The following is a 72089-nucleotide window of genomic DNA, read 5'->3' on the forward strand; positions in this document are numbered from 1 at the left end:
ATTTTGTATTTTCAATCAAAATTCTTGTAATGATACACAGTCATATAGGATATGGTTCCAGTCTGCTTTTATGTTTAAAATGCATCTCCAACATTTTCCCTGCAAATTTTATTTGTTTTATCGGGTGTGAAGAAATCCCCATGCATAATTTTTCATGTGTAGATCCTCCATAAAGTTGACATAGTAGTTTTAGCTATTGACTTATGTGTTTTATTCTTATCTAATTCTATAAATGTATTTTGTTCTCCTTTAAAAAAAAAATTCCAAAACATTTCATTCAGTTCCATTTTGCCCTTAATCAAGATTAAATATAATTATGAAACATTTGTAGATCCTGATTTCCTGTTACAGTTAACCAATCTTCTGCAGTCAGTTTAAATTATTTTATGATGATCTCTAAATGTTTAACTTTATTTTCAATGACAAAGTTAAATCATCCAGAAAGTTTTTTCCCCCTTCATTTAATTATTTTTTCAGCACTTGTTCCTTCTAATATAACAGTATAATTAAATCCATTCAATCTTTTGAGTCAATCTTTTGTATAAATATAAGTTTTTAAAACTTTAAGTACATTATTTATATAAGGTATTTCTGAAGGACTATAAATTGTATATTGAAAATAATAACTAACAGTGACCCATGTTTTATTATTTGTAACTTGTACGGCATGTTCTGTTATTTTCATTTTTTTGTAATTTATTACCTCTAAGTCTTTCCAATTAGCTATCTATGTCCTTTCAATCCAAGAAATAACTGTTTTAATTATAGAAGCCAGAACATATGTTTCAATATCTGGAAATATTATGTCTCCAGTATTCCAGGCTCTAATTTGATGAAAGTATATTATTCTATCTCTCTTAGGAAAACAAAGAAATTTCAGAAGCTTGATTTTCAATGGGGTTAATTGTTTTTTTTACTTTGAGATATAGCTATTGATTGAATCATGTACAGAATTTTAGGAAGTAATCCCATTTTTCTCAGTATAATCTATCTTCAAGTGTGAGAAATATATTATTCCTTTTGATTATTAGACTGCGATAAGATTAATACTTCTGTTATAATTAATGATTATATCATCTATTTCTGGTTTAATTATTATCCATAGAAATGTTATATTTTTGGTATCTGCATGTAAATTAAATAAGTTTGTGTTTTGTTTATTTTGTGCTGTGTTAAGTTGTAGCATTTTATTTTTACTGAATAATAATGCCAACACTTTTTTCAAGAGTTTTCATTATTTTATGTATACATTTACCTGACTCATTATTTTCTGTAGCCATTAGCATTATGTCATTAGTGAATAATATTATTTTATATTTATAGTTTTTACTAATTTTTATTCCTGAAATACATGTATTATTCATTATTGCCACAGCTAGTGGTTCTATAGCTAAGGCATAAAGGTATTGGTGTTAAGGGCCAACCTTATTTTGTTCATTTCTCAATATTAATCCATTGAAATAAGTACGAACCTATTTTGACATAAGCACAATTGTTAAAGTAAAGTTGTATAATTAATTATGTAAACACTTCTGGAAAATTAAGATCTTCCAAAAGCCATGTACAGATATTCCCATTTTAATGAATCGAATGTTTTTTCTATCTCTAAGCTTATAAATGCTGACTCTATTTTTTTACTATTAATATAATCCAGTAATGTCAGAATTATTTTAAAATTAGAATATGTTTGTCTGTGTAGGGTAAATCCTGTTTGATCATATTTTACTAAGTGTGCTACATGTTTTATTCTTTATGCAGAAATGGAAGTGAAACTTTTATAGTCGACTTCAAAAGAAGAATAGATCTATAGTACTATACAGCTTGTAGGATATTTATCTTGTTTTAAAATTGGAGATGTTAGTGCATTCTTCCATGAAGATAGTGCTATTTTATTAGTTTGTAGGCCAAAGTTTTTTTTATAAAATTTGCATAGTATTTACAGGGAGTAATTTGTAAATTTCTGGAATAATGCCATCAATTAATTTTGTTTTTTTTCTTTTTTTGTTGTTTTTAATTTCTTTATTTTACTTGTTGCTTCTTTACACCTTCCTCTGATATTTTTTTTTAATTCTCACTTCCTAATAGTTACTTTAATGAGTGTTTATCAATTTGACTATGGGCCCGATTCCATAAGACTTGTTCTCAGTGGAAGTCACCACTTACAATGAGAGCAGGCTGCGAGCAGATCTTTTGGAATCTGATCTGTGTAGCAAATCTCTTTATAAATAGACTTTACACTGAAGTAAGTCACTTACACTGACAGCAGGTCTTTTGGAATCAGAGTAGAGTTACATTGACAGTAACTCATTCATAAACTGTCCCTATGTTTTTGCTTACTTTTTAAATTTATATAATAAGCTCTGAATTCATTTGCAATATCACCATCATCTGTTAGACATTTACTATTTATGCTGTCTATGATCAAGTAAATTTGATTAGACTTTTGTAGTATATTTGAACTTCTTATTAAATTATGCTTTCCCTTGGCATTCATAGTGGAAGAGTAAAAGTTTGATTTTTTTTCTAATGCAATCATTGTTTTATGGTTTAGAATTTGTTGATACTTCATATCTAATCATTTGCTAGAGGTTTACATTTGTTCACCTTTCTGAGCTTTTAACTTCAAATTTTTAAGTTTAGTAGATTAACTTGGTTTTTCAAGGATTTTGCTAGAGCTCTTAAAATTAGATTTCTCGGAGCAGAAGATTCATTTTTGTCCAGAATAAAGTTAAAGTCACTTCCTAGCATTAAAATTCCTTATGTATTTAAGTATCTTTTGGCTTGGTTGGTTCCTAGAGTTGGTATCCAGTATGTATTATAGGTTCATAGGTTCATAGGTGTATGCTAGGCTAATGGTCCTCGAGCCTATATAAGTCTAGCCCAGGAAGATTCCCTGGCATCATGCCTCCCAAAGTTAGTTCCCATTGCCCCTGTCAAGCAAGGCTACTGAATTGATCCCCGGGGTGAACTTCCTATTGCCCACCCACTAGTCAAGATTTCTCTTAAAGAGGGCCAGTGAAGTGCTCTGCTTGATGTGAATGGGAAGTTTGTCTCTAAGTAGGTGATAAGAGACAGAGTATAGCTGGAGTCCTTTAAGTCTGTCCATATAGGGCATGTGTCTAAGGCCTAGGATCCTCTTACTGAGGTATTTTTGTGGCCTTTCTAGTTGTTATAGGTGTCAAGTGAGGTACATACCAACTGGGGCATTGTATTCTATAATAGGTCTAATGAGGAATGAGTAGAGAGGGATTATGACCTCTTTTTTCCTAGATAAGAACCCTTTTGTAATGAGATGTTCCACATAGAAGGACTTTCTGACTACAGTGGCAATGTGGTTATCAAAGGAGAGGTTGCTGTCAACCTGTGTCCTCAGGTCTCTTATCACATCTTCGGTGATTAGTGGACTACCACCTATGTTGTAGTTCATGGGAACTGAATTTTACCCAAAGGGAATGACAATGCACTTTTTGGCATTGAGCTTAAGGCCATGGATCTGGCACCAGTCATTGGTGTCAATGAGGCCTTTTTGTAGAATGTCTACATCAGTTGTAGAATAAATAATGGCTCCCAGTTTGCAATTATCTGCGAAATTGGTCAGTCAGAGTCCCTTTGTGTTGGCTTGAACTTCTGAGAAGTAGATGCCAAACAGGAGAGGACATAGGACTGATCCCTGTGGGACACCACTTGTAACTGGTCAGTAGTCAGATTTGGAGTCCGCTAATTTCACAGAGTGGGTTCTATCAGTGAGCCAGTTGGCAACCCATCTTATTACATAGGGGTCTATGCCTAGTTTAGTGAGTCTATCTATGATTCCTGAGTGAGGGATGGTGTTGAAGGCCTTGGCAAGACCTAGGTAGGCTGTGTGAACTACCTTGCCCTCATCCACAGCTCTGGTGACAGACTCGAAGAAGTCTATCAGGTTGAACAGGCATGATCTATCTTTCACAAACCCATACTGCATGGGATTCAGAGTTTGGAGATTCCCTATGTCCTTATTTATAAGGTCCATGATGATGCGCTCCATAGTCTTACATATCAGACTCATCAGGCTAATGGGGCAGTAGTTCACAGGGTCTGTAGTCGCTCCCCTTTGTGGAGTGGGATGACTGCGCAATTCAGTAGGAACAAAGCCTAAAATGAGGCTGTGATTGAACAGGGTACTCAGGTGTGGTGTCACTTCACTTTGTAATTCATGTAGAACATAGCCAGGGATATTATCAGGTCCCATGGAAGCTGTAGTCTTGGCTTTGGACAGTGCGTATTTTTACCTGTGTAGCCATGATAATAGGGACTTGGCATTGCTCAGGTATTGTATTCTATAATAGTTATTGTGATAGGCCCTTTAGGGGGTGAAAAAGGGGTAAAGTTCGCACTGAACCTGTCAGCCAATATATTGGCAATATCAGTTGGTTCTTTATATGTATTGCCATTGTGCTGTAACTCAGAGCAGATCTGAGTATTGCCATGTAGATTCTTGACATAACTATAAAATGCCTTGTGGTTGTCTTTAGAATCTGCAGCAATTTTGTTTTTATAGCTAGCTTTAGAGGATTTGATGATGGATCTCAGTTTTTTGCTGAGGCTAACAAAGGAGTTTTTCCAGTCTTGGGATGTCACCCTTTTCTGCAACAGTTTTTTCCTTCTGTTGTAGAGTTTTTTATGGTGGGGAACCAGCAGATTTTTATGGTGGGGAACCAGCAGATTAGCTTCCTTCTTTTGGAGGAGAGCGTCTTGGTTCTGTTTGGTATGGCCCATTCCAAGCGCTTGTGTATGTGCTCATACAGTGCATTGGTGTATTATCAGCAGTCATGCACAAATTTTCCATTTAATTGGGTGTCATGAAGTTAGCCACCTCTGTTTTTAGAAGCCCAAAATTGTCTTTGTGGAATTGTTTTTATGGTGGTTTCCTTTAGGGGGGTGAGGGTGGGATGTGGATATCCATGGTGATTAGCTTGTGGTCAGATCTGACCAGGGAGGAGTTGATTACTGGTGTAAAGCAATGGTCACCCATGTTAGTAATGACCAGGTTAAGGATGTTTCTACCCATGGTGGGGGTAAGAATGAGTTGGTCCCAGGCATTGGAATTAATGAATTCCAGAAAACATTGAGCAAGTGTGTTGGTACATAAGGAATTTTCCCAGTTAATGGAGGGGTAGTTAAAGTCTCCCAGTATAAGGTTAATGGGTTGTACCCTAATATTTTCCAGTGTGTTTAGGAATGTGGAGTGGGAGTCTTGCAACATGGTGGGGGATCTATAGCAGGCTACAACCTGAATTGTAGTTTTACCCAGTATTAGTTGTACCTGAAGTATCTCTGATGCATTATGTTGGGCTACTAGTCTGGATGTATGCATATCCTTTATGAATATGGAGACACCACTGCCTTTAGTGCTTTGTTCCAGGTTTAGGGGGCCGAAAGGTGTGGTATGACTTACAGCCTGGTAGTGCTGGGGTGCTCTCCCGAGCCTTGAACCAGGTCTCAGTCACTGCAAAAATGTTGGTGATCTCCATTTTAAGGAGTGCTTCAAGTGAGTGCATTTTGAGATTTAGACTTTTAGCACTGAGTAGCATAACCCTCAGATTTCTTTTACTTGTAGCTGTTATGGTGGTAAGTTTTTCTTTAGGACATTGCCTAAAAAAGGCACTATACGGGGTGGTAAGAGCCTTGGCCAGCATCCAGAATCCCTGGGTTGATAGGTGCAGGCCATCTCTGTTGAAGCATCGAGGTCTGTCGATCATGTCATCCCAGGCAGACAGATACTGGATCACCGATACTGGATCACCTTATAATGACACCAGAAACTTAGCCAATTATTGAAGTCAATCATTTTCTGCTTGTACTGTGGTATCATTCTGGGTGATGGTAGGATGCTACTCAGAGCTAAGGTCATACCTGCATCCAAGGTCATTCACACCAACATGGACAATGACAGAGTCATATTTGTATCTGCTGTGGAGTGACCTAAGTGCGTGCATTATGTTGTGGATCATGGCACCCAACTGGCAGATGACCGTAACTCTCTCCTTATTCAACCTAGTGTGTGGGACAGCAGTGTGCCTTACTATTGAGTCACCTATGACTAATGTATTGGGTATGTTGTTTTGTCTTATGGACTTTGGTTGAGTGGCACACTGTTTATGTGAGCTATGTGTCTCATGGTTTGTCTTGGGATGTGGTGGTTGTTTGCGTTTCTGCCTCAGAGTTCTCTGTTGTTTGGGCACATTTTTATTGAGAGCCTCCATGAAAGCAGGTGTGTTTTTGGTGTTACTATGTGAGGGTTGTGGTGGTGTATGTTCTGGTGGGCTATGTGTTGAATGTGGTGTGGTGCAGGTGCTATCCTTCTCCTCTTGACCAGCTAATCCAGTCTTTGGCTATATATGTGCATCTCTTACAAGTCATAGTTTTGGAAGGTAAAAGGAGAGGGTTGTCTGTGTACATGAGGCAGTTGCTACACTGCCTCAGAATGCCCAAGTTCACCAGGTTGACAGCTGAAAGCACAGGGAACTGACCTTTAGACATGCCTGGATATGAGCTCACTATATTAAATACTGAAGCCTTTTACAGGAAAAATGTCACTCAGAATGTGTGAGTCTGTACAGAGCACTGCCAAACACTCGATATGAAACCAATATGTAGACCCTGAAAATTTAAGGATGAACCATTTAGGCAGATATTCTGACGTTAGGAAGAAACCAAGCAGTGCTTACTGAAAATAAAGAATTAGGTTGTCAAGAATGATGAAAAGAGAGGAGTCACATGAATAGCTACTTCCTGGCTACTACTAATGCTGGTCTTAGCACAGCTTCACTTTGTTGGGATACAGTACCCCTTTGCTTCTTCTCTCACCAGAAGCAAAATGTTAGCACCAATCCCAAGAAGAGAAGCAGGCCACAGCCTGTTTGATGATCCACAGTCTTGTCTCAGGTGATGCAAGGGTCTGCAGGCTTGTAGCATTTTTCTAGTAGATGCCTCGAACAGCAAACAGACCAATCATGTACATTAAGCACAAACACTCACTCTCCAACCAGAAATAGTCAGGAATCAATGCACTCTGCTCCTGCTCTCACCAGGATCAGAATATAAGCACAGATTCCAAGCTGTCACCTATAAAGCATTTATTAAGCTTTCTGGTGATTAGCACTCTCCAGAAAATATTTATTTTTTTATTTTATTTTACATTTGTTAACCGGGAGAGTCCGACTGGATACATGTCCATTTTCAGCGGAGGCCCGGGGAGAAAAGCTCCAGGTACATAACAGACATATGAACATTGTTAATGCAAAAAAGGAAGATAGTTGAGTTCTAAATACAATATAAAGATACATCACATCTTGGGAAAAAAATAACAGCAGCATATAAAAAAAAAACAAAGGTCAGTTACAAAGCCTTGTTAAAAAGCAGTTAAGGATAGTGAGGTAAGAGAAGGGTAAATGATAGTGGTTAATCAGGTTTGGAACAGGGACATTGCCAGAGAGTATTGAGATGGGGTTTAAGCTTTTTTTTGAATTGTAGGAGTGAAGGTTCTGAGGTGAGCATGGTCGGGAGTTCCACATTTTACCTACAAAAGTTAGAGAATAGAGAATCCCCAGCAGAATTATTGGCTTTGGAAGTTTGAGCTAAGATCTTATTAGAGGAGCGTAAATATTGCAGGTTAATATAGGGGTGAATGATGTTTTTCAGAGCTGGTCTTTTCTCTGGGTGATACAGTATCTGGTGAGCCGTTTTGAGTTGGTTGAAATGGAGTTGGCTGGAAAACTCTAACCACCCTAGTTGCTTCAAATTAGTGCAGTGGTGCGTTCTAAAGGTGGAATTTGTGGCAAATCTAGCTATGTGATTGTAACAAGAAGCAAGTTTGTTAAGGGTTGTCTTGTTTAGGTTTGTAAAAAGGGGGGAGGCATAGAAAAGAGTTGATAGTAGGTGTGTGCTGGCAATTGTAATTTTAGCGTGAGGAGTGAGAAAGTGTTTTACTTTATAGAGAGAGCCAAGCTTATTATTGATGGTTTTGATGGTTAGATTGAAATGGATGTCAAATTTAAGGAGTTATCAATGGTAACACCTAATAGCTTTGTGTGAGCTTCTGGTGATATAGTGATTCCATTGGAGGATGTAATAGAGAAGGTGGGGGGAAGTGTCTTGTTAGTGGGTGAGAAAGTAAGTAGTTTTGTTTTGTTGGGGTTGAGAACTAGTTGACGACTTGAGCACCATTTTCTATTAGGTTGAAGGTGTCTTGGGTTGAAGCAGTGAGGTCTGCCAGGTTGGAGGCAGTGCTGATGATAGTCGAATCATCTGCATATTGAATGCATGTGGCATGGGGGGTGATTGTGTGCAGGTCATTAACAAAGATGGTGAAGAGAAGAGGGCCAAGAATAGATCCTTGGGGAACTCCAAGTGTAACAGGTAGGCATGTGGATAATTTGTCCTGCCATAGAACAGCCTGTTGCCTATTGGACAGGTAGGATTGGAACCATTTCAGCGTGGAATTGCTGAGTGATAGTTTTTTTAATGTATGGAGGAGTTGAATGTAGTTCACCATATCAAAGGCCTTGGAGAGGTCTAAGAAAAGAGCAGATGATAGTTTATTATTGTTTCTGAAGTTATTGATGGTATTAGAAAAGGATAGTAGGGCTGATGTGGTACTGTGATTTGGCCTGAAGCCATGATGGGAGTTGGCTAGAATTTTATTTTTGGTGAGGTGTTCCATCAGTTGTTTGTGGACACACTTTTCCATAATTTTGGCCAGGGGTGAGAGTATAGCTATAGGTCTGTAGTTGGTTAGCTCTAGTGAGCTACCACCTTTATGGAGAGGAATAATGTGGGACATTTTCCATATGGAGGGGATGAAGGCTTCTGACAAGGTATGGTTTATGATTATGGAGACGGGATAGAAAATGGCCTCAGCTGCTTTTTTGCAGAAACTCAGCTGGCAGAAGGTCAGCTGCTAGCTTAGTGGGTTTTAGTTTTTTAAGAAGAGATGTTATAGAGGATATGGGTACTGGATCGAAGGTAAATAGATGATCTGATGTACTTGTAGTATTCTGCTGGCATGGGTAGTGGAGTGGGCTGGTTGTTTGTTTGAATTGTGTGGCCAGGGATTGTATAGTTTCTGTGAAGAAACTATTGAATGTGTTAGCAATGTTTACAGAGCACTGTTGTTTGCAAGTTGTTGGAGTGGGGGTGGTTGCCTGGCCTGGGTGCAGGAGCTTGTTTAAGCCTGCCCAGAATTTTTGTAGATTATTAAGGTGTTTGTGTTGGAGGTGGAGGAAGAAATTTTTTTTATCATTTAAGATCATTCTTTTAGTTTCATTTCTAAGTTGCCGGAAGGTTTGGTGGGAGTGTGGGTCTTTAGAGGTACGCCATGTGACCCACATCTTGTTTCTAGATAGGATTTTGGATTTTGTTTCCTTAGAGAGCCATGGTGTGGTTTTGGTTTTAGGTCTAATGGACCGTATTGGAGCATGGGAATCCAGAATCTTGAGGAAGATGGTGTTGAAGTAGATAACTGCCTCTTCAAGAGGAAGAGACTTGAGTATTGTCCAGTTGTGGGCTTTAAGTTTAGTTTGAAAAATGGAGGCGTTGAATTTATTATTGTTCCTGATTTTTTTTTATGGTTGTAAGAAGGGGGGTGATTTTCTTGAATTTGATAACATAGGTGAGTAAGTGATCACTCATGTCCTCTGGGTGAGTACCTGCTGAGTACTGGTCAGGATCTTTATTAGTAAGGATCCAGTCCAGGATGCTGTCTTTGTTTTGGGGTTTACCTAGTCTGGTAGGAGAGGATATGAGCTGAGAAAAGCCATGTAGATTTATGCTGCTAGATGTCACTGCACTCTTTCTCAACTAGGAGAAAACAGACACACTAATCCCATGATGACTACTGAGATGCAGAATGTGGGCTCTCCAATAACTGGTGGTCTTGCAAAAGATGCTTAAAGGTAAGATGAAAAAAATATATCCTAAATGTGCACTAGATGAGTTAGATGTGAAAGTAGGTAACTTAAGTTTTACCTGTCTAATAAGTTACGTTTTAGTGGAGAGTCACTATTTTTAAAACAGCAAGAAAGATTGAAAGGGGGTGGTCACTTTTTTATTCTGGTACTATGCAATACAGTAGGATGGCCAATAAATTTAAATAGCTGAAGGGGAGTGATTTCACAAAATGATAATTTTGTGCTTACTCACACCAACCAGTAAAAGCAGTGAGGAAATGAGATATATGGTCAAATTAACATAAGGGGCAGGCAACTAGAAAGACAGTGGTGTTTAAGCACACAACAGTAACCGGGTGGGAGGCTGAGAAAATTTCTGACTTAATCACAAGAGACAGAGCTGTGGTGTCTTTTCAAGCTTTAATACACAGTTAAAACCAGAATACAAGTAAAACACAGTGTAAAGAAAACAAATCACAGTATACAAAATAGAAAAAAGTAATAAAGTAATACAGAATACAACAAATGCAAAGAAAACTAACCTTTCTCTCACAGCAAACCATAGCAGAGTTTGGGTGAGCCTTTCCAGTAAAGCTCTGAAATGTTTTATTTTACCCCTTAAATAGAAGGGTTAGTTCCTAGCTCCACCCTCTCAGTTCACAGATGATTAACCTTAACTGACCTCTTCTCACTTATGTTTGACTCCTTAATTGACCTGTTCTAATTTCTGTCTGACTCACAAGAGACAGAGCTGAGGTGTCTTTCAAGTTTTAATATGCAGTTAAAAGCAGAATACAAGTAAATACAGTGTAAAGAAAACAGATCGCAGTATACAAAATGGAAAAAGGTAATAAAGTAATATAGAATACAACAAATAAAAAGCAAACAAACCTTTCCCTTACAGCAAACTGTAGCAGAGTCTGGGTGAACCTTTCCAGTATAAGCAAGAGTAAATATTTTATTAGGATATTTGGCTACTATCATTTTAAACATGCCATTCCTTTCATGTTATTACTACAAGATATTAAGCACTGATATGTTTTGTTTTCATAAAATAGTTACTCCTCTTTTTTATGTTTGTAAAGTAAATTAGATAAGTTTTCATATGGACCACATGTAAACGTTCTACATCTTCCTGTATTAGCTGTGTCTCCTGGAGAAAAAACATGATAATTATTGACTTTTAAATTATTAATTAACCTACCTCATTTATTGTTATTGTTTAGCCTGTTAATATTTAAAGAAAGACAACTTAGATGTGCCATTTTATGTTTTTTTTATTTGAATTACCTCAATTATATTGGATTTCTCTTTATATATATATATATATATATATATATATATATATATATATATATATATATGTATATATGTGTATGGGTACATATGAAAACAATGACACGCAAAAGAACGACATTCACTATATCGAAACGAAACCATCGACATTGCAAAACATCGACACTACATTTATACGTATGTACAGTGCTAACATGGGTCCTGCAGGGGGGAAGTAGTATGGGTACAGTGTCGTATCATATCCTTTACTTCCCCCCTGCAGGACCCATGTTAGCACTGTACGTACGTATAAATGTAGTGTCGATGTTTTGCAATGTCGATGGTTTCGTTTCGATATAGTGAATGTCGTTCTTTTGTGTGTCGTTGTTTTCATATGAACCCATATATATATATATATATATATATATATATATATATATATATATATATATATATATATATATATATATATATATACATATATATATATATATATATATATATATATATATATATATATATATATATATGCCCGTTATAAATCTTACTTTCCTCCCCCTTTCCCTCTTTTTCTTTCTTTTTTATAATACAGAAGTGAATTATGTTTACCATATTTATGTCTGTATCTTTAATTGGTTGAAGTTAGGATTGAGATGATCATTATTTAAAAAAGTTGCTGTTTTCATATTTATAATATAGTACTCTACAAGTTTAATCTATTCAATTTATTATCTACAATATTGATTTATACATATTTATTAAATAAGATATGAGTTTCTAACTATGAGTTTTCAAATGAACCTTTAACTGGATAACTGCTATACATTTTGATGTTAATGTTAAGATGTGTTGGTTATAAAGCACTTAAAAGCACATAGCCATATTAGTTTGTGCTCTTTTATTGCAGGTAGATCTCTCATTTCATATAATACCTAGTCTATCAAAATAAATAAATAAATAATACAATTCATTATCCCAGTAACTGTTAGAAACCACTCATCAGAAATGCATTGCTTTGCTTTTCAAACAAAAGTTCTCCAATTTCCATGGAAACAAAACGTTCCATATTTATCATGAATGATTAGTGATTTTTCAGGTGAGGATTTATATGTTTTCACACTATCTGATGTCTGAAAGTTGCACTGACACCATCAAATATCCAGCCTTTGAGTTTCTTAACAACAAACAATAAAACAAGAAAACATTGCGATTAGCACATGTATAGAGCATTTAACAGAGTCTCATCACATTAAAGTATCTAATTCATTTGTCAAACCAAAATTCATTTCTTACCCCTAACTAATGACACTTTTGTAACTGCAAACTTAAAGAATCAACTCTTACCTGATCAGGAAAACAGTTCTTAGAAATTGTATTCGGTAGTTGATGATTATATTTATCACTGTGGTTTCTCCAGTGACTATTTTGTTAAGGTCATGGAAATGCCCTAATGATGACTGTGGCAGTAATCTAGTGACAATCATGAGAGAGCCCTAATAATGGCTGTGGCAGTAACCAAATGATGGTCATGGGAGTGCCCTAATAATGGCTGTGGCAATACACTAGTGATGGTCATGGGATTGCCTTAATAATGGCTGTGTCAGTAACCCAGTGATGTCCATGGACATGACCTAATGATGACTATGGCAGTACCCTAGTGACAGTCATGGGATAGCCCTAATAATGGCTGTGGCAGTAACCTAGTGATGGTCATGGGAGTGCCCTAATGATGACTGTGGCAGTACGTTAGTAATGGTCGTGAGAGTGCCCTAATGATGGCTGTGGCAGTAACCTAGTTATGGTCATGGGAGTGCCCTAATGATGACTGTGGCAGTAACCTAGTGATGGTCATGGGAGAGTCCTAATAATGGCTGTGGCAGTACCCTAGTGATGGTTGTGGGAGTGCCCTAATAATGGCTGTGGTAGTACCCTCATGATAGTCATGCAAGTTCCCCAATAATGACTGTGGCAGTAAACTAGTTATGGTCATGGAAATGACCTAATGATGACTGCAGCAGTACCCTAGTGACAGTTATGAGAGAGCCCTTAAAATCGCTGTGGCAGTAACCAAGTGATGGTCATGGGAGTGCCCTAATAATGGCTGTGGCAGTACACTAGTGATGGTCATGGGAGTTCCCTAATAATGGCTGTGGCAGTAACCCAGTGATGGTCATGGGAGTGCCATAATGATGGCTGTGGCAGTATCCTAGTGATGGTTGTGGGAATTCCATAATGATGGCTGTGGCAGTACCCTAGTGATGGTCATGAGAGTGTCCTTATAATGGCTGTGGCAGTACTCTAGTGATCGTCAAGGCAGTGCACTAATGATGCCTGTACCAGTACCGTAGTGATGGTTATGGGAGACCCCTAATAATGGCTGTGGCAGTAACCTATTAATGGTCATGGGAGTGCCCTAATAATGGCTATAGCAGTAACCTGGTGATCATCATGGGAGTGCCCTAATAATGGCTGTGGCAGTATCCTAATGATGGTCATGAGAGTGTCCTAATAATGGCTGTGGCAATACCCTAGTGATGGTTAAGGGAGTGCCCTAATCATGTCAGTGGCAGTGCCTTAGTGGTGATCATGGGAGAGCCCTAATAATGGCTGTGGCAGTACCCCAGTGATGGTCATGGGAGAGCCCTAATAATGGCTGTGGCAGTAACCTAATGATGGTCATGGGAGTGCCCTTATGATGACTGTGGCAGTACGTTAGTGATGGTCGTGAGAGTGCCCTAATGATGGCTGTGGCCGTAACCTAGTTATGGTCTTGGGAGTGCCCTAATGATGACTGTGGCAGTAACCTAGTGATGGTCATGGGAGAGTCCTAATAATGGCTGTGGCAGTACCCTAGTGATGGTTGTGGGAGTGCCCTAATAATGGCTGTGGTAGTACCCTAGTGATAGTCATGCAAGTTCCCCAATAATGACTGTGGCAGTAACCTAGTTATGGTCATGGAAATGCCCTAATGATGACTGCAACAGTACCCTAGTGACAGTCATGACAGAGCCCTTAAAATGGCTGTGGCAGTAACCAAGTGATGGTCATGGGAGTGCGCTAATAATGGCTGTGGCAGTACACTAGTGATGGTCATGGGAGTTCTCTAATAATGGCTGTGGCAGTAACCCAGTGATGGTCATGGAAGTGCCATAATGATGGCTGTGGCAGATTCCTAGTGATGGTTGTGGGAATTCCATAATGATGGGTGTGGCAGTACCCTAGTGATGGTCATGAGAGTGTCCTAATAATGGCTGTGGCAGTACACTAGTGATCATCAAGGGAGTGCACTAATGATGCCTGTACCAGTACCGTAGTGATGGATATGGGAGACCCCTAATAATGGATGTGGCAGTAACCTATTAATGGTCATGGGAGTGCCCTAATAATGGCTATAGCAGTAACCTGGTGATCATCATGGGAGTGCCCTAATAATGGCTGTGGCAGTATCCTAATGATGATCATGAAAGTGTCCTAATAATGGCTGTGGCAGTACCCTAGTGATGGTTAAGGGAGTGCCCTAATCATGTCAGTGGCAGTGCCTTAGTGGTGATCATGGGAGAGCCCTAATAATGGCTGTGGCAGTACCCTAGTGATGGTCATGGGAGAGCCCTAATAATGGCTGTGGCAGTAACCTAGTGATGGTCATGGGAGTGCCCTAATGATGACTGTGGCAGTACGTTAGTGATGGTCGTGAGAGTGCCCTAATGATGGCTGTGGCAGTAACCTAGTTATGGTCATGGGAGTGCCCTAATGATGGCTGTGGCAGTACCCTAGTGATGGTTGTGGGAGTGTCCTAATAATGGCTGTGGTAGTACCCTAGTGATAGTCATGCAAGTTCCCCAATAATGACTGTGGCAGTAACCTAGTTATGGTCATGGAAATGCCCTAATGATGACTGCAACAGTACCCTAGTGACAGTCATGAGAGAGCCCTTAAAATGGCTGTGGCAGTAACCAAGTGATGGTCATGGGAGTGCCCTAATAATGGCTGTGGCAGTACACTAGTGATGGTCATGGGAGTTCCCTAATAATGGCTGTGGCAGTAACCCAGTGATGGTCATGGGAGTGCCATAATGATGGCTGTGGCAGTATCCTAGTGATGGTTGTGGGAATTCCATAATGATGGGTGTGGCAGTACCCTAGTGATGGTCATGAGAGTGTCCTAATAATGGCTGTGGCAGTACACTAGTGATCATCAAGGGAGTGCACTAATGATGCCTGTACCAGTACCGTAGTGATGGTTATGGGAGACCCCTAATAATGGCTGTGGCAGTAACCTATTAATGGTCATGGGAGTGCCCTAATAATGGCTATAGCAGTAACCTGGTGATATTCATGGGAGTGCCCTAATAATGGCTGTGGCAGTATCCTAATGATGGTCATGAGAGTGTCCTAATAATGGCTGTGGCAGTACCCTAGTGATGATTAAGGGAGTGCCCTAATCATGTCAGTGGCAGTGCCTTAGTGGTGATCATTGGAGAGCCCTAATAATGGCTGTGGCAGTACCCTAGTGATGGTCATGGGAGAGCCCTAATAATGGCTGTGGCAGTAACCTAGTGATGGTCATGGGAGAGCCCTAATAATGGCTGTGGCAGTAACCTAGTGATGGTCATGGGAGTGCCCTAATAATGGCTGTGGCAGTACCCTAATGATGGTGGAAGCTTAGAGCCCATTCATTATGCTGAGTGTCTTATTTTTATTCAGTGTTTTGCTCTGCACACTGTATCCCTTTACAGTCCCTCTTTTTGTTAGATTACTTTCCCCAGATGTGTACACTTTGATTCCAGCCTTCTTACAAGTCACCTCTGCAGTCCCTATGCTATTTCACTTATCCTGGATGTCTCAGCTGCTGCTGTTTGTAGCTATCTCATTATCTTGCCATCCAGACCAGCTGTTCCTTCTACTATGCTTCTCTTTTTATCTTTTTGTGTTTTCTTTTACTGCTGTCCTTCTGCTGATTTCTCTCTTCCTACCTGTTATTCTTTTGTTCCCACCTAGATCTCTGACCTCCTCTGTGTTACGACATTCTTCTTTGTTTTGTCTCTTGGCATCCTCTTTTTCTAGATCCTGTTTGTCATGTTGAGTTAAGACTTCTATTTTTTGTTTTTCTAGTTTGACTGTTGCTGTTACTCCCTTTTCCTCTCTTTCTAGACTATTGGATCCCATTTCAATCCTGATTGATCTGTGTCACTGTTTTCTGGGCCCGGCAGACTGAATTTGTGTGTGGTTTATTCAATCTTAACTTGTTGCTTCTATGCAATACCTTGACTTTAGCTCTGAACACTTGTTCTATTTTCATATCCTTTGTAAACTTTCACAATGACACAGGACTGAGAAATGTGGGACTTTAGACTTCTTGGTCCTCAGCATTTTGAGTAATTTCTTATGACTATTTGAAAAACTATGGTTATCACCACCTCTGTATAAATGTTGAATTATTTTCTTGTATTTAATTATCTTCTAAATTAGACTTCCCTCTTTTAATCATAATCTCCTTATTGAACAATTTATTCACCATTTCTTCACATTCTTACTATGAGTTTTACATTGTAGATGTCTGGGGAATCCCTTCTGCTTCTGTCTTCATCAAACCCTGTGAACTGTTTGACCCACCAATATATGAAGGCAGTTTCTATTGTTCCAGAATGTAGTCATTTGTTTAATTCTCCAGCTGGTTTTTCAGGATATCTACAGTGTCTTCAGTCAAACTTCAGTTCACTCTTCCTCCTCTATTCATCTTGTAATCCATCTTTCTTTATTTTTTGTTGCCATGTCTAAATTTATGACATCTGTCCTCTATAGGCATTCTGTTTACTGCTGCTCTCAGGGAGCCTCTGCTTTTTGTTGTATGATATTCCAGTCAGGCCTGAATATACAGTTGGCCTGCCACAATTTGCTTTAGGAAGACAATATCCTGCACTACTCCTGACAGTATTCCCAACATTCTGTCATGTTTCTATTCCATATGTTCCCACTTTTGCTGGCTGTAGTAATTTTTCATTGCGTCTTTGCCTTAAGTTTGTGACATACTTCTTTTGAAGTTTTAGATGACTTTCTTTCCTTAGAAGACTTCCTTATAGATATTGGATCAGGCTACATCCAGGACTTTTACCAATAGTGCCACTGCCTTTTCCAAGTGACCTACTTGTTTAAGTGGAATAGGATATGATTAGTCCTAGGCTAGGTGAGAGCCCTATGGCACATTCAGTCCTATCCAGAAAATTAGCCATCCATTCACTGGCAAAAGTCAGGCAATAGGAAGTGAGTTAGGTTGTTGGTCCTGAGGTACAGCCTATCCTATGCCTGTAAGAGCACCTCTCCCCCTTTTCAGCTCCTCTGAGCCTGCAATCACTACCTCCTGAGGGAAGTTTACCTTTGCACTGCACACTAGTTCCCCTTGGCTACTTAGTGCAATTGCATATGGCAGCATGATTTCAACTACCTCAGAACTCCACTAGGTTAATGATTAGTGTTCCTAGTAGATGGCAACCATGTTGTGAGCCACAGCCACACCTATCCCCTATGGCCACCTCTTACAGGCACCTGAGCAGCTAATTGAACTCTGGTGACCTGCGTTGTAATCAAGCCTTTATCCTTCTATACCTTGCAGAGGGTACTATATATATTTTTTCTTATTACAGTACATTGTTAAATAGTGCATGTAGCTTAAAGATGAAATTTGATCTTCTTAAAGCATATGTCATATATAAATGAAGTACAATATTGCGGTTTCTAGCCTGTTGTGACAATTATTACTGTACAGCTTTCTCAGTGGAAAACATGTTAGGCTTGGATAAAATCACATTGTATTCTACTAATTTGCCTCTCGTATATTATTTTACTCTTCATGTTTTATGTGTGATACCCAGCAAAAAAAGCCCATAGAACAAGTAATATGTAACCCTTCATTCTCACCTACTGATGTCACTTTGAATCTCTTGGCATCCATAGCGCTTTTATTGTGCATTGTCAATCAGGCATACCTCTTAACTGTCTAGATTTTCACAAAACGACTAGATTTTTGCCTTGTATTTTGGTCTGCTCTTCATAAGATTTATGACTTTCTGCAGATCATTGCAGATTGAAGATATCAAATAATGACATTTGTTTGAGTTTTAGATTTCTTATCCTTCTGAAAGTGCATGCTTAAACAATACCTATTATTCTAGTAAGTTTCTAAGTTTATAGCAGCAATACTTACATGTTGTGCCTGATTTTGGGCCTTTGGCCTCCCATTATTTCTGGCTTTGTCCAGATTTCCTGCTCTAACAGGTTGAGAAGTATGCATTCAGGGCTACCTTTCCACCCACTCGAGTACTTTCAGAGAACAGTTGAGACCTAAATGACGATAAATAAACAAATAAAATCTGATATCAATGACAAAAAGAATGAATGAGGAGTTCTTTGATCCCTAGCTTTTCAAAAAAATTAATTTAATCATTAGCTTGTAGATGCAGAAGAAAGGGTTTATTATAGAGTGGTTAAAGCATAATAAAAGAATACATAACACAGAGTCATTGAAAGAAAAGTTACAGACTCTGTGTAGGAATTCTAAAAATAAGCTATAATTCTACTACTATCCACCTTTAAAATGCAATAGAGTCAATAATATCTCCCCACAGCCACCTTGATACTATCTGCCTGCCTTTGTTTCCCATTTATCTTCACTGTAAATGATGGAAGTGTTGTAGGTCCCTACGAGCAATTAAGGCCAGAATAAGTTAACATAGTTGGAAGAGGTGTCTCAGTATCACGGACAATAAAAGAATAGCATTTCTCAGTGACAGTTCCATCAAGAGGCATGCAAATATCGGAAGGTAAATTTTACTGTAAATGTATGAATGTGTTGCTGGGTGGTCATGGTGGTGCAGTGGTTGGGTTCCTAGCACATGATCAAAAATTGTAAATGTTGAATGCGTATTGAGCGAACCCGATTGGTCGAAATGTCAAAACATTGCACACGTAACACGGAAATCGCCGTAGGGAATATTTTCCCTTTACTTCAATGCAGTGCAATCTTGGAGTACGAATATTTAAGTAGTGGGGGTGTGGGGGGGCACAGCCCCCACATGGGGGGTGCAGGGGGGCTTGCCCCCCCTCCCTACAGCATTTAGGTAAGTATAGTTTTTTATTTTTATTTTATTATATTTTTGAAATTTCAAACATCGCTCATATGGTGTCATATGTTTGAAACTTTCAAAAATATAATATAGACCCCAGTGGTTAGTGTTGTCACCTCACAGCAAGAGGATCTCTGGGATTCACAGCTGTGATGCCTTCTCTGTGGAGTCTGCATGTTCTCCCTGTGGTCATGTCAGTTTTCTTTGGGTGCTCCAGTTTCCTCCCACATTCCAAAGGGATGCACTCAAAATTGGCCATAGGTATGTGTGTGCTTGTATGAATGAACTACTGTGGCAGGGCTAGCCACTTGTTGGTATAAACCTTAGCTTGAGATGATTGTCACTGCTGAAGTGACACCCTGACTACACGTGCAAAAGGGGTTGATGATGGATGGATGGATGGATGAATGTGTGCCACAAGTTCCCCAACATAAACTCTCCTTTCCCATTAGGCTTTTAATAGAATTCCAATACTGGTAGTCCGAGTGGAACTGTTAGAATGAGATATAAAGAATCTTGCATTTTTTAAGTGCTCACCATTGATCTACAATAAATATCAGCAAATGTATTGAGGTATTATGAGTGTGTATAGCTCACCTGAATGTCATGTACTAACCATTCCCAATATCACATTCCAGAAGAGCTGGTTGTGAGTTTGTCATCCACAAAATAATATCTCTGGCCTGTCACCAACATTCTGTATAAGCCTTTGCTACATTAGGCAGCACAACTATGCTGCATCTTTAATGTCCTCTGTCATAAAATGACACTAAGAATGTCAATATTTAAAATATGGATGAACATAAAGACAGACAGCTAGAAATAACTTTTAGCATTTCCTATTTCATTTATAATGCTTGCTAAATCAAGTCAGGCAGTGAACAATATCTTTCATATGGATTGAGTAACACAGTATAAATATTTTAGCAAAGCACAAATCTTTGTGACAGTATTAGAAAGTATGTCTACTTCTTGCAGGTCTGCAATATTTAAGCCCGCATTTTCATAATTGTACTTTATTTAAAAGAACTTTTAAATTTGGGTAGTAATCAATCAAGCATTCTAATGTTGCAAATGGTATGCAGTAGCTTCACATTTAGAAAATGAATAATCCAAATGCTGAACTTTATAAATGGGAAAATTAAAAGGTCTGATTTCAGGTGCTCAACTGATAAAAAGAACATGTTTTTATTTTACGAACAAGACGTTTGTGTGCACCTCAACACCCTTGCAAATGAGATAGTTTCACTCTGTGGTAACAATCCTGAAAGAGAAATGGCCTGTTAATCTGGATGGCTTCTTAGTTTAAACTGATGACAAAACTCTACCATTTTGTATCACCAGTTGAAAGGACTGATGGTTGTACTGCCATCTTTCTAAAGGGAAACCAGCATATTCCCCTGGGTTAAAATTTTGGTAGGTGTAACATGCGCAAAGCACATTAATTAATCTAATGGCAGTATAGAAATGATTAGATTAAAAAAGACTACTTAGTTACATGTATAAAAATGTTTACCAGCACAGTGTCACATTGCTGCCAAATGTTTTTCTCGTATGCCCAGTCTCCCCATTTTCTCATGTGAATGCCTTTATTTACTTATGGGTAGATATGCAATTAAAACAAGCAGTGTATTATTCCATGTCCATGGCGACTCAGCTAATATTCCCACCTATTCCCATTTTTGGACAAGCCCCCTTTACATGTCCCCAGCTTCCAACAGGGCAGTAATACAGAGGATCGTGCAGGTGCATGCCCTCTCCCCCAGGATGGGCATGCCCATCTTTCTCCTGTCATGCCTCAGATGCTGGAACAAATAGTCAAACCCAGGTTGCCTGGGATGCAGTTAGGGCTTTATCCTTCTATGTCACAGCACGTCTCACATTGGTGAGTTTATGACTTTGTACATTTGTGTTCAAAGGCCTTTTCTCTTATGTCTTTGTCCTGACAGTGTAGCTTCTTAATGTTCCTGCAATCACAAGAAATATTATTGAACTGGTTAAGGAATATGAGGCTGACTGAGGTATTTCCTGTGCTATCATTGGAAATCCTGTACATTCTAAGCATTGCAAATATATGTAGTTTTCATGGAATTATTTTCTTTATGGCAGTCCTGACAGGTATGTTATTTTCAAATATAAATCTTTATTTCATGCAACTTATCTGTGGCCATATCAACAGAATTCACAATAAAAGGAAGAATCTGTTGTCCAAGGGTAAAACGGAACAAATTCCAAATCGGAAAAAACTCCCTCCTCTGCCTCAACAAGCAAATTAGATGACTCGTAAAAACCTCCAAAGCCAATTATAAGTTGAAACTAGCTTTCAAAACAAGCGAAAACCACAACTCCTTCTTCAGTTACATTAGGAACCTCCACGGTAAAGCCCAAGGTTGTTCCGAATTAGTACTTAATGGTACCACTTACACTGATCTTGTCAACTTAGTCAACATGCTAGCTGATAGTTTCAGCACAAACTTCACCCCCTATCAACCCCAAAGACCCAGGTGACATCCCCAATACTTGTACCACATCTCACATCTCTGTAGTTCAAATGATAAAGACTCTATCCAAGGCAAAGAACGCAGCTTCCATAGGACCTGATCGTATCCCAGGCTGTATTCTGCACCATCTTCAGCAAGAAATAACTTCATCACTCAGCACCCTATTCAAACACAGCCTAATTACAGGCTTCATTCCAGCAGAGTGGAGAAGTGCCATTGTCATCCCCTTGCACAAAGGTGGTGCCACTACAGACCTGGGAAACTATCGTCCCATTAGCTTAACAAGTCTGATCTGCAAAGCCATGGAGCATATTATTATGGATCTCATAAATAAGGACATAGGCAATCTCCAAGCACTTGACTCCACCCAATTTGGATTCGTGAGGGGTAGGTCTTGCCTATTGAACCTAGTTGACTTCTTTGAGACTGTCATCAAGGCCCTGGATGACGGAACGTCAGTACATACAGCTTACCTTGACCTGGTCAAGGCCTTTGACACAATCCTCCACTTGGGCATCATTGAAAAGCTAATACAACTTGGTCTTAATTCCTATCTTGTCAGATGGGTGGCCAACTGCTCACAGATAGGAGCCACAAGGTCAAAATAGGCACCACCACCTCCAACAACAGACCTGTCACTAGTGGTGTTCCCCAAGGATCTGTCCAGGGACTCTTACTGTTTGGCATCTCCTTCTCAGAGGTCCAGGCAAAGACAAAGGGCCTGTGGCTGACCAAGTTTGTGGATGACTGTAACTTGTGTGTTGTCATCGACTCCACAAGTGATGTTAACATACTGCAAGAGGGTCTCACCGCTACAAATTACTGGTGCCAAAGTCATAGCCTTAAGTTAAACGCAAAATAATGTATTATCATACCATTCGGCAAAAACATGGCCCCTACTGATTACCACATCGACTGCACCCCCTAAGCACACAACCTGTGGTGAGAGACCCTGGGTACTTAGGTTGACAACAATCTCACATGCGACCATCATGTGGAGACAGTGGGCAGAAAAGCCGTTTACTTGGTTCATCTCATAAGTAAAGGGATTGTATCCAGAAAAAAAGAGGTTATTACTTCTCTGTACTCCTCCCTTATTAGACTTATAATTGAGTATAATGCCCCATTTGGTATATACCTCTCCAAATCCCTGTACCAACTGGAAAGGCTAGAGAAACACGTCACAAAGAGAAACCATGGCCTCCAACACCTGTCCTATGTGGACAGGCTCAAATCATTATCACGCTACTTGATATCATACAGAATGCACAGAGATGATCTGTGTCTCACCTACAAGGCAATATTGGACCCTGCCCCACTAGAGTTGTTCTATATCTGTAAGTCTAATTTCTCACGCATTACCTGCTTGATAGGCCTAAATCTAATATGCAACATCAAAAAAACCTGCTGGAGAGACAGGTTTGTCTCCCAGAGGTTGCCCTGTCTCTGGAATAGACTTCCCATATATGTCAAACAGAGTACCTTGCTGACCCTCTTCAAGCACAACCTTGATGAGTGGATGGGAAACCACAAATTTGCCCTAGGGGTTCCAGCTTTGTCCCTCATTGACAGGTGTGACAGGTGCTCACTGAGGTTTCTTTTTTGGGGATAAACTCTTGGCTAGGCTTGTAAGGGCCCTAGGGCCATTAGCCTAGTAACCTCCTATGATCCTATGATATAAGAATGATGTTTATGAGAACTCTCTGAAGATATTGGCAGACATGCTTATAAAGTACTCCTGAATGCCAATACATTGTCTGACTTCATTACTTCTTATATTCCAGCTATGGACAACATTTTATCCAGATCAGGGATATTATACTATATTATACTATATTTGCTGATGTCAATGCCACTGTCTGTGCAATAGGAAAATAGAATATCCACACATCATTACTGCAATGCATTTATAATTGTTTTGGAGTCAAATAAATCATTGTTGCCTTCCCCTTGTCTATTCATGATTTTGAAGTCTTCAGTGTAACAGTCTCATTGTAGTCAGTTTAAAAATGAATAAGCTGACATTGCTGTCAGACCTATCCTCTTTCAGTCAATTGCAAAGTGCATGAGGTACTGTAGAATCAATGAGATCGTGACTGTAATAGGAGATAGTCTGAATAAGGGAAAGTTAGAAGACTAATATGGCACATAAAGAGGAGGTTGTGACACTGCTGATGACATCAGAGTAAGGCAGATTTGATATATATGTGCAATTTCCCATTACAAAACAGGGCTGATAATGGGACCGAGGAAAGAGTCTTGAGAGAGGAAAGAGTACATTTAAGAGAAGGGTTAATTGATAATGTCAGGACATCATCATACAAATTCTATAAATCGTTGCAGTACAGGATTCTATGTGCTTCTCCAGCAGCATCTGCATGTGTCCGTAAAGTATACCCTCACAGAACAATTCATATAATGTGACTAAAGATACACTGACACGAAAGGGGAGAGAAGACCCTCAAATCTGGCAAGCCAGGTAAGCACAAGGTCAGGAAGAGTTAGTCTGCACAAAAGAAAGTTGGACAAACTGAATTTTAAGAATGACCTTCATATTCATGAATCTGCGGTGGTGGTGCTGCGGTAGCGTTGTCACCTCATGGTTAGACGTTGCCCATTAGATTCTCAGTTAGAGCGTCTTCTGTGTGATGACATGCATGAACGGGCATTCCTTCATTGAAGGTTGTGCGTTAGGCCCGGCAAGCCAGCACGTAAAACTCTACTGCCAATCATTAGCGGACCAGAGTTCCGCTGTGGCGACCCCTAACCAGGAAAAAGTCGAAAGACACAAACACAAACAAACCTTCATATTCATGAAGATCTGCACAAGAGCAGGCAAGTGCTGTTCATCAGTGTTGCATTACTTTAAGATCAAGAGACCAACAGATAATTAGATGTTGAGCTATAACATAGCAAATGTCAAATGACTATTAAGCATCGTATGTTTTAATTTAATAAAACTATAAGTCATATGTGTTTTATCAATGCTGATTATGTTTAAATACAGAAGACATGTGGAACAGGACCAATGTTGTATCATGGATAAGGTCAGAGCTCATGCAGAGCAGAGTTTAGGTTGACTATGACCTCTTTAATTAATGAAGCCCTATTTGAAATGCTAGGACTATTTGTGTAATCTCTCAAACACGGACGGTTATAATGATATTTATGAATTTAAGAGAAGATATTAAGTTATTTTTCAGTTTGATTGTGCTTAAATTCAGAAAGCATCCAAAAAGTAGTACAGGCTGCCAACAATACAGTTTGTTAACAAACCCGTTCAAAGCATACATGGTTTGGTCATTTAAGTTAGTTTAGTCATAATGACAAATAGTTACAGAATGTAGTTCAACTATGATTAGAGTCAGCATTTTTCAATGAAATGGTGTTAAGGCTTGTGAAAACGGTTAGTGCAATGCATTTGTTGTGCTTGAAATGGATTTTCAGGAATGTAGAGTGGTAGAGGGCACTTAATTTTTGTCCTAAGTAATACATTCATACCTTATAAAATCAGCATAGTCCTAACTGAGACTGCATGGTTGCGATCAGATGCTATTACACTATGCAGATGCTATGGTGTAGGGCTTGTGAAAACTGTTAGAGCAATGCATTTGTTGTGCTTGAAATACATTTTCAGGAATGTAGTGGAGTAGAGATCACTTAAAATTTGTTCTAAGTAACAAATTCATACCTTATAAAATCAGCATAGTCCTAACTGAGGCTACATGGTTGCAATTAGATGTTACTACACTATGCAAATGCTATAGTGCATGAAATTGAGTGAGAGAATCAGACTGAAGGACTAAAGAGATGAGTCACACATAGGGAGCACACACCTGCAATAAATAACAAGAAGTTTAGTATTTGTGTGTTCACATTTGAGTTTGTAGAAGCAATGTCTATAAATTATGGTTGCCTAAATTTGTTTGTGCTAACTGTAGATGACTGAGACCAAGTTAAGACAAGTAGCTTTTTACAGAGGTAAGGAAGAGAAAGTTATACTATGAATAACTGAAAATGTACAAATAACACTTGAGTAAATGAGGCTTGGGAACAAACTAATTTGTTCAGAGACACCTTAAGTGTTTACTGGTTAAGAGGAGATGGTCAAAAAGGGTGATTAAAAGTCTGGGGAGGGGCGGGGTGTTGGGCTGGGAAGGAAGTGGAAGGAGGTCAGGTAGAGTTGTGGGTAAGGAAGGGTTAACTTAGGAGGGAGGAGGGCTGTGGAGGAAGTGATGTAGGCCTAAGGAAGGGTGTAAGATGTTCTATGTGAGTGTAGCTGAGTAGGGGGTCAGATTTAGATGTGAGCTTGCTGTATTCACAGGCTTACGTCCAAGACAACCTATAGGTACCTCAGTGACTGGTAGGTCTTGGATTAATAATAGTGCATGGAGGTGGGTAATGATTGACGAAGATTTTTTTTTTGTCTCGCTCATCCTTTTATCAGAGGAATTATTTTTCTTGGCAGTATTTATGGGGAACCACTGTTCAGTGCTGGATCATATGGTTTAAATAGTTAACTGTGAGTTTTATGCTGACAAAGGAGTTATTTGTAGCAGTTAGTGATTCCATTTGTTTTCTGTGTTAATGGAGGGTTGTTTCTCTTTGTTTTAGTTGCTGGGATTGAAGAGTGGACAAAGAGAGCATATTATCAGCCTACTGGTTTAACTTGGGTATGTTTAAACTGAATTTGTAGATGCAGAATCAGAGGTCTAGTTGGGCAGAGCTCATTTCTTAGGCTAGGATGCATGTTGGTTGGTGATTCTGTTAGGTAGTTAAGTTAGTGTTCATTGGTGGTGGTGGTATAACATCCCATGGATATCTTGTGGCTGGTATACTTCCAGCCAAGCTGCAAATGAAGTTCAGTAGCCTGCAAGACACTGGTGTAACAATCACTTTCTGTGCATGCTTGGTAAAGCATTAATCATTATGGGTGGAAGGGGTAATGTGGAAGTGTGGATGATCAGTCTGCATTTGGAATCCCTCACCACTTTGGTGAGACTATTATAAAGTTTATAATAATAAAAAAGAAACAATTGGGAAATGAGGAAGTTGCAACTCTTGGCAGAAAGTGTGGCCCATGGTGAGTCCCTCACCACTGTAGCGAGAAGGTATGGCACAGCATACCTCCAAAGGGGTAAGAAATAGAGATCAATAATTGTGGCAAGAGTGAGGGAGCACAGGGAAAGGGGGTTAGCAAGGAGGCTAGAAGGGAGGTTTTCAGTTACAGAATACATAGTGTGGAGGGTGGGGAGATGTGGTAAGGCAGGTTGGATAAGGTATGGAAAGCAAGACATGCAGCTAATTCTGTGTGCAGCCCTGCTGAAGTTCAAAAAAAAGGAGTGGAGAGAAAGATGTAGTTGTGACATAAAGGGGGAAGGAGTTACCTGTGAAACTCAAGGTGCAGGGTTTGATTCTGCAAAAAAAAAAAAGAGAGAGAGAGAGACAGAAACTATGGCTTACTAATAGAAAGGGGCCAGGTTAGGATGTAAGACTGGTGCAGATGTTCTTTGGCAGAAGAATGGACCAGGGTGACAGTAGTTAACATTAGCAGCCTTGAGTCTTGGAGTCAATGGCACAGTATATTTCACTAGCCAGGTGGTTCAGGGAAAGTTGCATGTGCATATTTTTTTTTTTTTGTGTGTGCAAACGTTCTTAATTTTGTTCTTCCTTTTGCAGATGGTGGGAGTGCAGAGTCTGAGGCAGAGATAGGTATCCATTTTCAGCCAGGCAGAAAAGTTGTTTCTGGAATTGCCAACAAGTGAGTCTTCTGGAGAGGAAGAACCCGGTGTGTCCAGTAGGAAGACGAGAGGGCATTTGGTGAAAACCAGTTTGGGGATCTGAGAGAAGCAGGCACAGCAATCAATGAATAGTGCCACAGTGGAAGTCCTGGCCACTAGAGCTGTGCACATTGTGGTCACAGGTATTGCTGTATTGTTGGGAGTTCATGTAGACATGACAGACTTGGTGTAGTTTGGGTCTAGCTCAGGGGTAGGTGGAGATAGGGAGTCACTTCAACACCCGGGGAAATTTTCAAATGTCATAGAGGATCAGGAGAGGTTTAGTGAAGCAGGACAGTGCCAGTGAGATATATTCAGTGGAGAAGGTAGCTTATGGTTGTCTATAGGGAGTTTAGGGTTTTCATAGGTGGGGTGGAGTCACAATAGCAAGAGGTGGGTTCGGACTTTGGGAACTGACCTGGAGATTGGTTAGCTACACAGACCTTAGGTCAGTGAAAGGGGGGTGTTGCTAACCCCTCATATACTGACATCTGTAAAAGAACAGATATGAAGGGGGGTACATCAATATCTTAACTGATGCTAAGAGAGTTCAACGTCTGATGGAATCAGACAGGGGAAATAGCAAAGATCTTCTAGCAACTTTATTAGCTTTAGGGAGGAGAAGAGTAGTTAAGCTGCGAGCTGGAACATGGGAAAATTGGGTGTTATGTTTTGTGTACTACATGGTGGTTTGGTTGGAAAAGGATACCTCCCTGGCATTACCACGTCTGGCTTATTTTTTCACAATACATGAGGCACAATGACTGGAGGCAGTGAATGCCTGGTTGTGGTATGATCAGTGGTTTCATAAGTGGGAAAGCGGTGGATCAGTCACTGCATTGGGAAGTTAGGCACTCTGACATCTGGTTGGCCACCATGATGGATAGTTTTGAAGCTGCTAACAGAGGGGGTAAGCTAGGAGAGGAAGGGGTTGGAGTGTGCTGGGCCTTTAATGTGGGTTATTGTTCTTGGGTGGCATGAAGGTTCTTGCACACTTGTTCAAAGTGTGCAGGAGGACATCCAGCAATACAGTATGGCTGCCAGGAAGACTACTTTGTCGATCCAGGTTCACTTTCAGCCAAAGTGAGAGCATTACCTCCATCAATCCAGGGATTTCAGAGTTTTTGAGGAAGGGGGAATTTTCATGGGCAGGGGGAGGAGTGATGTTTCAGCAGCAGAGGGGAAGACTGGAGGATCCATTCACCCATTAATATGTGGGCATTGTGGCACATGCTCAAGCAATTTCTTGATTTGGCAGTTGTGGAGGAATTAATGAAAGGATTTCCTTTGGAATTTTCTATTAAATCGAGGGTTGGACGGGATGGCTCAGTCTGTGAGAATGTGTGTTCTGTGTGGGGGAAGGAGGACATTTTAAAGGAGTTGATAGAAAGGGAGCGGTGTGCTGACAGGTTACTGGTCCTGTTAGATCATCCTCCCTTTGGCCGTTTTAAGGTCTCACCATTAGGTTTGGTCCCTAAGAACTCACCTGGTGAATTTAGGTTGATTCACCATTTGTTCAATCCTGAACAAACTCTGTTAATGGTTTTATTTTGGTAGAAGACACAAAAGTGAGTTATGCTTCATTGGATGACATGATGCAGGTCATATGGGGGTTTGCAGATCCATGGTTGGTAAAGGCAGACATTCAGTCTGCTTTTTGATAACTACCAGTATGGGAGAAAGAGTGGCCATTGTTGAGCATGGTGGTTGAGAGCAAGTTTTACTTTGACAAGGCTATGCCGATGGAATATTCAGTAGTTTGTGCCACTTTTGAGAAGTTTAGCACTGTACTCCATTTGCTTTGGCAACAACAGGTGGGCACTCATAAGGTGATCCATTATCTGGATAATTCTTTATTAATAGGAGAAGGGTTTGAAGGAGCAATAGAGTGTATGTAGGAGTTTTTGGGGATGTGTGAGGAGCTGAGGGTTCCACTGGCTACACCATTAGAAGGCCCTGCCACTCATTGTGTTTCTTGGGATTGCTGGTAGATGTGGGACATGGATTGCTTTTGGTTACCATTTGAAAAGATAAAAAACTTGAAAGAGAAGATTGCTTGGGTGAGGAGCAAGGACAAGCTGTGGATTAGGGATGGACCTCTTAGGGCTAATGAATTTTGCATGTCGAGCAATTCAACCAGGTTGCACATTTTGTAGGTCCATGACATTCTTGCTTAAAGAGAGGAGAAGTAAACATTATTTGGTAGGAATTGGTAAGCTTGTTTGTGCTGATTTAGCACTGTGGTTGGCCTTCTTAGATCAGTTTAATGGAATTTCCTGTTGGCACTTGGATTGGGTTGGTCAATGTGATTTGCAATTTTTTACAGACATGGCAGGGGACATTGGGATGGGAGCATTTTTTAGTGGAGAATGGTCTGCAGTTTGATGGCTGGAAGATTGGAAGGATGAATGGAAATGAGCTGTAGCATTTTTGTTATTAATGCCAATTTGGGCAGTGTCTATGGTGTGACAAGAAGGGTTGCATGGTAAGAGGGTAATTTTTCATTCGGGCAACATTGCAGTGGTATGAGTTTTACAGTCTAAGACAGCAAAATCTGAATTGCTTTTGTTAGTATTATGGAAGTTGGTTTTACAGAGTTTGGTGATTAATTTTTCTTTTAAAGGTGTGCATTTGGCAAGTGCTAGGAACAAGACTGCTGACAATTTGTTTTGTTTTTAATTTTCTAGGTTCTGGCAGTTAGCTGTGGAAGCAGCGGGTGAACTGGTGGTGTTGCCGATCGATGTGTGGCAGATTGAATTGAAGTAACCAGATGGAAACTACAGATCCATAAGTCTCACTAGTCGTATATGTAAAGCTATGGAAAGAATTATCATGGAGATGATCAACAGAGATATAGTAAACCTCCAGACACTGGACCCAACCCAGATTGGTTTCATCAAGGGCAGATCCTGCCTACTCAACCTGGTGGACTTCTTTGAGAAGGTCACCAAAGCAATGGATGAGGGCAAGTCGTTCACACTGCCTACCTTGACCTGGCCAAGGTATTTGACACAATACCTCACTCGGGGTGGATAGCCAACTGGCTCACAGACAGGACCCTGGAAGTTAGAATTGGGGAATCCACCTCTACAAAGAGGCCAGTCACAAGTGTAGTCCCTCAGGGATCAGTCCTTGGACCACTTCTTTTTGGCATTTCCTTCTCAGAAGTCAAGGCCAATGACAGAGGTCTCTGCCTGAATACATTTGCAGATGATTGCAAATTAGGAGCTATCATTGAATCTCACACTGACACAAATGTTCTCCAGGAGAGATTGACACAGACAAACAACTGGTGTCATAGCTGTGGACTAAAACTAAATGCCAAGAAATGCATAATAGGATCCTTTGGGAAGTCATCCATCTCTGGTAACTATCATATTGACAACACACCTCTTAGAGGTGACCCAGTAGTCAGGGACGTAGGGACACACATAGATAGCAATATAGCCTTTGATCATCATGTGTCTACAGTGGTGAAGAAATCATTCATTGCAACTTATAAACAAAGGTATGGCATCTAAGTCCAAGGAAGTCATTGTTCCACTGTATTTGGCATTCATAAGACCTATCATTGAGTACAATGCCCCCTTTGGTATGTATCTAACCAGGCATATCCAACAAATGGAATGTCCACAGAGGTTCTCACTAAATGAATACAGGGCATAAGTAATATGTTTTAAGCAGACCATCTCAAGGCCCTATACCTGTATTCTGTCTCCTACATGCTTTTGAGGGGAGATCTATGCCTGGCATACAGTGCATTGTCAGACCCCACTCTGATGGACCTCCTGCATATCCACAAAAGAAACAGTACCATAATTACCCATTCTAAAGACTTAAACCTTGCCTGTGATATAAATAGAACCTGCTGGAGAGATAGGTATGTATCCCAGACACTACCCCGTCTATGGAACGGGCTCCCCATCCAGTTACTCCCTAATCCAATTCAAGTGCAACTTGGACATTTGAATGGGAAACCGTAAATTCAACTCTGGTTTGGCACCTATGTCTCTGATACCAACAGGTAACCTGTGTAAATGGTTTATCTCCCATGATCATGCTTACACTTATCAAGGGCATCAGAACTTGTCAGACATTTGGAATGCATGGCTAGGCTTAAAAAGGCCCTTGTGGTCGTTAGCCTAGTAAACACCTATGAACCTATGAACCTATAAGCAGTTGTGGGCAACTTCTACAAGGAAGGCATATGGTAGGGCATTGCATGATTTTGATAAATGTATTTTGCAGCTGTATGTAGAAGAGGGAGTTTGGCCAGAGGAGTTGTTACTACAATACTTGCCTCAGGCTTGGGTGCAAGGTAAGGCTGTTCAGTCATTTAAGGTGGACCTGGCCACTATCAGTATATTTGTGCAGGTGGCAGGTTTGCTGGATTTTACTAAATCCTGGACAGCGTCTTGTATGTTGAAGGGGTGGGGTAGAGTTGCTGGTGTTAAGATAGACAGGCGATGGCCGATGACCAGACAAGTTCTGAAGGTTTTGTTGTGGGGTTTCACTTTAGTGAATGGTGACTCAGGGGATTATACTTTATGGGTGATGTTGCCCTTATGGACGTATCATGGAGCAGGTAGGATGTCAGAGTTGTTAGGGTGACTGGTCTGGAGGAAAGTGATGATATTTTCTGCATCAATACAGATTTGGTTGAGTAGATCTAATATGGCTCAGATGGGGAAGGGCATACAGATAGTTGTGGAAAAGGACAGTAATGACTGGTTGTGTATGGTGGGTTGGGCTAGGAGTTACTGCAGACATCAGGGAATCCTCAGGATTTGTTTTTTTGGTTAAGAGGGGATAAGGGGATAATTGATAATCAGTTTGTCTGCTTGATGAGGAGGCTTTTCAGTGTATTACTTTTCCAGGAGACAGATTTTCCACTCACTCATTTTGCACTGGAAGGGCTTCTGATTTAGTGAGAGAAGGTAGGTCATTGGCCTTCAAATGCATTTTTGTCTTATATTAGATAATTGGTTAATGTGGTGGTTTTAGTAATTTAATATATTTTTTTTGTTTAGGAAAGGAGATTATCATTTTGGGTCATTCCTGTATTCATTGGGTGGTAAAGTGGGCTGCAGTTAGACCAGCTGGCAGCGAGTTGGGTTTACATCACTTCAGGTGGAGAGTCACATGGCATGGTATCAGAGGCCTCAGATAGCATCAGCTAGTGGAGGAGGTTGCAGACATAGCTTGGGCTTCTGTGCATTTTAGTGGTTCATTTAGCAGGTAATGCATTGGGAGTAATTCTAAAGTGACCATTGGTGTATAGAAAATTAGAGGATTTAGCTACTTTAAACAGGGTATATCCAGGTATGTGTATTGTGTGGTCTGAAATAGTACCACATTTATTTTGGAGAACTACTGCCAGTTTTATGGCTATAGAGCAGGCTCATCAGTTTGGTAATTTTAGGTTGGGAAGGAAACTGGTCAATTTAGCTATTCGTACGATAGAGCATAGGGACTTTAATGACAGGGAAGCAGTTTGGTTTAGAGAGGATGGTATGCACCTGAGTGAGTTCAGGTTGGATTTATTTAATGTACAGCTGCCTTTTGTTTTTAGAAGGTCTGGTGAAAGTATTGCAGTGAGTATGGGGGAGCAGCCTATGTCAACCTGGTGAGTGGAGAAGAGGGGCAGGCTTGTCCCTCTTCTCTTCCCCCCTCTGGTGTTCGTGTTGGATTCAAGGAGTTTAGGAGATGAAAGTGAGTGGTGGGATGCTGCTTTGATAAGTGATAGTAGAGAGCAGTGATAGTGATGCTGCTTATTTTGGGCAAGGTGATTGGAGATACGTTGCCCTGTTAAATTGTTACATGGATGTTCATTCTGTGATTAATAAATTAAAACTGTCATTCAATAAAGTTATGTTTAAGAAGGTTTTATTAAAGGTCATCAAATGCCATTAGGTGTGGTGTGTTTTGTTAAGGGGATAGGAACAAACAAGGTTTGGGAACAAACTAGTTGGTTCAGATACCTGTTCTGTGTTTAGTGGTTAACAGGAGATGGTCAAAAACAGGGATGAAAGGTCTGAAAGGGGACAGGAGCGATGTACGTCTGAGAAGGAAGTGGAAGTAAGTCAGGTAGACTTGTGGGTAAGGAAGGGTTAAATTAGCATGGACAATGGCTGTGGAGGAAGTAAGGTAGGCCTAAGGAGGGCCTTCAGGTATTTTATGTGAGTGTAACTGAGTAGGGGGATAGATTTAGGCATGAATTTGCCACCTGCTCTCGCTTCCTCCTTTCTTTTATGACATTGAGGATTTGGTTATTACATATGTTGATTGGGGTGCTTAGGGGGAGAAGAGGTGCATGGTTGTCCCGCTTCTGTTCCCCCTCTTGGGTTGAGTGTTAGATTCAAGGACTTAAGGGGGGGTGAAAGTGAGCTGTGGGATTTGTTTTGATAAATGAGAGCAAGCAAGCTTTGATGGCGACACTGCTTATTTTGGGCAGGGTGAGCAGTGGCACACTGCCCTGGTAAATTGCTACATGGATGTTCATGCTATCATTAAGAAATCACGAATATCATTCAATAAAGTTATGTTTTAGAAAGTTTTAATTAAGATCATCAAATGCCATTTGGTGTGGTTGTGTGTTATTGAGGGGGTCAGGACAATTGAATTTATACTAATAAATTAATGACTCAGTTTGGAAATGGATGTTTGAAGTTGGTACATTATGCATTGCTGATGTAATGCTGTTAAAACTATGGCAATATGTTCAGGTGCACCTGGTCACAAGGCCCCATTTGCTTATGCAGAGTTTAGCTCAGTAGAAGAACATATTCGGTGACTGCTTAAATCGATATGGGACAATAGCAGAAGAACAAGATGGCAGTGCTATGGTGCTGGTTTAAAAGGAATAAATAAAGAAGTGAATGAAATACAACGATCAAACAAAACCCACTGGCCTCAAATCCAATCAAAAATACAAAACAATGCAAGTATGAACTGTGCAAAATCAAGTGAAATACAAACTAACGACACACACAGTGTTAAAACCATAAAACACGCAAACTTAAAAAATAAATAAAATAAAATGAGCACAGGCTGGATCAGGCACACAAACCACAAAGCTTTATTGAGGTGAGCGCTTTCATCTGATGTACATCACCAGCCTTCTTCAGACAAATGAAAATACCATCGTTACTTCTTATATACTAGCAGCTGATACAGACACACCTTTAAAAAGAACACACACCTAATTAATCTTTAAAAAGACATTGCAACATTTAAAATCTGGAAACTGATCCATTAAACACTGAACTCATACATTACTCAAATGTATTCACAATTAATAAACATGCTTGCATAAAAATACTTAATATATGCATAAAAAGGAACTTGTACAACCTAAATAATTTCATCTGTCATAAACTTTTAAATTTAATGAACTGGTAATAGATACTAGTTTATTTAAACCAGGGGGGCAACTAGCATTAGTGAAAATCTGCCACCATGTTTCCCTGGTCTCTAAATAAACCTTCCAGGGTCCTCCCCTATTGTGGTGTTTCACCTGCTCTAAGACTACAAATTTGAAAGTGTGTTGGGATGCATCTTGGTATGCCTATATAATGCATTCTTTTTGTTGGCCTGTCTAATTTCATAAGTGTGCTCATATATCCTCTATGCCAACTTACTTTGGGTTTTACCTATGTAAAACGCTGGGCACTCCTTACACTGAGCCAGGTAAATCACTGCTTGGGAATTACAGTTGTATTTTCCCCTTATATTTATCCTTTTATCACCCACTTGAATGTGAGTTCTAAGCAAAATGTGATTACATTGTGAGCACATATTACAGGCTGTCATTTTGCCCTGAATCCTGCACTTATCATTTCTCTCCAGAATTCTTTTTAAATTCTGGCATCTCATGTACACCAAATTCGGACGATCCCCCAGGGCATTACCCAAATTTTCCTGTAAAATATAGTTCCGATTTTTTCTGACAATGTCCTGAATGATCGTCATATCCCTAGAACAGACAGTCACAAAAGGACAAAAAAGGTTACCCCGTCCCGGTACTATATTACTGTTATTTGTTTTGTTAATATTATTATCATTATTGCTGTTATCCCTGCAATTATTACTGCTACACCCAGGCATATCTTGGTTAGCCATCCCTTGTATATGTACCTGAGGTTCTATTACTCGAATAACTTCATGTTCAATAACATTTCTATTCATATTCAAAATAGGTTTGTATACCCATCTTTGCCGCTTGAAAATAACTTCCCTCTTGATATTGTCAATCAACCTAGATGGGTATCCTCTCTCCCTAAACATACTAGTCATCTTTTCACATTCATCCAAGAAATCTTCGTACTATTCGGGGCAGCTCTGATTAATTGCCACAGTGTCATAAATCTTAAAATTAAAAATATTCCTTCTGTTGACAGAAGATATTCTAGTATTTAACAGATTTTAAAACCAGTGGATGCAGTATGTCAAACCATTTAATTCTGTCTTCTCAACTCTAATAAATTAAGTCTTTCAAGCAATGTTAAAACACAGCTTCGGGGAATAAAGTATTAAAAAGAGTAATATACTATAAAACCCATGTGGACTAAACCCTGAGTCTAATAAGCTATCAAAGTATCCACCAGCTGTGCACACAGCATGAAAGCCTATCGCAGCAAATCAACAATTCAACGTGTAACTAAACGATACTCCCAACTTGATAAATATTTTAAAAAGTCCGACCGCAGATCAAAGAATACAAAACTAACACTTTAAAACAACCCATTGCATGGGGGGGGGGGCTTTTTCCATCAAAATATATGTTTTTCACCACTACAGACTTCTTACCCTTATATAGAAACTTCACACTCACACAACAAAAAAAAAAAGGAAGGCATCCTTCCATTATTTTAGTTTGTCAAATGACAGGTTATTGCAACAATATTCAGGTAAATTAGAAGGACAGCACATGAAAACGTTTGACAAAATAAAAGCTCAACCAACCAAAAGGATGTTGTATGTTTATATATGAGTATGTGATAAATGATCAAAATTGAAAACCATATTAATGCAAAGTAATTTCAGAAAGAAGACCATGAGTTTGTCAAATAATTGAAACAGTGGTACATCACACATGCACATCATCAAAGCTTTAAATGGAAAAGAAAACAGATCAACAATTAGAAAGCATCCTAATCACTGATATTCTTTATTTAAAATCATTAACTTGTGTGTTTTCAAAACTCTCCGTTTATTGACTTCTTGGTGTAACAGAGTGTGGTGCAGTTAGTAAATGCTGTGAACAATGTCCTGTAAACTTTAACTATGGTAGTGAACTCAACAACTATTCTAAATTAATTTATCATCTTAATTAACAGTGGTGTAAAACAAATACAACATTTAGAAAAAAACTCTTACATAAGGCCTTCACCCCCACACCACCTTTTATTCATTAACTCCAAAGATAAATATTTTAGTGTATAGTCAGCCAAATAAAGGCTGGCTACAGCACTAAAAAAAAGATAGATCAATAAATCAAGCAAACTGTAAAGCCATTAATTAATTAATTATTGGTTGAATAAAAGAGATCCTACTGTGCAAAGCTACTATTTTTTGCAGCTGGATAGCAACAGTAATGCTCTCCAGCAAATTAAATTTTGTCTGAATAAATAACTACATGATTGAATGAGCAAATTAATAGGTGGATAATGAAAACAAGCTTATCCTGGGATTCATTAGCATTGTGTTTACATCACATCCAAGTTAATATGATAGATCATGTTAGCATGACAACCAGCACTGCTAATCAAATATACATGCAGCCAGGTCACATAGCATGACAAGGAGCCGAAGGCTCATGGCCAAGTCATGTTAAGCAAATACATCTCCCCATCTATGCGAACAATGTAAATAAAGGAGTGTGCACACTGAAGCACATAGTCAGAAGCAAGTGTGCATGAATTCACCAGCATTCAGATAACTAAATCAAGAATACATGAGCAAGGCAAAGTCTGGCAACAAACAGACAATGAAGGATGCTGATTTAAGTTCAGTGACTTAAATCATGGATATGTATACCATTATTGTCAGTATGAGTCATATAGACATGGGAATATTTGACAGGAAAAAAAACTGTTTGAGTACAATATGGCCATTTAAAACAGTTTGGATTATTCACAGCCAGACCACTCAACCTCCCAATGTAAGAATAATTGACAACCGCACAAATAATGTAGGGACAGTAGCACAAATCTTGGGACAGTCTGACAACTCATAAATATCAGTCCTAAACATTGTAAAAGAATAGAATAACAGTTGTGGAAGTAGCACATAAGGTCTGAAGGGTATGAAGTCAGACAGAAAAGGTCTGTCATTAGTGAATGCAATCCTCTAGGATATGCCAAACAACCACAAATGTCAGGAGGAGCAGCATGTAACTCCTTATGATGCAAAAAGTGGACAAGCTGTACAAACCATACCAGGTGAGAAATATTTACACACGGTGTGTGGCATATATCAGCACATGTGCATTTTGATGCAACAACACATACATGCTTAACTATTCTGAAGTGTGAGGCATATACCCATAACATAGCCTAAAGGTGGTTTAGAAATGGAAGATAGATTGTCTCAAACTGGATCAGTAAAGCACTGTAGTCTACACACCAGTGCAGCCAGTTGTGGTGTTAATGTGAAACAATGCAAACATCAGAGTTCAAGGGGTCATGAGAACATGGTCAGTGACATTTCCCATATGTGCAGAATGATTGTAATAAAAAAGAATAAGTAACAGGCCTCATGGGAAGTGAACTCATAACCACCGCATGACAAGTGTAACACTCACAGATATGCCTTAATGAAAGGGAAGGTGATGATAACATTTTCTGAAAGTTGGACTTACTCCTGATATTTTTGTGAACTATTAATAATATTACCTTTGTTCATGAAATGTCTTAAACCCTGGCATGACTATAAAAACATTGTTTTGAATGAGTAAATGTATTTAATTGTAATCCATACTGACATTGTTGGGGATATCATTCACATAGTTAGGCATCCTCACTCCATGTCTGAGATGTATAACAGTCACCTCACATAAATTTGAAATGATATAACCAGTATGTTCTTCAAGGTTCATTCATATTTCACTGTGAGTGTAACTTAAATGTATTTGTAAGAATGACTTGTCTGATGCACCCTTCCAAAGCATGATTTTGATGAGGTTTGGTTCTTAACACATCGTTGACTGACCAGTACTGCTAACTAAATACACTTAGAAGGAATCAGCTGCCAATGTCCACATTTCTTTGCTGCTTAAGCATATGCTTGTCATCATCTAGAAACCAACATGACATTTACCACACTGTTCATTGAACAAATTGAGTGATTCAGAAAAGGTGATGAGTTGAGAGCTTATTAGCATTTTCAACATGCCAAGAGGAGTTTAGCTACACGTTATAAGTGTGACATGATGTATGGTCTTCCATGGCACTGCACAAGGTTGATTTCTTTCTCAAGTGTTGCCAGAACATAACTTTGTTCTACATTTTTACTCCACAACTAAGGAGCATAAACTAGCACAAGATATTGCAAGGTATGTCTTCTTCCACACAACTGCTCATTTGTACTGAGTTGATATATATATTTGCTTTGTGTAGACTAACTGTGTTGTTTCACTATAATCTGTTTAAGCCATCTGAAATGTAATTGATGGGATTATGCAATATAAACATGCGCACAGAATTCCGTAGCAGTATAACAGGCAAACATTTATGACATTTATTTTCTGGAGATACACACGATAACAATGCCACTGCAATGACACTTATGATGTCTTCTACTACTTGGTGGATATTCCTGCATCTATTATTTCTTTTTGTCATATAGGTTCATAGGTTCATACTAGGCTATCTGTCCTAGGGCATTTATAAGCCTAGCCAGAGTGTGTTTGGCTTTTGCCACCCATTTTAAATTAATTTTGCTATGCCCTTTTTTGAGGTTAGTATACTGTGCCTCTGTCTAACAGTGACACAGAAGTGATACCCGGTGTAAACCTATGATCTCCCATCCACTCATCAAGATTCCTCTTGAAGAGAGTCAATGAGGGACTCTGCCTAACCTGGACTGGGATTTTATTCCAGAGTGAAGGGAGCCTCTGGGTTATGAATCTGTCCCTCCAGCATGTCCTATTTATTTCAGTGCTGAGGTTCAGGTCTCTCGAGCGCGTAGCTTGATGGGATTTGGATTTTCTGAGGTGCAGCATGTCCATTAATTCCAGGTTGGACATGGCTTTATACGTCAGGCACAGATCGTCTCTGAGCAGGCGGTATGCCACTGAGTAGAGCTGGAGTTTCTTTAACCGGGCAGCATATGGCATCTGTTTGAGCCCTATGATCCTCTTGGTGAGGTACTTTTGGGGTCTTTCCAGTTGTTGCAGGTGTCTGGTAAGGTACATCCCGAAAGGGGCATTGTACTCAATTATGGGCCTGATGAGGGATGAGTAAAGAGGCACGATGACCTCCCCTGATCTAGATGTGAATCCCTTCATGATTAGGTGGGCTATATATAATGTTTTTCTAACCACTTTGGCCACGTGGTTGTCAAATGAGAGATTGCTATCAACTTGGGTCCCCAGGTCCCTAATTACTTCTTCTGTACTTAATGGATTACCACCTATGTGGTAATTTGTGGGCACTTTGTTTTTGCCAAAGGGGATGACTATACACTTTTTGGCGTTTAGCTTGAGGCCATGGCTCTGGCACCAGTTGTCTGTTTCTATGAGGCCCTTTTGGAGGATGCTTGTGTCGGCTGGAGAGTCGATTATGGCACCCAGTTTGCAGTCATCTGCGAACTTAGTCAGCCACAGTCCTTCCGTGTTGGCCTGTACCTCCGAGAAATATGTACCGAACAAGAGAGGTCCCAGGACTGAGCCTTGTGGGATGCCACTTGTAACTGGTTTGCAGTCTGACATGGCTCCAGCAATTCTAACCATGTGGGTTCTGTCCTTGAGCCAGTTTGCAACCCATCTAGTGACATAGGGGTTTATATTTAAGCTGATGAGCTTATCTATAATGCCCGAGTGGGGTATTGTATCGAAGGCTTTTGCGAGGTCCAGGTAGGCTGTGTGGACCACCTTCCCCTTGTCAATGGCCTTGGTGACTGTTTCAAAGAAATCAACCAAGTTTAGGAGGCAGGATTTGCCCTTAACAAAGCCAAACTGGGTAGGATCCAGTGTCTGTAGGTCCCCAATATCTTTATTTATAAGGTCCATGATGATCCTTTCCATAGCTTTGCAGACCAAGCTAGTCAGGCTTATGGGGCGATAGTTTCCAGAATCCATTGATGCACCACCTTTGTTGAGAGGGACCACTGTTGCTGTACGCCACTCTTTGGGTACATATCCTGTAGTAAGGCTGAGATTGAACAGTAGTTTTATGTTTGGGTTTAGTTCTTCTTGGAGTTCATGTAGGATGCAGCCCGAGACACCGTCTGGTCCCATTGATGCTGTGTTTTTTGCTTTGGAGAGGGCAGCTCATACCTGAGCATCTGAGATGTCATGGGGGCAGCACTCTGCTGGGATAAATATTTGCCCTTTTGGTGGGGAGGGGGGGAGAAGTTTGCGCTGAACCTGTCAGCTAGGATATTGGCAATGTCTGTGGGTTCAGTGTATTTTTTGTCATTTTGGACTAATTCTGAGCATATCTGGGAATTCCCACCCAGGTTCCTAACATAACTAAAGAAAGCCTAGTGATTATCCTTAGTGTCCTGTGCAATATTTCTCTCGAAGCTGGCCTTAGATGATTTTATGAGTGCCCGTAGTTTTTTGCTAATACTGATCAGAGATGCCTTCCCTTTTTGGAATTTTGCTCTATCATGTAGTAGCTTCCTCCTTCTATTGTATAGTTTGTTTATGGCTGGGGTCCACCAGACAGGACGTCTGCCTTTGGAGGATTGGGTCTTGGTTTTATTTGGGATTGCATGATCCATGCATTCCTGAAGGTGTTCATAGAATGCGTTTATAAAGGATTCTGCGGTCTGGGCCATATTTTCCACAGGCCCGGGGGCTTTGAAGGATTCCACCTCGGTTTTGAGGAGTGTGAAATTTGCTTTAGAGAAGTGTTTCACTGTGGTTTTCAGGGCAGGGGGTGGAGTCGGGATGTGAATATCCAGTGAGATTAGTTTATGGTCTGATCTTACCAGTGAGGGATACACTTCTGGTGTGGAGCATAGAGTCCCCATGTTGGTGATGATCAGGTCCAGTATGTTTTCCCCTCTTGTGGGAGTGGTAACAAGTTGTTCCATAGCATTTGAGTTTATAAATTCTAGGAACCTTTGGGCTAGGGTGTTGGAGCTAGAGTAATGCTCCCAGTCTATGTTTGGGTAGTTGAAGTCGTCCAATATAATGGTGTTTGGAGAGACCTTCATATTTTCCAGTGTTCTCAGGAAGGCCGAGTGGGGTTCCTGGGTTTGGGAGGGTGGTCTGTAGCAGGCTATAAACTGGAAGGCAGTTTTACCCACTGTTAGTTGCACATGGATAGTCTCTGATGCTTCGTGCTGTGCCACCAACCTGGAGGTGTGGGTATCTTTCACGAATATTGATACTCCCCCTCCTTTTGTGGTACGGTCCAAGTTTTGGTGCCGAAAAGCATGGTATGAGGTATAACTGGTAGTGCTGGGGTGCTCTCGGGAGCCTTGTATGTGTATTCTTTCTTGGATTGGGAGGGATACTTTAAGCTATTACAGTACTACTTTTAATCCTATAGGAAACAACTTATTTTAAATATTATGGTGGACAGATTGCATTCTTTTTTAGATTGTTCTTGCACTTGACTATGCTGTTTATTGCCTGTAATATTTATTTATTTATTTATTTTGATCAATAACTGTAAAGTATGTGTCCTACCTTGTATGCTAAGTTATATTGTGATATCCTTATTTATTTCATCACAACATGGATATGGCACCTAAAAGTTGTAAGGGTCCATCTTCACAAAAGCCTCTTTTCTCCAAGGCTGAGAATGAGGTGATTGTATAGGCCTTCCATCTTCATGGTGGACATCTCCTTAAAATACACACTGCTGAAAAGCTCTTCTTTGACTGGGTCTGGATTTGGAGGGAGATGATTAAGGCTGCCAATGATGTTGGTTTCCAGGACCTTACATATAGAATGGCCAGACAAAGGGTCAATGACATGATTTACAATGTCAAGCAGAGAGTACAGGCTGTGGCATGTGATTAGAGGGTTATTGGAGGTGGACCATCTATTTAGCCACTGCTCACCTAGATGGAGGAGTTCCTGTTAACTATCAGTCTTCAGGCAGCTCATCAGGGATTTATAGTGCAGTACTGGGCATTGAGACAGAGGTGGAGCAGCATATGAGATTGAGGTATTTTGTCATGAGCATTATGGTCATTTTATTGTTCATAGGAGGTTACAGGCTAATGGCCCTATGGCCTTTGCAAGCTTAGCCATGTTATAACAGTGTTCCTTAATTGACCTTGGTTAGATGGTCATTATTCGCACAGTAAGTCTAGGATCAGCACTGACAGACCCTGTCCATGAGGGACATAAATGACATGCCAGAGTGAATTTATGGTCTCCCATACAATTGGGTCATTAAGCAGCTCTGCTTCATGTGCATTGGGAGTTTATTCCAGAGGACCAGCAATTCCTAGGAGATATATATCTCTCCCCAGCATTCTGTTAATGTCACAGGCTAGGCTGAGATCCCTGGAGCAATTGACTGTTGTCCCATTTGATTTATGGATGTACAGCATTTCCATTAGGGTAGGGTCAGAGACTACTCTGTAGGCCAGGCACAAGTCGCCTCTCAGCAGCCTGTATGATGCAGAGTACATCAACAGGTTTTCAGTCCTTCCATGTATGTCATGTTTTGGATACCCTGACTTTTCTTGGTGAGAATCTTCTGTGGTCTGTCCAGCTGCTGCTGATGTCTGATGAGCTACATGCAAAAGGGAGCATTGTACTCTATTAGTGGTCTGATGAGGGTTGAGTACAGAGGAGTTATAACATCCTTAGTCTTGGATGCGATGCCCTTACTTATGAGATGCACAACACAGAATGCTTTCCTTATCACTGTGGACACATGGTGATCGAAGTTTAGATTGCTATCAACCTGTGTTTCTAAATCCCACACCACTGGGTTTCATCTTAGGGGGATCCTATCAATATCGTAATTTGTAGGGACTTCCTCTTTGCCAGATGGGATAATAATGCACTTTTTTTGCATTTAGTTTTAGTCTGTGGATTTGGCACCAGTCATTTGTTTGTGTTAACCCCTTTTGTAATATGTTAACAACAATTGTGGACTCAATGATAGTGCCCAGTTTGCAATCATTAGTGAATTTGGTAAGCTACAGGCCATATTTTTATTTATTTATTTATTTATTTATTTATTTATTGCATTTGTTTACTGGGAAAGTCCATTGGGCCTAAAAGATCCCAATTTCAGTGAAGGCTTGGGGAGAAAAGCTCCAATAAGAACATAGATGCAGAAAAAAATTTAAACATTAATTGGTACAGAAGTAGAAACAGTGTTACACATGGTGGTTACAGTAATATATACAGAATATATACATAAGTCAGGAATTTAGTTGGTTTGACTACAGTAACATATACAGGATATATACATCAAAGCAGGAATTTAGTTGGTTGCCAGATGAATTCGGAGTGGTAAAAACAGAGATAAATTAATCAGCATTATAGTGCCAGTATCAACAAGTGATGAAAGAAAAAAAATAATAAATATGGAGAAAGTATCATCAGTCACTAGTAGTAAAAAGCACATGACTTTAGTTATAATATAAGGAGAAGGAAGAGGTTAGGTTATAGAGCAGGTACATAGCCAAGAAGAGTTGAGATGATTTTTCAGTGTTTGTTTGAAGGTGGTGGTGCTGCCCATGTTTCTTAGAGAAGGAGGAAACGAGTCCCATAGTTTGGCAATGGTGAGGGAGTAGAGCAGTTGACCAGCCGGTAAGGTGGGCTTTTCTACTTTTAGAAGTAGATGATTTTCAGATCTTAGTTGCCTGCTGGATTGGTATTTGGCAACTAAAGTTGAGAGAGCAGGACAGTGTGTGGGTCTGTAGATTATTTTGTGTGCTGTAGTTAGCTGGATGAATGAGAGATGGTGGGGGAGTTCCAACCAGCCTAATTGTTTCAGTGAGTTACAATGCTGGGATGAGAATGTGGCTTTGGTGGCAAATTTGGCTATACTTTTGCCTGGACTTCTGAGAAATAGATTCCAAATAGTAGAGGGCCTAGCACCGATCCTTGTGGTATGCCACTGGTAACTAATCTACTGGTAGAGGTGGAATACCCAGCTTTGACAATATGAATTATGTCAGTGAGACATTTGGCTACCTGTCTAGTGATGTATGGGTTAATCCCTAGCTGGGAGAGTTTCTCAATGATACCTGAGTGGGGGATTGTGTCAAAAGCTTTGGTTAAGTCAAGATAGGCAGTATGTATTTTTTGCCTTCATCCAGGACTTTGGTGATATTCTCAAAGAAGTCTAACAGGTTTAATAAGCACGATCTACCCTTAATGAAGCCAAACTGGGTCAGGTCTGAAGGTTGCCTATGTCCTTGTTGACAATGCCCATGATGATTCTTCCATGGCCTTGCAGATAAAGCTGGTTAGGCTTATGGGTCTATAGTCCCCAGATGCAGTTGATAGACCCTCTTTGTGCAAGGGTACTACTGTTGTTGTTATCCACTCTGCTGGAAAAAAAGCCAGTGCTCAGGCTGAGGTTACAGATAATGCCAAGTGGTTCCACTAAGTCTTGTTTTAGATTGTTTAGTAAGCAGCCAGGGATGTTATCCAGTCCCATAGATGCTGCGTTTTTGGCCTTGGAGAGCACATATATGACCTGCTCTTTGGAGATACTAAGTAGAGGACTAGTGTCAGGAATGATTTGGGGTATGAGTGGTGGGGAGGGGGGTGAAGTTTTCACCAAATCTGTCAGCTAGCAGGTTGGCAATTTCTTCAGATTCAGTATGGGAAATACCAACCAATATAAGTTCAGCATATAGTTGGGAATTCCCTTTTATATTCTGGACATAGTTAAATAATGCCTTATGATTATCCTTAGCTAGGGATATTAATTTAGCTTTGTAACTAGCTTTAGAGGACTTTACAAAATATCCGATTTGCATGTTCAAGTTGTAGAGGGCATTTTTCTTCTTCTGCTGAGTAAGTTAAATCTTATTCTTAGACATGAGTTTCTTCCCTTTGTTATATAACCTATTTATACTTGAGGAACACCAGGATGGCCTGTTTTTTTGTGAGGACCTGGTTTTGATCTGGTCAGGTACAGCCAAGTCTATGCAGTTGTTTAGGGGTTATACAGGGTATTTGTGTACTTCTCTGCATAGGAGTTGTCACTCATCTAGTGAGGATAAAATAGAAGTCTTTGTGGGTTCTGTTCAAGCAGCTTTATTATGTACAAACACATCAGGATTGAGGCTTAATATCTTTAACTTAGATAAATTTATAAACAAACTAGCTGTTGCACTCATACATGCTCACTCTCTGGCGGGACTCACAAAAGGCACTGAAGCTAGCACATCCAGGCTATTTATATGCACATGCCGACCTTGAAATGCTTCTTAAAGGTAAGACATACACACACTATTCTACATCCTCCCTCTTTGAGAAATGAGTCATGCAATTTTGACGACATTAATTGACATACAATTGATACAAATAATTCTTTGCCATGCAGTTATACAGAACTAAATACATATAAACAATTATGTCCAGGTTGCTGTGTATTTCACACTGCGTCTGGAAATAAGAACAAATTGTGTGACATAGAAATTAGAATCAGGTCTAGCAACTGGGACTCTCTCTGCTGAATGTTCAACATTAGGGACATCATGAACATCATCAGGAATGGAAGTAGAAGTTAAGACACGTTCTGCAACAGAAATATTGTCTGGATTGCTCTGAGATCTAGAGTCTGTATCACAGGAACAATGCTGCGATATTGATTCTGGTACAGGAAGATGTCTATGATTTCTCCTGTACTTCATACTCTCAGATTCTACGAACTAGGATCTTGGCTCAGTACATATACCTGTTACTTGACCAATCCGATCGAAACCTTTCACTGTTTGTATCCTCACTCTCTCTCTTTCTTTCAATGGATGAAGAAATCTGCTTGATTTATCATAACTGGACTTCTGGAAAGAACTCTTTCTGAATAATTGAGCTGTAATTGTCCTGCTGTTCTTAGCTTTAGTCCTCAACAAACTGGAACTAGTAGGCAGTGTTGTTTTGATTTGCCTGGATAGAAGTCTCTGACCAGGCGAGCCAAGTATATCATCATGGGGTATGTTATTGAGATTAAGTAAATTCAAAAAGACATTGGTATTATCACACTTTGACCTCTCAAATAAGTGCTTTGCACTCTGAACTGCATGTTCAGGTAATCCATTTGTCTGCGGATATTCTGGACTACTAGTAATATGTACAAAGCCCATTCTTTTGCAAATTTCTGAAACAACTGACTGGTAAATTGGGTACCATTGTCAGAAATACCTTTGTGTGGACTACCGTGGACTGAGAAATGATGTTTCAACTTGGTGATAATAGCAGTGGAAGTTAGGTTAGGTAGTAAATCAATCTCAAACCATTTTGAATAAGAGTCTACTAACACTAAGTAATGCTGATTGTTCCACTCGAATATATCAGTGGCTACTGTTGAGCAAGGTAGTTCAGAAACTTGACTTAGCTGAAGTGGTTCTCTTTGCAAATGTGGTTTAGTATTATTGCATACTGAACAAGAAGAAAGTACTTTATCAATGTCTTTTACTAGAGAAGGCCAAAATACTAGTTCTCTCCCCCTTCTTTTGGTAGATTCGGAACCTGGGCGACCACGATGCAAAATCTGGATATATTCATGTTGTAAGGAAGCAGGAACAACAGTTTTGGGACTTTGAAAATAATGCCATCTTCCATCACCATTTCATTTCTGTAAGGAAAATAAGTTTGCAGTTCAGGTAGTACACTAGAATGCTTTGACGGCCATCCAGCATCAATGTAGTGGTTGAGCTTTTGCAAAACTGGATCAGTCTTTGTATGATTTCTCAGCTCATCAAGTCTCGTGGTATAAAAAATTACACACTTCCATGATGTCAAAGTCAAAATTCTCTGCATGAAGCTGTTCCATTGTATTTCTGGGCAATCTGAATAAGGTATCAGCCAGATAAAGAAGTTTACCTTTTGTATAGACGATTTTGAAGTTGTACTGTTGCAATTTGAGCATCATACTTTGTAATCTCCCTGGAGCTGAATGCATAGGCTTCTTTAGAATAGTAACTAGAGGTTGGTGATCTGTTTCAATCTGAATAGCTCGATCACAGATATAATCATGAAACTTTGAACATGCAGATATTATTGCCAAACGTTCTTTCTCAATTTGAGCATATTGCATTTCAGTTTGGGTAAGAGCTCTAGATGCATAGGCTACTGGTCTGCCTTCTTGAAGAATAACTGTGCTAAGACCAAATTTTGAAGCATCACAGGAAAGAGTTACTGGTTTATTGATATCATAGTATCTTAATGTAGGTGGGAGTGGCAATTTTCTGCTTAAGATCTTTAATTGCCTTCTAGTGCTGTTACAAGACCATATAACATTTTTGCACATCATCTCTATCAAAGGTGCTGTCAACTCACTCAAGTCTGGTATAAACATGCCTAAATAGATGACCATACCAACAAAACATTGTTGAGCCTGAACATTGTCTGGTGCTCACAACTCAAGAATGGCTGATTGCTTGGACGGATCTGGTCTCAAGCCAGTGGTAGTAAATAAATGACCTACATATGTAACTTCTGGTAGTCTGAATTTGCACTTCAGAGGATTGAGCTTTAAGTTCACTTTACATGCTCTGTTTAGAACTTTCTTAAGGTTTCTGTCATGCTCGGCTTCACCATTGCCTCCAATCAATAAATCATCTACTATTAAGGCACAAGGATAACCTGAAAAAATGTCCTCCTTTGCACGCTGGAAGACTTCATTTGCAGAATTTATTCCAAATGGCATCTTTATGAATCTATATCTGCCAAATGGGGTCCTGAAACTAGTCAGTAATGAGGATTTGCGATCAAACATCACTTGCCAAAATGAACTTTTTGTATCCAAGTCAGAAAAAAACAGTGGCATTTCATATTAGGACTGCGACTTCCTCAACTGTATACATTGGATGATGAAGTCTCTTTAATACTTTGTTCAACTCATTCTTCTTGGGTCAATACATACTCTGATTTTGTCTGACCCTTTTTTGTGTTCTGCTACCATTGACGCCACCATTTCAGTTGATTCTGTAACTGGACAAATTACACCTTGCTGCACCATTTTATCCAGTTGTGATTTTACTTTATTCTGTGTAGCTATCAGCAATTTTCTTGCTGGTCTGACTACTGAACTGCCCTCTGGGTCTAACTTCATGGAATACACAACTGGGAATTTTCCCAACTTGTCATCAAAAACATCGGCATACTCTGAGAAAATAACTTCAGTAAAATTGGAACTAGGATATGTGCTTATATGATGAAATTCTTTGGTAAAAGAAAGCAAATTCATTCTCTATTTGTCTGGGGGTTACACATTTACCCTAATGTATGCTTCAAACACTCAGGGTCTTCCCTTGATTCAGCCTATACAATAATATGATGGTTTTCACCTTCTCCCTCATATACTGCTGGTGCATATACAAATGAACACTCTCTTTCAATGGCCTCTGACCCAGCTAGGTTTAGCAAAATGAATGCCCTGGTGTGTGCATCTTTGTCAAAATAAGCTGCTTATATAGAAATATCATGTTCTTGCTGAAATATTCTTCAATTCTCTGCAATATTCTGATCAAACACCAATGGTGAGAGTTTTCGAAATCCATTTGCCATATTAACACATACCAGTGAAGGCTTTTGCAAGTATGCATGAACATGCACATATACATATGCCAGAAATTTATGCCAGTATTTATAACTATGCCCAATAGCACAACAAGTCTCTGAATACCTGAACACTTTGAAAAAAGTCTCTTGGGTACTGTAATACTCTAGAAATTACTGTACTGTAAGAAATCACCTCTTAGTGTAAGAAACATTTCAAAATAATGTAACTGCACTGTGTGAATAAATTGGACAGAAGAAGCTCAGAGTAAGAAAATTTTCAAAGTAACTGCACTTTGGGAATAAACAGTACACAGCACACTGAAACTTCCTCAAAGTGGCTGTACTTTCCTAAATAAGCATTTACAGTTAAAGAAACACTCTGTAATGGTGGCATTTTGTGAATAGACACATCCAGCACAAGAAACTTTTCACAATGGCTGTATTTTGACTGCACTTTTGAAATAGTTGTACTTTGTACACAAATAAACTTTTTGAAAAAAAATGCACAGTAATAAGCACACACTGTAAGCACTTTTATACACTCTGAGATACTTCGAATAACTCTAGTTATGCCCTGAATATAATGCGAAGTAGTAGTTATGCCAAATCACAGTACTTTGTCAAGAAACATGGTGTCGCCTTGCTTTATTTATGCTTAATGTGCCCTTTTTACCCTTTGTTATATTCATTTTGCCTGTTTAATCTTTTTCCATGCCCATTATACTTTTCTTGTGCTCATTTTACTGTAAACATGCCCATTTTGCTTTAAACATGCTCGTTTTGCAATTCCGAGGTAATTCCAAACCACTTATGTGTTTTTCTGATAATTGTTTTATCAAATATCTTAATTTTAAACATTTTGTTTAATTAATAAACCTTTTTTGTGCCTCTCACTTGTTTAATAATGTGGTTTGTGCCCTTGTAATGCTTTGTTTTATCTTTTTTATAAAATACACCGTTCGTGCAAGTTATCATAGGTTCATAGATTCGGTTCATAGATTCATTACCTTTGATTAATTTCTGTCCCTTTTTCATGTTTGTTTCTCTTAGTTTACCTTAATTGTTATCTCTACACCTCTTAGCTCTGTAAAGCTGTCTCTGAAATCCCTGTTCTGACACCATGTCACTCGTCTAGTCAGGATAAAATAGACGGGTCTTTGTGAGTTTTGTTCAAGCAGCTTTATTATGTACAAACACATCAGGATCGAGGCTTAATAACTTTAACTAGATAAACTTAAAACTAGCTATTACACTCATACATGCTTACTTTCTGGCTGCACTCGCAAAATGGCACTGAGTCTAGAACATGCTGGCTATCTATATGCACATGCTCTATAGCCTTGAACCATGTCACAGTGACTGCATAGATATCAGCCTCTTCCAAGGTGAGGAGTGCTTCCAGGAAGTGCAGTTTCCTATTTGGGCTAATAGCATTAAACAACATAACCTTGCGTTTGTCCTGAGTGTTATTTTACATTGGAAATTTTGTTGTTTTCACATTGCCTAAAAAAGGCACTGTCGGGAGGCAAGTGTCTTCTTTGCCAGTATCAGAAAGCCTAGAGGAGACAGGTGAAGGCCATCTCTGGCAAAGTAACATTTTCTGTCAGCCATGTCTTCCCAGGCTGACAGATACTTGAGCCCCCTGGGATTGACAGCAGTACCTAAGCAAATTGTTGAAGTCAATCATTTTTTGTCTGCATTATGGCATTATCCTGGGTGGAGACAGAATGCTGCTTAGGGCTAGGGACATACCTGCCTGGAATACATAATCTGAGAGTTCAGCCATGTCTCTCTTCATATAGTCCAGAGAGATATGTCTCAAGTCATTTAGCCCAACATGTACTATAACAGAGTCATAATGGTAATTGTTGAGTGACTTGAGTGCATGTGATTTGATGAATCCTGGCACCTGACAGACAGCTGTCTATGGCCTTCTCCTTGTGCAGCCTGGTGAGGGAGACATCTGTGTGTCTCACTATGGAGTAACCCATGACCAGGACATTTGGTTTTGAGGTGTTTTGCCTTACATACTTATTTGCTGAAACTGTGTGTTGTTATGTGTAGTGCACTCTATTTGCTTTACTGTGTGTACAAGTGGTTTGCAGTTGGGAGGTCTCTGATCTTTTGGTAGGCTTCTATTGAGTACCTCCACGTATGTGGGTTTATGTGTTGTGACCTTGTTTAGTGTGAGATGTGTGTGTGTGTTGACAATCACGTTGATGTCCAGTTAGTTCTTATGTCAGAGAACTGATTCCAAATTCATAGTGTAATTACACCTCTCACATATTGTATTTGTTTATTTTGGGAGTGAGTGTTTAAGAGTATACATGAGGCAATTAATACATTGCCTCCGGATGCCTGTGTCAATCAGAATGGCTGGAGAAATGGTTGGAAACTGACTGCCCACTATGGAAGGATTTTACCATAACTACTATTGGGGAGAGGGCTAGTTTGACCAGGTTTTGTTCTCGGATTAACAAAGGAGCTTACTCTAGTGAAGGCTAGGAATGAAAACTATGACAATACTTCTCAGTGCACAACTGAGTTTCCTGTAATGCAGCCGGGAAGCTTGGGAGGGTTGACTAATAGATGTCCAGGAGAAAATTGTCTCACAAAGCATTTGTGTCTATACTGGGCACTACTGAACCCTGTTGCACAGTGGGCAGCTATGCGAGGCTTAAATACAGACAAAATTAAACATTTTTAAGCAAAACTACCAATGGGAAAGCACCCAATGAGATTTTCACCAGTAATTTCCAACTCAGATGAGGCTCAGACTACGCACTTCTGCAACAAGGGTGCAGGCAGGGTCCTACTAATGTAAGATGGATGGAATAGTGCTCAAGTGTTACAATACAGTCTGTATTCAGCAGATCTGAATCTAGTCTATGTTATGTACTAGCTACTTAAGGCAACAGAGCAGCTTTTTTTAAAGTGCAAAAAAATAAAGTAAAAATCAGCAAAATGATGAAATACTGTCAGCAAAGTGCAATGAAAACTCAAAAAGTACTTTTTTTTTATTTTAGCAGTGGATGCTTTGATTTTCTATAGAATCTGTCTAGACCTCTGGCAAAATTTGCCAAATGTTGAGCAGCTTCGGTTAGATGACCTGTAGAGGTACTGCCCTCTGCACAAACCTGGCAGTTTTAGAACAAACTTCAAAATTACTGCAATATCGAATCCTTGGAAATAAATTCACTAACCCTGAAAAATATTCACAAAATACAAAGAAAGTGCACAGCATAAAAGAACAATACAGAAAAACTTTGCAAAACTTAGAAATAGTTTGACAGACTAAGGAGGACATTAGCAAATTCAGAATAGCTTTTGCAGTGCCAGAGGAGGTTAGGAGATATTACAATACTGTTAAACAAACTAAAATAAGTACAGTAACTAATATATGGCATTTGTTTAACAAGTACAGGCTGAAAACAGTTATAAATACAACCAAGTCAGTTTGAGCAAGTGCAAAAAAATATATACTTATATCGGCTTTGTAGTTCCAGATGGTTTTAGATGCAATCCAAGTCTTGTGTCCAGGCCAGGCACATGGAAGCTCTGAATAAATTAGCACAATCTCACAAAAATGTAATTCTTTTATACCAGCAGAATGAATGACTTTTGCACAGTTAATTCCTCAGGCCAATCAGATAAAAACACAATAAACTTTCCACCAGTAGTTTCTAACTTGGATGGGTTGAATTCAGCTCTGCTCCCAACAGAGTGCAAAAGAACATTTTAATGTAATGAGCTCAAGTGTAGAAACAAATGTTTCACAACAGATGTCAACATTTCTGCAGTATCAGGAATCCCTGGAAATAAGTTCACTAACCATGAGAAATGTTCAACAAAATACAGAAAAAATGTGTACAACATAACAGAACAACACAGAAAAAAACTTTTGCAAAACTTATATTTTGGCAGACTCAGGAGAACTTTGGCAAACTTAGAACAGCTTTTCCAGTACCCGAGGAGGTTAGGAAGTATTAGATTATTGTTAAAACAACCTAAGAGTAGTACAGTAACAAATAGATAAGTTTATTTAACAAGTGCAGGCTGAAAAACAGCAATAAACTCAACAAAATCAATTAGAGCAAGTGCAAAAAAAAAAAAACATATATCAGCTTTGTAGCTACAGATGGCTTTATAAGCAATTCAAGTCTTGTGTCCAAGCCAGGCATAGGGAACTTCGAATAAATGAGCATAATTTCATAAAAGTTTAATTCTTTTATAGCAGGAGGATAAAACACTTTTTCACAGTTAATTCCTCAGACCAGTCAGATAAAAACACAATAAACTTTCCACCAGCAGTTTCCAACTTGGATGGGTTAAATTTAGCTATGCTCCTAAAGGAGTACAAAAGAATCCTCTTAATTATTATTTTGGGGTGTATTCACAGGTAAAGCATTGTCTGGCATCAGCACTGTAGACTTAGCACTGTCTGATATCAGGGTATCCTTATTTTCTGACATTGATAGTAGAGATGAACAAATGCACTGTAGGGTTGCAGAGGTTATATCACACACACACACACACACACACACACACACACACACACACACACACACACACACACACACACACACACACACACACACACACACACACACACACGCACACACGCACACACGCACACACACACACACACGCACACACATGCACACACACACAAAGAGTGACTCCCAATCCCCAGCCCACAGGATGGACACAGTCAGTATGCATATGCGTACCCATGACAATGAACCTTTTAAAAGTGGGCAGGTTGATGAGGACATGGTTGATCATGGTAGTTTGGTAGCCCCAGGTGTGGACAGGATGGAATCTTCCCTAGCCATCACTGAACAGGAGGTACTACACAAGGGTGTTGGCTGTAGTGATCATTGAAGCTATGCTTTCATCTCTCTCCCTGATGTTGCTATGTAAGTAGCTGCTACCTAACATATGTGCAGGGCCATCATGAAGGCATAGGCATATTCCAAGAGGGCCTCAGAAATGTTTGTAAGTTAACTGCATGTTATGCATTCCAACATCCTATTCTGCATGAACCATGTGTGTGTAACTTACTGGACAAGATGAATGACACATTGGACTGGACAATGTTGTGGCCTTGGAAGTAGTCATGATGACAGCACATCCAGCAGAAACTGTTCATGTTCAGCTAGCACTCAGACTTCCCACCGAGGTCATGGAACTGTGGTTGGGGGTGTTGACAAAGAACTTAAACCTCTTCCATGCATTGCCCAGACCTGTCCACTATGCCAGGATGTAGTGATAGCCCACATCATGGGGCTGTGTCCCTGCAGACACACACTACACCCCATGCTGGCCAAGACACTTCACATACAAACACTTCACTATGGACTTTCTGACACTGGACACACACACACACACACACTTCATATCTGGTCACACTGGTCTTAGGTGTGCACACTTGCTATTACTTCCACTCTCACATTCACATACTTCCCCTGTGAAAGACGAGCATCCCTGTAACCTAAACACACACTGTACAGCTGATGATGATTTTGCCCTACCCATTGTACTGTCTGCACCTTAGGGTTGCCTGTGTCTGATGCACAAAGTGGCCAGCCAAGATGTGTAAGTAGGTTCTGTTTTTCCTCCATATACCTAATCATTCTGAATATGTGTGTTAAGTCTGACTATACTCAGTAGTAGTAGCAGTTGTTGTGTAGGATACCTTGGCCTTCTACCTCCACAGCTGATGCTAACAGTGCCTTGGCCTCCGGAAGGGTGTCTGACTTGAGTTATTTCTGTCTGGTGTACAGTGGTCTACAATGAAAAGGTAAGCAAATTTTGTTTTTCTTGCGTATAGCTAATCATTTGCAATTGTGTGTTCAATATGCTTAAGTTGTGTACTCATTGTGTAGGGTATGTTGCTCACCCATCTATGAAAATGATGCAGAGAGATCCCAGTCCTCTGCAATGGTGTCTGACATGGGCTGCTTATTTCTGATGTACAGAATGGCCATAGACTGCATGTACAAGCTATGTCAGTTTTGTTTGAACACATCATTGCTACTGTCTGTATTTGCTGGATATATCTGCTTATGTGGTGTGATATACCTGTATAGGCATTATCATTGCTACTGTCTGCTTACTCTGTTTTGGTATAGTAATATTTGTTCAAGAAAGCTTAATCACACAGCTTTGCTACTGCTAATGACAGCATCTTGCCCTACAGCTGCCTATACTTGATGCTCAGAGTAGCCAATCAGTGCATGGGTAAGCATAGTCTGGTTTGTTCGTATGCCTCAATGTTATTCACTGTATATGCTGAACTGTTGTGTTATTTATGTGGTGAGTGTATGTGTGATTCACTGCCTCTTAGCCAGTGCCATATTATATTGTACCTGCCTCCATCTGGCATGGCCATCCCCTGCTGCTGCCTACTCATCTGTGTCTGCTGCCACTGCCTGTGGTTCTTAGAAATTCAGTCCTTGTACTGTTTTCTATGTATAATATTATGTAAGATGGCACACACAGCATTTTTAAGAGGTTGCAGGGTCATATTGCAAGGTGCCTTCAGACAGCAGAAACATGACTTGAGCAGGACAATCACATGGCCTATGATGTTTCTACTTTTTGCATGAATGTTGCTGTGACCTTGCTCAGTTAGGCTGCATGAATTTCTCATAGGAGTCACAAACCAAGGTTCTGTGGAATATCCAGCATCCTCCACTTGACATTCCTTTGGGAAGTCATCCTGGCAAACCTTTGGTAGAGATCACAGGTGTGCTTTTTTAGGAGTCATTGAAACTGCCTGGGTGTCCTGTGTACATACTGTAGATGATGCCTTGTGCATTGTAGACCACCTGGCAGTTGATGGAATAATACCTTTTGTAGTCCATCTACCTCCTACCCAGTTCACCAGATTGGGCCTTTAATTCAATGTGGGTGGAGTCTATGGCCCCCAGTACCTCAGGGGAAATAGCTATAGCATACACATTTTGCAGAGTTCCTGCTCTTGTCTCTTGACTATGTGGGAACTCCATATACTTCTCCACATGTAGCAGCATTGCATTGAGGAACTGGTAAAGTTATCTTATGTCAGAAGCCTGCGAAACCCCACTGTGTTCCTGTAGGTTGGTGAAAGGTCTCTGTAGCTAAAATATGTAAAGCTACACATATCTTAATATCCACTGAGATGTGTTCTTCGTAATTCCTATGGGGCTGCAGATGAGGGCAGCACATGTCCATTATTTGCTGCATGGCATGCCTACCTACCTACCCTGTAGCAATCTAGTATTTTAATTTCATGAAGCTCATAGTTGGCTAAATGCAAGCTAAACACCATACACTATTGGCGGCAATGGCTAGCAACACTGCTAGTAATACTTTCTATCAAAGCGCTTGCAGATAGAGGTTTACAATAGTTATGGCAACCCCTAACATATTCCAAAGTGTTTTCCTGACTGAATGCAAGTAGCATATAGCCAAATTCAAAGCTAAAGTGAGTGTGATATGTCTGCTCATGCTATATACCTTTCTGAAACTCTTTGCCATGTATTTTAGTTCATTAGCATACAGCATTCTTCATTATATGATCATTAGCATGTAGCAATTGTTTTCAAAGTGGCCACATCGTGTTATAGAGCCTCCAGAATCACACACATGATGCTTGTTACTCAAGCACACTCAGCATGATGTGTAGGCATGCATGAGTTCTGGCTATGGTGTACATTGACATACATGACCATAAATGGGGTCATGGCCTTGGAAGTGGTCCTGATGACAACTCATCCAGCAGACACTGTTCATGTTCAGCTAGCACTCAGACTTCCAACCAGGGTCATGGGACTAGAAATGCAACTCTTGCCAGAGGCAGTTCTGAACATTAGGGTTTGACATTAATTGTATATAGGTATATTCTAATGGATACTTGGATTAGTCAGGCTTAAAGATAAAAAAATATATATATATATATATATATATATATATATATATATATATATATATATATATTTATAGGAAATTAGAACCAGTCCTGTAAAACATGGCGGATTTAATAGGCATGTGGTTATATATTAAGCAAAGCAAAGAACCAAGAAGACAGAAAAGGTGGTTCAACCAACAGGCCATGACAGCCAGAGACTCACTGGTAAAGCTAACTGCTACAAGCCACTCCAGTTCATAAAAGTTTAGAAGGAAACAGGTTGAAAAGAAAAGCCTGAGGGGCTTTAGGAAAGGGGACTTTGCTTTCAGAATTCTAAATGGAGGAGAAGTCAGATCCACTACATGGCCAAAGGAAACAGATTTGTTCCCTAGGAGGTGCTAAGCAAGGGGAGCTGCAGGGTCAACATAATAATAGCAATGGGTACTCATATCCTTTGCTTCTATGTTTTCAAATAAAAATGGGATAAGAATGGTAGTAAGAACAAAAGTGTCACTGTGAAGAACATGGTACAGCAGGAAGAAGAGTGAGAAAAAACATATGGTGGCCATATGGTGAACAGGGAAATAAAAGTGACAGGTAATTCCAAGAAAAAAGAAAAAAAAAAAGAATGGAAGAGGAAACTTACACTTGGCAAAGCAGTTTGGTTAAAAAAAAAAAAGCATTGCCTTTTAGGTAAGGAGTTGTATGTATGGTACCTTGAAATGTCTGATATTTTCCCTTCCAGTTTCATATTCTTTTGGCTGCTGCTAAAATGCAGCCCTAATTTCTAACTGTGTGTCATCTCTGGGTAAGTGGTAAATGCAAAGTTTGACCAAAATATTTTTCATCTTGTCAATACCTATAAACTTTTCACTGTATACACCTATCACTGTTTGCAACCCTGTCTTGAAGTCCCTTACATTGTTTATGGGTTGCTTTATCTGAATAAAATAAACTGTTGATATGGTCAGTATGTTGTCTGCTTTCATTGTATTACTTCATCTTCTTTCGGCTTTTCCCGGTTAGGGGTCGCCACAGCAGATCACCTGTTAATGGAATGATTGCTTTACAGTGTATGCTTATTTCTCTGTAAAGTTCCAGTTGTCAGTGGTCTGACCCTCAGAATTATCTATTTAACTCTGTGGCTCTTACAAATTCAGTTTTGACTCTGGTCTTTTCTGTCTGATGTATTTGATATATTTCCCTTGATGTCTCCACATTTTTCTGTATTCCCTTCCAGAAAGTACAGTTGTGTAAAATCTTACCATAACAGTAGATGTCCTTCTATTCACTGTTGCAGTGTTCTTCACTAAAGGGGCATCCCCTGCCAAGGGTAGCCCAATGTCTGGCCAGTATACCAAAGCCTTAGGTCATATGCTCCCCACTCATGGCGTAGGGCATAAAGGTGATGTGCATATGTACATACCTCAGAACTGAATAGCCCCAGGAGGAACAACAGTCCAAAGAGAGAAGAAAGAAGATGTGCAGCCAGAAGGAAAAAAGTAGGAGAAGAGAAAAAGGAGGAGAAGGGGTGAGCGAATACTGCAACAGTGAAGAGAAGGACACTAAGTGTTATGGTAAGATTTTACACAACTGTACTATGTCCTTCCATATCACAATTGCAGTTTTATTCACGAAAGAGAGAGTACAAAAGCTCAAGAAGGAACATGGGAGGAGGAAGCCCAGAAGAACCCTCCAGAAAACCATGTGGGTTAGCTCTGGCAAAGCCAGCCCTATCTCTATAAACAACAGCCAATTTGTAATGCTTGGTAAAAGGTATGGTTAGAGGACCAAGTAACAGCCTCAAGGATGGAAGTGGTATCCAAGTCTTTGAAAAAAACACCAGAGGAAGCCATAGCCCTGGTAGAATGAACTTTACTGAAGCAGAAAGACTTTTCCCATGAACGGAGTAACAAAAAAATAGCCTTAGAGATCCCTGAAGAAATGGTCTGCTTAGAAAGAGCCAAACCTAGAGATCTAGGATGAAAATAAACAAAACGTTGCTCAGATATGTCAGTGTCCTTAGTCTTATCCAAATAATACCTGAGCTGTCTATGCAATTCCAAGGTGTAAATAACCTTTTACTAGCAGACTACAGAGAAGGAAAAAAAATATGGACAAATTAATAGACTGAGAGACAATTTATTAACCACTTTGGGCATAAAAGAAGGATTAGTATGAAGAGACACTCTGTCCCTATGAAAAACTAAAAAAAAAAGTGTTGAGCTGAGAAAGGTCCAGAATAAGCCTCCAAATGCATTCTTTCCTGGGAACCAAAAACATTCTGGAATAAAACCCCTTCCCCTCCTGGGGAGTGGGAACTGCTTGGATGGTGCCTTGAGACAAATGGTCCTGAAGTACATCCAGAAAGAAAGGCAGTTGTTCCTAAGGAGGTTGGGGAATGTCCACAAAAGGATGAAGGGTTTCCACACCATGAAGTATCCATGCTGGATGATGGACAGAACCCAAGAATCCTGAGGTATCTATAACCAATTGGGAAGAGACAGGTAATGACAAAGAGATAAAGGGACCTAACTTAAGAGGGAAGCAGGTAGTCAGAACCTGACTTATCTGGAAAAGGGGGATTCTGAATAGTGGGCATATGAGTAATCTTAGCAGAAGAAACTCATCTACAACCCTTCTTATCTTTGGGAGGTGGGCAAGACTGTCTACTAACAAAAGCAGGCTTAGAGGGATAATTCCTCTGAAGTTTAGAAAAAGGAGAAACAAAAATATACTTCAATTCCTGCAAGGCCTTGCTCTTGTCTTACAGGGAATTAAAAAGGTCAAGAGCTGCAGAAACAATGAGATTTTTATTATCAAGGGGAGCATCCAACAAGTTAGCATTTATATCTACAGGCAAAGGCTGGAGGGGAAAGCCAAGAGTAGCTCTTTAACACAGAACCAAAAGCAGCAGCTCTAGAAGAAGTATCAGCTGCATCATAACTACGTTTAGTAGAGTGATGAGCCACTTGGGAAGAGGAGCCAATTAAAGAGATGGCCTAATTCTTCCCCTCAGAATCAGGAAGGTTAGAGACAACCAGAGACACCTGAGAAATAAGAGCTAAGACATACCTGGTCATATGGGACTGATAATTAACAAACAGAAAGGCCAGGGTAACAGCAGTATATATTTTTTCACAGCCATTCATTGGCCCTACTGTCCTTGTCAGTATGAAGCAATTTAGTAGAAGGCAAGAGCTGTGAAGGTTTGAGGGGTCAGCAGTGGAACATTTGTAGAAAAACTTACATTCATCAGTCACCTTATAAAACCTGTCAGGCTTTTTAGGTGCTCGAGTTTGGGAATCAGGAGCCTGAGAAGCCAATGAAAAAGTATCCAACAGGGCAGCTAGGACCAGAGGGACAGCAGAGGGGTCAGAGGACTCTATCTGGAGGAGTTCATAATACCTTTTCTAGATGTCAGAAACCTGAGACCAATCCCATTTAAAGAATTCCATCATACAAGAGAGAGTATCCCCAAAAGAAAGTTCCTCAAAGGGAGAATCTGGGCTAATGGAATCTTCTTTCTCAGAAAAATATTCTAATGGAGAAGGAATCTGAGAGGAGTATGCCAAGGACTCTTTTCCTCTGACCAAATCTTCATCAGAAGAGTCTTGCTCCCTAGACCTCTTAAGTGGAGAAGATGATTAAAGGGGAGCAGGGACAGAAACTCCCTGGGGAGGGTTCAAGGCCATGAGTGCATTAAACAACCCCTGTGTAAAATCCTGCCATTAACATTAGGGATCATTGGGAGCATGAGATTTGTGTTTAGTTTTCTGCTTCTTCTTTAGAGAGACATCAGCCCTAAAGACCTTAGGAGGTTCAGACCTTTGCCAACACTCAGTCAATGTAGTAGGAGTCTCTTCCTGAACAAGAATCTGTGGAACACTTCTCAGTCCCTCAGATATGATCAGCTGAAGTTCTCCCTCAACATCCACAACGGATGTCTGCAGAGCTTCTGAGGAATTGTGAGAAGCTGGATCCATGCCACCACCAATGCAGTCATGGCAGAGGAATCAGAACAAGATGATGATCTTACAGGTTTTCACCAGCCTTGAGAGAGACATCCAGGGAAGGCAAGACAGCAGCTGTATCTGACCTAATGATTTTGGCCTTATTCTTGGCAGATGGCTAATCCTTGGGACAGGATAATTCCACCATAATACCCTGCATCAAAAACTTAAGACTTTGGTTCTCCGGGTAGACAAGGAGGACAGATGACTACAAAGGGTCTTAGTCAGTGAGTCCCAAATCTCAAACTCATGAACCACACCCTATAGTTAAAGCACTCAACCACTAAGCCATTTGAGACATAGAACATCATGATGGTTTAACTACCATATCAAGCAGTCTGGTTAGTTAATATTAATGGAAATAAAACTGTCACTCCCCAGTCTTTAACCCAGGACCCTGTACACCACAGTCAGAGCACCATACCAGTACACAATCTGAGCTGTACAAATCACTGTTGCTCTTCCAAAGTTATCATGCAATACAGGTATGCCACCACCATGTAAAAGTGCTGAAGAATCAATCATGTGTTGCATATAGACACATATATGGAAACATACATACATAAAATGCAGATACACATATAAATATATAACTGAAGACATATATATATATATATATATATATATATATATATATATATATATAAATAACACATTTTATGTGTGTGTGTATATATATATATATATATATATATATATATATATATGTGTGTGTGTGTGTGTGTAGATATATTAAACATATATACGTGTACTCACAAAACATGTAGAGCATAACACAGAAATGTAAATGTAACTATCAACGTCTAACTGAAAGAAACATGTAGAAAATGTCTGTACAAAGGGAGAGAAATGGGGCACATATAGGGACATATGTAGAAAATAGTTGTACAGCAAAAGGGTGTATGTCAACAGAACTGTCTGAAGGATATGTGGCTGGGAAATGACATTATGTCATTATTCACTGACATAAATCCTGGGATCATAACAGTGATTTCACAGATAAATACAAATAAACTGTGGAACTGAATCAATGTATGGGACATACACCTGGACATGCGGCAAATAGCCTGGCAGTGGAGAGGTATGCTCAGAGCCCTTTAGTGCAATGAATCTGGAACAAGCCAGATAAAGTGGATGGACAAAGGTATGACAATACAGAGATATCCAAATAATGTGATTAGATAAGCTGAGTAAGTTATTGTATAAATACCGTTACTACTAACATATTTGGAGAGAAATATCACAAGTCTGGGATTCATTTTCTCTGTATAATGTAATGACCCCAATCCTCACATCATCCCACTGATGTGTCAGGAATACACAACAGTGATGGTGACCACATGTAAGGTATTAGCCAGAAAGGGTACCATTCCCCCCTCAGGAATAATAGAAACACGCACTAAGCTAGGCCCCAACACCTATATCACTAGTTGGGTTGCAAACTGGCCCACAGATAGAACCCACACTGTGAAAGTAGCTGACTCCAAGTCAGACTGGTAACCAGTCATGAGTGGAGTCGCATAGAGTTCGGTCCTGGATCTTCTTCTGTTTGGTATCTACTACTCTGAAGTCCAGGCCAACATGAAAGTACTGTGGTTGACAAAGTTTGCAGATGATTGCAAGTTTGGGGTATAATTAACTCCCCAAGTGATGTTGACATCCTATAGAAATGCCTCAGTGATACCAACGACTGGTGTCAGAACCATGGCCTTAAGCTCAATCCCAAATAATGTGTGGTCATTCCCCCTTGGAAAAAACCCAGTTCCCTTGAATTACCACATTGATGCTAGTCCACTGAGCACAGTAGGTGTTATAACAGATGTGGGAACACAGGTTAACAGCAACCTCTATTTTGACCACCGCATTGTCACTGTCGTCAGAAAGTCCTTCTGTGTGGCACATCTCATTACTAAGGGTTTTGCATCCAGGAAGTAAGAGGTCATTGTCTCCCTCTACTCTCCCCTCATTAGGCCAGTCATCGAGTATAATGCCCCATTTGGCATGTACCTCACTAGACACCTGCAACAACTGGAGAGCGCGCAAACGTATCTCACAAAGAGGACCATAGCACTAAACACTTGTCCCATATGGACAGACTCAAACAAATCCATGTAGCCTCTGTCTCATATTGCCTACTTAGAGGTGATCACAGCTTGACTTACAAAGCCATGTGTGACCCAGCTCTGTTAGAAATCCTACATCTAAATAAATCCCAGTCCCTCCACACCACATGCTCCAGAGACCTCAACCTCATTACCACAATCAACAGAACATGCAGTAGGGACAGGTTCATAACCCAGAGACTGCACATGCTATGGAATACACTTCCCATACAAGTCAAACAGAGCACCTCACTAGCCCTCTTCTCTAAAAGAGAATTATATTTGAGTGGATTGGAAATAGGAGATCACCCTGAGGATCAGTCCAGTGGCTCTACTCGACAGAGGCACTAGGAACTAAGGTTGGGTGGCATAATGCCAGGGTAATCCTATGGGCTAGGCTTGCAAAGACTCCAGGGCCATTAGCCTAGTACACACGTATGCCACTCTCTCTACACATACACGGATATATATATATATATATATATATATATATATATATATATATACATAGATATATATATATATATGGTTCCCCTTCACAAACTCGAATGGTCACAGTCTCGAAAGTCATATGGTCAAGATCATATGCTTGAAATTGTGGAAGCTTGACTCTGAGAATGGGGAACGGCATACAGCACAGAATGGGAGATTTCCCTTTCTGCGCTGTAGTGCGATCTCGGAGTTGGAATAAATAAGTAGCAGGGGATGTGGGGGGTGCAGGGGGGCTTTCCCCCCTGCAGAAACACTTTGTTGTGTTACGTTTTTCATTTTTTCAGCTCCCTTTCACGAAGTCGAGCTTCAGAAATTTGAGCATATGGCTTCGGCCATATGGATTTTGAGTTTCTGAACATTCAACTTTGTGAAGGGGAACCATATACATATATATATATATATATATTTATATATATATATATACATATATATATATATATATATATATATATATATATATATATATATATATATATATATATGTATATATGCCGCCCCCAGCCCACATTAAGGAAACCACCGTAAAGAACGTCTCCAAAGCCAACTTCATGCTATGTACGACTGAAGTGGCTAACTTTGCAGACAGTAAATAGAAGTACGACTGCTGAATATTACACCAATGTACTGTACACAAGTGCATGGATCATGCCATCCCAAATAGAACCAAGATGCTCTCCTCCAAATAAAGGAAGCCAATCTGGTTGTCCTCTGCCATCAAGGAACTGTGCAGCAGAAAGATGAAACTGTTGAAATACTAGAGTAAATGCCCGTGATAGTAAGAACTCCCTTATCATCCTCTGAATGAAGCTGAGATCCTTCATAAAATCCACCAAAGCTGGGTTCAAAAACAAGATTGCAACTGATTCTAAAGATATTCACAAAGTATTCTACAGCTATGTCAGGGGTCTCAATGGCAACACTCAGATATGCCCTGAGTTACAGCACAATGGCAGTAAATATACGGAACCAACTGATATTGCCAACATCCTGGCAGATAGGTCAGTGCTAACTTTATCCCCCTCTCACCCACTAAAGGGCCCATCTCAATGCCGAAAAAATGTAAAGCCCTTCTAATCATGGCCACACAGGTAAAAAAATACATCCTCCAAAGCCAAGAATATAGCATCCATGGACCTGACAACATCCCAGGCTGTGTTCAGCAGAAACCACAGAACTAACTGGCACCCCACCTAAGTACCATGTTCAATCATGGCCTCGTTTCAGGCTATGTACCTACTGAATGGCACACAGCCATGGTTATCCCACACTATAAGGGGGGAGCCACAACAGATGATGGGAACCACTGCCCCATCAGCCTGAGAAGCCTGATCTGCAAGACCATGGAGTGTATCAGAAAGGAACTAATTAACAATGACATAGGTAACCTCCAAATTATTGACACCACCCAGTTCAGGTTTGTGAAAGGTATATCACGTTTCCTAAACCTGAATGGCTTTTTTGAAGCAGTCACCAGAGCCAAGGCCAAGGTCAAGGTGGTCCACACAGTCTACCTAGACCTTCACAAGGCCTTCAACAGCATCCCCCACTCTGGAATTACAGACAAACTCACTAAAATAGGCATGCATACCAATGTCACGAGATGTGTTACCACCTGGCTTACAGACAGAATCCACACTGTGAAAGTAGCAGACTCCAAATCTGACTCCACACCAGTGACAAGTGGAGTACAACATGGTTCAGTCCTAGGTCCTCTCAGTCCTAGGTCCTCTCCTGTTTGGCATCTACTTCTCTGAAGTTCAGGCTAACACAGAGGGTCTATGGCTAACAACGTTTGCAGACAACTTCAAACTGGAAGCCATTATTAAATCCTATAAAGATGTGGAAAGACTATGAAATGGCATCACTGACACAGATGTCTGGTGTCAAAGCCATGGTCTCAAACTTAACACCAAGCAATGCATTGCCATCCCCTTTAGGTAAAACTCTGTGCCCATGAACTACCACATAGCTGCTAGTAAACTTAACACTGAAAGTGTGATAAGAGACCTAGGGACACAGGTGAATAGTATTCTCTCCTTTGATAACCACATTGCCACAGTACTCACAAAATCCTTCTATGTGGCACATCACATCACATCACAACAGGTGTCTCATCCAGAACAAAGGAGACCATTGTTCCCTCTACTCATCCCACCTTAGACCTATTATATAGTACAACGGCCTGTTTGGTAAGTACCTCACAAGACATCTACAATAACTGGAAAGTCCACAGAAGTACCTCACAAAGAGGATCACCAGTCTCAAACAGATGCCCTACTCAAACTGTCTCAAAATACACCAGCGTTAATACATTGCATATCGCCTACTCAGAGCCAGTCTCTGCCTAACATACACAGTCATGTCAAACCCAGAGCGGTTAGACATGCTACACGTAAAGAAATCCCAGTCCCTCCAAAACACATGCTCCAGTGAGCTAAACCTTGTCACCACAATAGACAGAACATGCTGGAGGGATAAATTACTGTACATAACTTGTCCCATACTCAGGAACAAGCTAGCCATGTATGTGACACAGAGCTCCTCATTAGCGCACTTTATGATAAATAGTGTCATTTGGATGGTAAATAGGAAACCCACCCTGTGATTCACCTCTGTGTGTCTGCTTGAGAGGGGCACCAGACATTATTTGTCTTGTGTGGTGAAAGCCAGGGAATACTGTTGGCTAGACTTATATAGGCCCTAGGGCCAATAGCCTAGTATCTACCTATGAACCTATGCACACGCACACATACACACACACACACACACACACACACACATATATATATATATATTTATATATATATATATATATATATATATATATATATATATATATATATATATATATATATATATATATATGTATATATAATTATATATACCTATATCTATATATATCTATATATATATATATATATATATATATATATATATATATATATATATATATATATATGTAGTCATATAACATGCAGTGCAGACATACCTCAGAATCATACATATCAACCTCTTAGTGCAAGACTAATGAACAAAGGCTGTACAAAGGGTGCGTAATGGGCTACATATATGGAGAGAATCGGAATATTGCTGTCATAACTCAACAGCTGTATAGCAACAGGGACTATATCAGCAGAACTGTCGGAATCATATGAGGATGGGAATTGACATGTATGTCAGTCTTCACTGTCATAAATCCTTGCATCATAACAATGTTACCCAGAGAAATGCAAAGAAACTGTGGAACAGTAACGAAGTATGGGCCAAACACCTGGACAGTCTTCAAACAGCCTGGCAGTGGAAAGGTATGCTAATAATCCTGTATTGCAATGAATCTGGAACAAGCCAGACAAGGTGGGGGGACAAAGGCATGACAATAGAGACATATTGAAATGATGTGAGTAGATAAACTGAGAAGGTTGTTGTAGTAACACTGTTCCTGCTAACATATATTGGCAGAAATATCACTGTAGTGCATTTTACAGTTGATGTCCAGAAGCCAAATGAAAGCACCACCTTAACAGGTACAAGCATACATAATCTGAGGGTTATGCTACTGTGCTGTGGAAATTCTATACACTACTATTGAAGGCCTTGTGGTTGTCTCTACTGTCTGTTGCAATCATGTTGTCATACGTACCTTTACAGGTGTTGATGACAGACCACAACCTTTGGTTGAGGCTGATAAGGGAGTATTCCCAGACTTGAGAATGCACCTTATTCTGCATGAAGTACCTCCTTCTGTTGTAAGGTTTCTTTATGGCTGGGAGACCACCAGATTGGCTTCCTTATTTCTGAGGAGAGCATCTTAGTTGTATTGTGTATGGTGGGAGCTATGCATTTGTGTGTGTGTCCGTACAGTGCATTGGTGTAAGATTCTGCAGTCATGCAACTAGTCTCCATCTGCATGGGTGCCATGCAGCTAGCCACCTCTGTTTGTATGTGCCCAAAGTTACCTTTGGAGAAGATTTCATGGTGGTTTCCTTTGTGGGGGGTGGAAGGGATGTGGAGCTCCAATGTTATTAGTTTGTATTAGTAACTAACCAGGGAGGAGTTGACAATTGGTGTAGAGTAACATTCACCCATGTTAGTAATGACCAGGTCAAGGATGTGGATACTTCTAGTGGGAGTAAGAACAAGCATGTATAAGACATTGTAATCAATGAATCCCAAAAAGCATTGGCCAAGTGTATTGGTACATGAGTAGTTTTTCCAGTTAATGGTGGTGTACTTGATGTCAGCCAGAATGAGAGTGTTAGGTTGGAACCTAATATTCCCCAGGGTGCTTAGGAATGGGGAGTGTGAGTCTTGGGCCATATTTGTGGACCTACAGCAGGCTAAGACCTGTATTGTTGTCTTACCCAATGTTAGCTGCCCCTGAAGTATCCCAGATGCATTATATTGTGCTAACAGTCTGGAGGTGTGTGCATCCGTTATGAATATTGAAACACCACCACCCTTGCAGCTGCAGTCCAACTTTGGGGCCACAGAGGTGTGGAATGAGTGATAGCCTAGTAGTGCAGGTGTGCTTCCTGCTGCCTTGAATCAGTTCCCTGTTACAGCACAAATGCTGATGTTCTCCAGTTTAAGGATTGCTTAGAGCGAGTGCATTTTTAAATGTAGACCTCTAGTGTTGAGCAGCATGATCCTCAGATTACATTTGTTTGTAGCTGTTACAGTGGTAATGTGGTCTGTGGAACACTGCCTAAAAAGCCACTATAGGGGTAGCAAGAGCCTTGACCAGTATCTGGAAGCCCAGGGGTGACAGATGCAAGACATCTGTGGCAAAGGATCACGGTCTGTCAAACATGTCATCCCAGGTGCACAGATAGTGGAACCCCTTAATATGATACCAGAAATATAGCCAATTGTTGAGAACTATCGTTTTCAGCTTGTACTGTGGTATCAGTCTGGGTGATGGTAGGATGCTGGTCAGGGCTAGGGTCATACCCGTCTGGGATACATAGTCAGTGTGCTCCTCCATGTCTGTTTCAATATAGTCCAGGGAGGTACGTCTCAGGACATTCACACCCACATGTACAATGACAGAGTAATATGTGTACCTGTTGTTGGGGGACCTCAGTGTGTGTTTTATGTGGCGTATCCTGGTGCCAACAGCCAGCTAACTGTCACTTGGGTCTATATTAGAACACCGAATATTCAAAATTTTGAGTGTTCTAATATCGAACCCTAGCAATCGAAAAAAAAAATCTGCTGTTCAAAAACACATACACACAACACAAGCACACCAAACAAACAGCAACCCACACACATACACCTAAACTCTAACACCTAACCCTACACTAGACTATACAAACACCACTAACTATCCACTTACCTTAACCCAAACCCTAACCCTAAGGTCCGTCACTATCGCACATTTACCTCACCTGCACCCTAACCCTAAATCCCCTAACCCGCCCTAGCCCACACGTCCACACAATCTCACACTTACCTGACCAGTGCCCTAACCCTAACTCACCTAACCCGCCCTAACCCACACGTCCACACAATCGCACTCTTACCTGAACCCGACCCGTAACTTTCCAACAGAGCTCTGAAAATACCGAAGAAACAGAAATGGACAACCGAATTCTTTCCTTAGGAAAGAATTCGGTTTCCTGTTACTTTGATATTTTCAGCGTTCACTGAAAACGGGTCGATATTAGAACAGCTGACATTTCAAATGTTCGGTGTTCTAATACAAACCCTGTCACTTTCTCCTTTTCCTACCTAGTGAGTGGGACATCACTGTTCCTCACTATCAAGTCAACTATGCCTATTGTTTTGGCCATGTTGTTTTGCCTTAGGTGCTTTGGTTGAGTGGCACACTGTTTAGGAGACATATGTGTCTTGTGATTATTGTTGTGTGGTGGTGGTGGAGTGCATGTCTGCCTTGGAGGTCTCTGCTGTTTGTGCTTTTCATTGAGAGCCTCCACAAAGGTGGGTGTGTGGTTTGTGTGTTTATATGAGGCAATGCTGGTGTGTGTTCTGGAGGGCTATGTGTTCCATGTAGTGTGGTGCAAGTGTTAACCATCTCCTTTTGACCAAATATTCTGATCTTGGCTGGGGAGGGTGCGGTTTCCAATTTGGATGTATAGGTGCATCTCTTGCAAGTCTGAGTGTAGAAATTTAAGATGTGAGGGTTGTCAGTGTACATGATGCAGTTGCGATATTGCCTCAGGATGGCCAAGTTCAGCAGGTTAATAAGTGAAAGCACAGGGAACTGACCTGTAGACATGCTTGGAGGGGTGGCCATTAATAATAATTACTGGAACTGTTTCCTCATAGAACACTTAGTGTTGTTAGCACATTTGTGTGGTAAAATACTTGTTACAAGATGGCTGGTAAAGTGCTAAAGTAATACGCTATTGAAAGTGCAGGAGAAAAGAAAACTAGCATATCTAAGTGACACATTGAAGAGCAGACTTGGGTAACACCCAGAAGCCAACATACAGTCCTGGATACAGCAATTCTGTATCTGGACTAGACTAGTTACAGGAAAAGTAACTAATTAGTATTATTTTAATAGCCAAATGTCTGGTATATTGTATGTGCCTCCATGTAGTGTAGCTGGTGTACAATGGATGTGTGAGTGCATATCACATGTCCAACCACCCATGTTTATACATGTCCCATACACTATACTCACACCCCTTGCTACTGTAATGACAGCACATATAGGCATGTTATGTACAGGAAATAATATACACCTATTTAAGAGGAATTCTTGGGTAATATTTTTATACTTCTTGAAGACCGCTTGGTCGAGGTGCTAAAGTCTGGAATAAAATTGGATTCTGTTTGCAGTTTTTGTGTCATTTTGGAGATTATTTTCTGCTGTTTTCTTGTGTGGTTTTGCAATAATATACACCTGGCTTGCAACAAAACATACAGCCCTTGAACCTGTACACAATTGTCAAAGCATATAACCACTAAGTTATCTGAGCTGTACTATTTTATGATGTTCTCAGCCTTAGCATGCAGTGCAGTCGGTTTATCATAGTGAATGAATGTGGAATCAGTACTGATTTAGTTGTCAAAAACTTGCAGCACTGTCAGAGCCAAGAGCACCTTAGTACAATTCTGGACCATACCAGATGAAGTGGGGGGACCAATCTATGGACATACCAACACATTGGTAATGATACAAAGGGATCCATGCCACTGATATCTGCTGCCCCCCCTACACAGGACAACTAATAAGTACACAGTACACTGCTACAAAATCAGGATACACCATATACAGTGGCCAGACATGCACTGATTTCTTAGCAATATAACTAAAATCACTGAGGATAGCAAATCAACAGACAGACTGCCATCAATACACACAAATGTTCTAATGTGTTTTGCTGTCAAGTATTACATTACAAAACATAATTGCCTAAAATACAGGAAGCAATTGACACTTAATTACGTGTGTTCTTAAACAGCCTCCACTTACATTCTTCAGTTAACCACCTAGAGGAATACAGTATCAAATGATACAATGTCAATCGATTCTTCACATAACAATGGTTCTAAGTGTTTGATGAAACTGGGAAACAGACCTTTTCCAAAAAAGAACGTTGTAACCCACTACAGTTCCCATGGTGAAATGTATGACAAGTTACAGCTTTAGAATGTCTGTCCATGTAATAATTAATATCTCTTACATGTTCTAACAGACTGATTCTAAGGCATGTCCTACTATTCCTCACACCCACCTCTTGACTGTACAGGGTTCTATATGCTGTCAAGCCTTTGCACTCGTATGTATGGCCCCTCCCTCAATTAATGTGTCTTATTCCACAACATCACTGGGATGATAGCAGGAATGTCAGCACTACATACTGATAGACCATACCTATCAACCTTCTACTGCATGACAACTGGACAAAGCCTGTCATATAAGGGGAGGCCAGAGGTCCAAACACAGGGCCATATTTGATATATTGCTGTTATACGCTGAGAAAGTTGCTGGTTTTACAGGGCTAGTTACAATATCTTTGTTCTGAGGGATATGAAGTAAGAAACACATATGGATGTTGCCATTTACTGGCAGCAATGACTGGAGTATGTCACTGATTTGCCAATGACAACACCTGTCTGGGTAACACAC

This window comes from Protopterus annectens, chromosome 4.part0 (assembly GCF_019279795.1).
Source record: "Protopterus annectens isolate FY-2018-M chromosome 4.part0, PAN1.0, whole genome shotgun sequence".
Classification (NCBI taxonomy): Eukaryota; Metazoa; Chordata; order Ceratodontiformes; family Protopteridae; genus Protopterus; species Protopterus annectens.